At 34.6% G+C, this 72,089-nt stretch overlaps 1 protein-coding gene across 7 annotated transcripts; it reads right to left on the bottom strand.

Moving 5' to 3' along the window:
- Positions 1 to 20,604: 20,604 nt before the first annotated feature.
- Positions 20,605 to 44,358, bottom strand: SCL28 (SC35-like splicing factor 28). Of its 7 annotated transcripts, none has more exons than XR_016356560.1 (8): positions 43,960 to 44,358; positions 28,196 to 28,273; positions 27,270 to 27,434; positions 27,082 to 27,155; positions 26,813 to 26,852; positions 22,227 to 22,510; positions 21,057 to 21,233; positions 20,605 to 20,906 (listed from the first exon to the last, which is right to left on the bottom strand). XR_016356560.1 is itself a non-coding variant. In XM_089802876.1 (7 exons), the coding sequence occupies exons 1-7, from the start codon at positions 44,151 to 44,153 to the stop codon at positions 20,900 to 20,902; spliced, it is 735 nt and encodes a 244-aa protein (XP_089659002.1). In that variant the 5' UTR covers positions 44,154 to 44,358; the 3' UTR covers positions 20,605 to 20,899. The 7 variants fall into 7 exon arrangements, 2 of the variants coding, with proteins under 2 accessions (XP_089659002.1, XP_089659003.1); XR_016356562.1 differs by having other exon boundaries at positions 22,283 to 22,510; XR_016356561.1 differs by having other exon boundaries at positions 22,317 to 22,510.
- Positions 44,359 to 72,089: the final 27,731 nt, after the last annotated feature.

Below are 72,089 nucleotides of genomic sequence, written 5' to 3'. Positions count from 1 at the left end.
CAGAATATCTCCTCTGTGTCTGTATGGTTGGATTCAATGTCCCCCTGCACGGATGTACTAGACTGTTTGCTTTGCAAGTCTGAAATCCTATTTTGTCTTGCTCTGGTACCGCGGAAATTATAAGACCCCTGTCGCATGCTCAAACATAAATGCTTAGCCTGTGTTTTTTACTTACTTTTTCCCTCTATCCGGCTGTTCCAAATTCCCTATAAGACCTCCATAGGATGGCAGGACTTATAGCTCTGATACCACTGTAATGGACACCCTTGGATGTCCCAAAAAAAATAAACCAAATTGCTGAAAGGAATTATGTCAAACAGTTTGCATTCAACTTCTTAAAACCCCTTATAACTCCAGAAATCAAACGTTTTTATGGAATTGGTATCATACAACATAAACAAGAAAGAAACTACAATAATATGCAAAGTGGAAATGAATTGCTGCTAATAAAATGTTATTTTCAGAATTCATAAAACCAAATACATGGCAGATTTATCAACTCACTAATTACTTCAGCAATATTGTCATAATACTCCATCCCATGCTTACGAACTTGCTGCTACAATACTTTGTCCTCCAATCAATCCACTACCTTCATAATACCATTCCCTCCAAGCGGCATAAGCGTCGGACAAGTACTGAAGAAGATATGAGCAAAATATCAAATCTGCCTGTAGCCGGAAATGCAACTAAACTGCCTGATAATGAAGCCAATAAGAAAGAATTCCAAAGGCCAAACCCCAAGGGAATGACGTCTAGAATGTTACAAGAGAGGATAGACGTCCTCAAATGCCAAGAACAAAGCTGCAACTCACACACCAATTTCTTCTCATATTCAACCTGTCTAATGAAGCCACAAATGCTTCATTTTATTCTATTCCCACGGGTCCGCTCAACTCATATGGGCAATGTGGGATAAAAGATGTGTAATATAAAACATATATTAAAATACCCCTTATGTCTCCCTTGGGTACACATCACCATAAAATAAATATTAAAGTAACACTTTAATATTTTACAATTAAATTAGACATTACTTTAATAAAACTTCAGGCATTAAAATGTATTAGCAATCGAACTCCGAATAATGCGAGTGATAGCTTATCGAAAAGCTCTCACCGAGGAGTATCGAATCCAATCACCAAAATTGACTTGCACTGTGTCCTGCCGACTTACTAAAAATAGTAAGTATGCCTGAAACTGAGTAAATCAACTTCGTTTTGGCCCAAACTGGAAATGACTAGGCCAAAACACTCCAAGATCCCATTAAACCCTTTGTTAGCCCTCGGGACCATGTAGAACAAGGCTAACGCACACACACTTGGTCAACTGCTAAAATGGGGACATTATAATCTATTCATGTTAACTTGTGTAACTAATCATAAAATAACTCATTAAAGCATCCACACAAGTAACACAATAACAAAAATATGTTTATCGTGGAAACCTTTCATTCAAGGGAAAACCATGACAAGAATTGATACCCACAAATTTATTGTGCTCTTCTGTAATGTGTCACATTAAAGGCTTGGCCCTTTCAGGAGCTTAAAATAATTGCCAATTAGCAATAGATCCTATTAGGAGTCACCTAGTTAAGGAATTTGCCTCAGACCTGTTAATATCTTTATTATGTTAGAAGTAACCTTGTTAAAGTGTTTTCTAACTCAAATTAATGAGCCACCTGATTAAAGGATTTAACTTCAAATCCTATTGAAGATCCTCCTCGCCCTGTTTGAAGTGATCTTGTTAGAGGTTTTTAACTTTTTGATGTATCAAGATTAACCAAATAGAATTATTTGAGAAATAACACTTCAATATTACTTGAACCAATCATTTTTAAGTTCACCATCTACACCTCCTACCTTTTTTATCACTAACATTTATCTCTTCCACTGATACTTGTAAATAACATTCTTCCATATACATATACTTCTAATAATTAGGTGACCCTAACCCTAAAAATTTCACCCCTTGAGATCTATCTATAATTGACAAACCATATTACAAAACCTTAATTCATCATTAGATGGTACCACATAATCAAAATCTTCTATCGTGCATCAATCTAACATAAAACATCTGTTCTTTTCACTTTTTCAAATAAACATACATTGTTCAAAGAAATTCCATCACAATTCCCAATGTATAGTTGGTCCTTCAAAACTTATTTATTCCACATCATGAACCAACTCACTATTGTGAAATATCCACTAGACATGGCCTACATGTTACCAGTTCAAGATCAAACACAAACATTCAACTTGTTCTTCATTTTTCTTCCTAAAATCTATTTGATTGATCAAGACATGTTTTCTTATAAAGAAAAGAAAACACAACTATGACTATGATCCAACAACTTAGTAAACATCATAAATCCTACAATTCATCACTTAAAATAACACAGATTTTATAAGCCAACCAAATCATTCACTAATTGTCATAAATTGATCAACCCGACTGAACTATCTCAATTCAATCAATCATAACTCATGCAATACTAATGTAATGTATATGAAATTACATATTTATCAACTATAAACATCTTCAAGTCTCCCATACCAATCACGCATTTAACTCATCACACAAATCAACTGCACACTCAATTTTTCATATGCACACTAAGTGAGTTGGCTTCCTAATAAATAGTTCAACATGAACTATCAAGTTGACATCATTGGAAACACAACACTTGGTTCGAGCATCATCAAACATGTGCATCAATACATTTGCATCAGGTATGTCAACAATCTCTTCCTTTGATGGAAACTCCAATTAATAATCAAACAATAATAAGATCATTATAAGATAATATCAAGATCACCAACCATCATCAATACAAAAAACATTGGCTAAACAACAACTGACATGATTGGTTTCTCCCCCGCTTTGATTCATCATTTGATCATTTACTTTTCTTGATCTTCTCCCTATAGGGCTTACTTGATGATCTTCTTGGTGTTCTTCTTGGTTTTTCTTCCCCTTTGACAATAATGCCAAAGGTTCGTCACTCGAATCTGAGTTCACCTTCATACTTTAAATCTCAAAAAAAAAAAATTGATCAACAAACCAACGAACTACTTACTCATGCTCAAGAAGTAGTCCTCGTTACATGAACCTATAAATATGTAAACATTGTGTTTATTATAATGATGCAATAATAGTATCTTAGTTCTGGCCTTGTAGGGGAATGATCTCTACCTTCCCTCAAGCTACTCAAAAGAATCCTTAGGTTAATGGCTAAGTGAATATGTCTGCAACTTGTTCCTACAATTATATAAATATAAAATTATAGTTACATTCATATATAACCAATAACACAAAGTAATAAAGCACACATAAATATAACATAAGACACAAAGATTTAACGTGGTTCAACCAATCTTGGGATACATCCACCAAATAGAGAGTTCAATAATATTGTCTAGTAACTTCAACCTATCACAATTTGCAATCTCCTTTACAACTCAATATCACTGCAAGAAGTTATATATTCTCTTTAGAAAAACTCTAATCCTAAGCCAATATTACATTACTTATGTCAGCTTAAAATTTTAACCCTAAACATATTTGATGAGCCAACCTTGTGAAATGCTTAATGAATCAACTCAAAATTGCTTGACAAGTTAATCCCCGAAATAATGGGTCATTCCCCTAAACCTCGTGCCTAATGAAAACTATACATTACTTGCATGATTGGTCACCACAAAGCAACACTTGCTCCTTTGATGCACATAATCCATCCTTACTTCCTTCTCTTGTACCCTTTCCCTTTGAAAATGATATTTTATTTCTATATGCTTTGTCTTAGGATGTTGGTTTGGATTCTTTGATATATTAATACCACTTGTGTTATCACAATAGATAGTAACTACTAACCAATCCAAATACCTTCTCATTTATGCCTTCCAACACTTGCTTGATCCAAATTGATTTCAAAAAGTTACTTGAGGTGGTAACATATTCAGCTTCAATTGTTGATTGAGATATGCAATTTTATTTCTTATTGATTCAAGAAACAAGTCTTACACCTAGAAAGAAGGCTCCACCACTTGTGCTCTTCTTGTCATACCATCACTAAACACCTTTAAATCATAGTCATAACTATGAGAATACCAAATAACATAATCAATTGTTCTTTTGAGATTATGAATATCCTCTTCACTAACACCATATGTTCTTCCTTTGGATTGGACTAAAATATTGCAACTATTCCAACTACATGAGCAATATCAGTCTACTATGAACAATATAATGCAATTTTCCAATCATGGATCTATATAGTGTCTCATTAACTGCACTTGAAGCATCGTCCTTAGACAATTTACAACTTGTGACCATAGGTTTACCTATTGGTTTTGAATCTTCCATGTCAAAATTCTTCAACACTTCCTTGACATATTTAGACTAACAAATGAAAATTCCATCTTCCTTTTACATTACTTGTAACCCAATAAAGAATTGATCTCACCAATCATTGACATTTCAAACTCTTTCTTCATCTCTTAAATAAACTTCATACTGATGTTATCATCACCTCCAAAGATAATGTCATCCACAAATACTTCAATAATCAACAATCTATCACCATCCAATTTCAAATACACATTGTTGTCTTCACTTTTTCTTTTGACCAATCTTCACTAAGTATGAGTTCAATATTTCCTATGTGCTCTTAGTGATTTCTTCAAGCCATACAAATATTTCTTCAATTTGCAAACCATATCTTCATCATCTAATAAAGAAAACCATTACGTTTCTCAATGTATAACACTTCTTCCAATACACCATTCAGAAAAGAAAATTTAACATTCATCTTGAAAATTTTGAACTTCTTATAACTCGCATATGCTAGTGACATTCTCACACCTTTAAGTCTACCTACTAGTGTAAAAGTCTTACCATAATCCAAAACTTCTTACTAAGCATATCCTTTGCATACCAATCTTGCTTTGTCCCTGAAAACTTTGCTATCTTCATTTAATTTGTTCCTAAAGACCCACTTGGTACCAATCACATTATTGTTCTCTAGTTTCGGCACCAAAATCCAAGTATCATTTTTGTCAATTTGATCAAGTTCATGTTCCATTTCTTTGACCCAATCATCACTTCTGAAAGGCTTCATTCACTATTCTAGGTTTCATTTTAGAAATCAAACAGGTGTTATCGCTAAGGGTCTATTTGTTTGGTGGGATTAAATAATGTCAAAATTGTTAAATTCCAACCTTTTAAAATTTAGAAAAAAAATTAAATCAAAAAATTAGTTTTTGCAATATGGTTAGAACTCTTTGGTTCACTAGGAATTCATAGTGAGAAGATGCATTTTATGTGTTTGGTTGCATGAGTAGGGAATCTAAAAAAAGATAAAGACGACCTAATACAGTCCTAATTGTCTAGCAAAATTTGTACACATAGGCATGAAATGACAAAATGAAAATATTGCTTGAGCACTAGATGAAAAGATAATAATTCACTAGGGGAACAATATTACAATTTTGGGATTAATGATGAAATCTTGGATTTGTTGTGATTAGATACTTCAATCTATTATTAAGTGTATGAGAGTGTCCAAACTAAAATTTTAAGATGCCTATCTTTGTAACTATAATAGGCTCTGCATAATTTTCTACAAAGGCAACAACAAGAAGAGGGAGAAATTATTTGTTCAAAAACAAGGAAAATCAACCTTTCTCCAGACACAAAATGATAATGACTGAATGGGAAACAAAATCAAAACCGCCCAACATAGGTATTAGACCCAAACAAAATTTATAGCATATAAAGCTCATCATATTTTAGGAATATGATACTGGTTGGATATGGCAACCACCAAGATGAAAATAATTTTTTTTTTAAAGAATTGGTTTAAGGTATCTTTAAGAATAAAACTAGTTGTCATTAGCACAAGAAGGAAACAAGGAACAGACCATGGATGAAAGTATCATAAATAAGATTTGAATACCTCAACCCAAAAAAATAGTAGAAGGTAGAGAATGACTCCATTGAAATTTATAGTAATAGGAAAATGTGAAAAATTAACAAATTTGATTTGCCCTAGTTCCCATTTAAGTGGAATTAGAATTCACTTTCCAAAAAATATTTGATGGAAGATCAAAAAGTTGGTTTGGTGGGTAAATGAGAATTAATCTCTTGCATTTTCATGCTTACTAGAATTATCATTCACTTCATATATGTTTGGAAATTCATCTACCTTCACATTAGCACTTTCTTAATTATTTTTTCCAACACTTGTATGTTTTTCTCTTGGTAAGTAACCTAGTAATATTCCTTTTCACTCTTTGCATCAAAATTTCTTGTGAAATCATCTCTCTTTATATAACATTTTCTTCTAAAAACTTTGAAATAATTCACTATACGAATATAACCATACCATAGTTCATAGGTTGTCTTAATATTTCCCTTTTTAACTTGTACCTAGTTCAATATAGACTATAGTGCTTATGGCTTCTCTCCAAAACATCTTTGCAATATTCCTTTGCAAGAACATTGTTCTTGCAACATCAACAACTATTCTATTCCTCCTTTTTGCTATACCATTTTGTTAAGGAGCCCTCAAAGCTAACATTTGTCTCTTGATTCTATTTCTATCACAACAATCAACAGTTTTCCAAGAAGTGTACTCACCACCTCTGTCTAATCCTAAGCATTTAAGCTTCTTTCCACTTTCATTTTTAGCTAAATCTTCAAGATTTTCAACTTATGAAAAGCTTTTTATTTTTCTCTCAAGAAAGTAACCCACATCATTCTAGAATAGTCATCAACAAACAACATGAATTATTATCACCATAATGATTTCTAGTTATCATTGGTCTACAATGAACTATATTCACCAAATCTAAAATGTTATCAGATGAATATAGTGGTGCTTGTCTACTTAACCAATTGGCATTTCTTGCACAAAATTATTTGGTTGACTAAAGCAGGCAATTCTCTAATTGCATTGGTCTTACTCATCTTTGTCAAATTGTAAAAGTTCACATAGAAGCACCGTGAATGCCATTAAAAATTATCTCCAATCTTTGCAACCAAAAAAGTGTTAATGGTAGAACTCAAATAGACTAAGTTATATTTTGTTTGTCTCCTGGCAGAAATCAAAACTCTTGAACTTCCTAGAATTTTGCACACACCTCCTTTGAACTCTAAATGGTAACCCTTGGCATTTAGTTGATGTACACTGATCAAATTGTGCTTTATGCCTTCGATAAATTAGACATCATTAGCATTAATCTTGTCGTTCAAATAAATAGATTCTCTACATTTCACCATACAAGGAGTATTGTTTCCAAATCTCACAATGTCATCATCAAGCTCTTCAAGCTTGATGAACTTGCTTATGTCACCAAACATTTGATTCGACCAACCATTATCAATCACCCATTCAAGATTAGGTTCCACATGAGGAACAAGACATTTCTCATCATTAGTAATATGTTCCTTTACTACAACAAATACAACTTCTTCTCCATCATTGTCATTAGTTTCATCACCATCGATATTTTCATCATCATTGTTTATTTCCTTTATCTTTGAATCCCTTCCTTTTCCCTTTTTGATTTGCATTGGAGTGGACATCTTGTAGCAATATGACCACTTTGCTTGCATGAGAAACAAATCAATGGCAATTTTCCCTTATACTTACTGGTACCTCTAGGTAATTGTTTAGCAAGAAGACCTTCAAACTCATCTTGCTTCTTTTCTTGATCAAAGAATGACTCAAGATTGATTAGAAATTTCCTTACCTTTAATTCCTAGATTTAATAATAACAAGGCTCTAATATATTTTCATAATTGTTCATCTCAAAAATAATAAGCTTACCAATTATCCCATCAACGGAGACTTTCTCAAAAGTTTTGAGCTCATGGATTACAAAAACTCTGATTGTGTAAACAAGAAATAAGGTTCTCAAATTTTTATTTACCACAACATCATCTTCCATAGTTCCACCAATGTTTCTGATTGCAACAACTACCTCTTTCAATCTATGACGATATTGAGCAGTATTTTCACCTTCTGCCATCTTTGTGTCATCATACTTTCCTTTGAAACTTTCAACCCTAGCCTTTTGAACATGAATATCTCCACCATAGACTAACTTAAGTTGATCCCACACATCATAAAAGTTTGCATCAAATAGAGTACTTACACTTGCATTCAAGGCTTATATGCTTTTACTCTCCACCTTCAACTCTTATGTACTTAGAGTCCCATTAGGTCTTTTATACTTGTTCTCTACATCTATCTTGTATTTTTGTCATATTCCTTTGATGTAAAGCTCCATCCTATCACACCAAAATAAGAATTTATCCTTAGAGAACTTATGACCTTCATTGTTCAACATCCTAATCTTTTCCTTAATTGTTAGGCTTTCCAAACAAAGGACGAAATCTTTGATAACAATTGTTAATATGGTCAAGGTCCAAGATTACCAAGAGAGGGGTGGTGGGGGTGGGGTGAATCAATAATCCACTAACTTTAAATTAACCACAACTTCGTGAAACTTATTATCCAATACCTAGTATAACATCTATTCATCCATACATTCATTCATGATAACTTGTGAAACTAACCATAAAATCTCATAAAATCATCCATACAAGTAATAGAATAACACAAAGATTTATATCATGAAAACCATTGGTCATAGGAAAAAATTGTGGCAAGAATTAATACCCACAAGTATTTTTCACTCTTCTAAAATGTGCCTTATTGAAGGCTTGGCCCTATTAGGAGCTTAAAATAATGCCCAATTAGGAACAGACCTTATTAGGAATCACCCGATTAAGGGATTCGCATCAGACCTCTTAAGATCTTTACTCTATTAAAAGTAACCTTGTTAAAGGATTTTGTAATTCAAATTAATGAGCCACTCAATTGATGGAATTAACTTCATATCCTACTAAATATTTTTCTCACCTTATTAGAAGTGACCTTGTAGAAGCTTTTAAGTTATCAACACATTATGAATAACTAGGTATAATTATCTAATAAATAGCACTTCAATATTAATTGAACATGTCACCTTTTAATTCACCATTTATATCTTTTCGTAGACATTCAACTAGCAGCTTGATCACACAACCCTTATTGATCACTTACACTGATCTTTTTCATTGACCATATACATTAACTTCTCATCATTAGGTAACCCTAACCCTAAACATACTAACCCCGTGATATCCATATATGTTTGACCAAAATATATTACCAAACCCTAATTCATCATTAGTTGGTACCACACGATCAACCTCTCATCATGCATCGACATAACATAGAATATTTGTTCTTTTCACTTTTTCAAATGAACATACACAATTTCGAGAAATTCCATCACAATTTTCATTGTATAATTAATCTTTCAAATATTATTGATTTTACATCATTTCCACACCATCAACCAACAAACCCTTGTAAAAGATCTACCAAAAATTACCTACATGTTATCGCTTCAAGATCAAACACAAAGATTCAATAACTTCTTCATTTTTCTTCCTAAACTCTCATCAGTTGATCCAAAACATGTCTTCCTATAAACCAAATCAAAAACATTTATTTTCAGTTTCATTCCACTAATGGGATATCAATTTTATTGGAGAAATAAACTAATAGTCTTAAATGGATTCTCAATCCCTTCTTATTTTACCTAAAGAATTGAATCCATCAATACAATACAAAAAATTCCAAAAATGTAATAGGTTTCTTGTTAACTAACACTATTACAAAAATTAAGGTTCCTCAAATGATCATCACTTAACATGTTGTGTTCTTTGGAGGACATCAATTTATTTATGTGTTAAGTATGATGTGATATAAATTATTCATTTAGCTCTAAAGGGTGATGTAATTGAGTTAAGGCATTTGTCTAGTTCCATAATGTCTTGATTTCAATTTACTTTGATTCACCCAATGTTGATTGCTTGTATAAGTAGCCCTTCCATCCTCAGAGGACTGTTCCTACCTAATTTGATAACCATGCTAGATTACTACCTACCTGTACTAATTGAGATGGGTTCTAGGGACACCTCAAAGTCACCAAATAAATATTAGTTATTTATCTCCTTACCACCCTTCCAAAAATTAGATAATTGATTCAAGCAACAAAACTTGACAAAGAATCTTATGATATTCTTCATTCCACTTGCGCCAAAATTGTGGTTGTTATTGATATTTCTTACGGCTTCTAGCAAAGATTAAATTAGTGCATTCGAAGGGTTTTTACATCCAAACTTTGGATTATGAAGCGAATCCCTTCATGAGTAGGAGATGCCTTAAAACGAATTCTGAAGGGACCCTGAAACCCTTTGACATTCCCAATACGTTGAAAGATAGACAATGAATCCCATAGACAAAATGGATCCTAAAAAGACATGTTTGTCACCAAAGAAGATCCAACCCACAGACAAGATGACAAAAGAACAAGTTTTGGACAGAGGGACCTGCACCCCACAAACACAAATGTAGTACTAGAAAGTGAAACAATCAAGCACCTACCACCCCTACATAAGAAACAACATTAGCCCTAAGATTTCCCCTTGGATCCCACCTTGTGAGATCTAAGGGACATGTCAAAAGGAAGAGAAGGCTTCCTTGAATGTTTACCTTTAAATGTAAACCATTCATCTTCAACCCATACCAATACTGACAGGGTCATTCGGAACACAACCAACAACAACAATCTAACTAAGATCAGCATTCATCAAATGACCATGGGAAGGGTCAATATTACATGCCTAACTCTATAAAACAATTGCAACATCTAGGGAATCTCCCCCTTCTAGTGTAGATTTCTTGACCATCGAATAGTGCTGCAATAAAGCACCCTGCCACCATGAAGATGGTTTCTTGGATTTGGACACCTCACACTTAACTGCCACATGTCTAGTACTATAACATTTTCTACATCTGAATGGAAGGCCTTCATAATCCAATGACTAGATCCAAGAACCAAAGGGGTTTAGTAGTTTTATCTTAGTTGGAAGACCATAGAAGCATCAATATCAACAAGAGTCCTTGCATAGATTGAATGCAAAATATCAGAAGACTTAGAGTCCACCATTAAGAAGTCACCTCTAAGGCCTCACCAATTGTCTCAAGAACATAGTCATGCTAGAGATGAAGAGGTAGGTAGGGGAGACCTACCTAGATAGGTATTTTCCAAAAATATTCAAAAAGGTTGAAGGCCTTGTACCAAGGTTTAATCATTAGAGGGAAATGATTATCCCATGTGAAGAAATGATCACAAAGAATAAATTTCCTATAATCCGCATTATCAAACTTGGCAATAAAAAAGCCTTTCACCAATGGGAAGATCTGGATAGATTCAGTAAGAATTGGTTCTCAATTCTTGACAATCCAAGCATGAAGCTCCTTGGGAGATGGCCAAAAACCCCTTAAACGACATATAACCGCGTCCTTCTCAAGTGCCTCTACCCTTTGCACAATCTTTGAAATTATGTCTTCATCCAAATCAACAACAATAGATTTTCATATAGGAAAGGATTTGGACACTGGTGGCTTAGTACCAACCCCCAAACCCCCACCTTTAACAGTAGCTTGGGTGTAGAAAGGCCCAATGGTACCACCCAAAACCCCCCACAATAGCTTCCCTCCAAGCCCTACCTTCACTCAGGATTGCATCATTTGCAACAGAAGCCAATGGAGAAAGACCAGAAGAAAGGAAGCCCTTACCAATACCCTCAGCTACTGAAAGAGGAGGTACCAGGCGACAATCATCAGCCATAGCCCCCTTAGAATCGGTCTTAAGCCTACTCGAAACACCATTAGCGATCAAAGAGGCCACAATAGCTAAATCCATTGAGCCATTATCATTCACCAGGTTCCACAACGAAGCAAAAGAAGCCTGTAGCATGCAAGATTGGGCTCGAGTGCATGCGAGGGTCTTGGAAATGGTCATGTGCAAAAGCAACAATGTAAATGCCTTAAAACATGTTATGTGGGGACTCATTGTGGTCTTGAGAAGGTTTTAAAAATTACAATATACTATTGTAAAGAATCCTCCCATAGGAATTTCTCTCAAGGTGTCTCAAGATTTCCTTGTGGCTTCTTCTCAACCTAATGGTTCTATTGAGGTGGTTGTACCTCTTATTAGTGAGGTTCCCTCTCTTGGTGGTGCAATAGTTCTATCTCATACGGGTGTTCAAGTTTCACCACCAGATTTGCCTGCCTAGCTAGATGAGGTTGCTAAGGTCAAGGAGGGATGGTTTACAATTTAAAAAAAAAGAAAAAAATAGTACTTATTCTCCCTCCTTCAATATGACCCTCTAATCCCAAAAGAGCAAGACTAAACAAAAATCTTGATGTTTATTGTCTATGGGTTTTATGGCTAGACTTTTCTCTAATTTGTCTTCAACTTGTGGCTGCATGCTAGTTTTTATGCAACATTTTGTGTTCATTTTGTAAATGGTTTTGGGGTCCCTTCAAAACCTATTTTATTATTAATCAAAATCAAAACTTGACAAACATCGTTAAGAAGAAATTAAAACATAAAAAAGAATGAAAGAAGGGATGAAATTTGAATTTAAGTTTGAATGGAGAATTCAATGTCTTAGGTTGGTCCCTTGCACTATATAGAATCATTATAGAAGATGACAATTAACTTGTCTTGGTGATAACTTCTTCAAGTTTCTTGGTAACAAAAAATATTTAAACAACACCTTAACATAAAGCATTTAGTTGGCAACTCTATAATGTTACTCTAATTGTTAGTATTTATTTCTATAATTATGGTTACTTGTAGGATTATAATATAATGTTGGATGTTCTCTAGCTTTTCTCATACCATTTATTTATTTATTTACTTTATTCGATATTCTACACTCCTCAAAACATTTTTACTTTCTCATTACATTAAAAGAGGTAAGTGGCCTTAACTAGAGAAATTGTTAAGCCCAAATTAAGAAATGTAAAATTGATTCCTTTTCATCATTTGGTCCTAGGTCTATGGTGATTTTGTCTCTTTCCTCATGTTCATAGTCCTTGCTCACTAGCATAAACATCACTTCAAATTTCCCAAGAACGATCATCATATTCTCTATACTAAGTTTTCATTATTGATGCTTTACTAGATTTAAATTTGCAATAACAATGGTTTGGTTCACAATATGGTCTTTCACTTTTTTACATGTAATTTTAAATTAATTTTGTATTTTATTTTTAAAAATAATGAACAACAATCTAATTATTTATTTAAATATTGATGATGATAGCCAATCAATTAGATGGTAAATTTACATTTGTAGATAATCATCTTATCTTGTATTTTATCTTACAACCATATAATTCTTTCATCTTAAATTAAATCCAATCATAATCGCTAAAGACCGGCTTTATTTTTTATAATTTTTAAAACAAATAATCCAACATTAATTAAGACCTTTATACTTATGTCACATTTTACTTTAAAAATGTGCTTCATGTGATAAGTTTTCATCATTTGGTCCTAGGTCTATGGTAATTTTGTCTCTTTCCTCATGTTTATAGTCCTTGATCACTAGCATAAACATCACTTCAAATTTCCCAAGAATGATCATCATGTTCTCTATACTAAGTTATCATTATTGATGCTTTACTATATTTAAATTGCACTAAGAATAGTTTGGTTCACAATATATGTCTTTCACTTTTATACATGTAATTTTAAATTTATTTTTTATTTAATTTTTAAAAAATAATGAACAACAATCTAATTATTTATTTAAATATTGATGATGATAGCCAATCAATTAAATGGTAAATTTACATTTGTATATAATCATCTTATCTTGTATTTTATCTTACAATCATATAATTATTTCATCTTAAATTAAATCCAGTCATAATCTAATTAACTCTAAAGACTAGCTTTATTTTTTATAATTTTTAAAACAAATAATCCAACATAAATTAAAACCTCTATACTTATGTCACATTTTACTTTAAAAAAAAGGTGCTTCATGTGATAAGTTATAGTCATAACCTACTTTAAATTTAAAAACAATTAAATGGTTATACCTAAGTGGGATGTTAGCCAAATTGATTCTCAAAAGAAGAAAAAGTCTTCCTTTACGAGGGAGGTCTTCTAAGGGTTTATCAAGTGTGGTTGAGATTTCTCTTACAACGTTGAAAGTTGATCGACTATCTTGACAAAAGTAGATAATGATTTATGTGTCTCATTCATCACATGTACCAGCAAACTTGGTATGATGCACAAACAACTACAAAAGACAAGAAATTCATATGACTTCACTACTTATAATTTGAGCAAGCACTTAATAGAAAAGCATCTGGCAGAACGTTGTAATACTTTTGTGCCATACATTAAATATATGGCCATTTTTAATTCACTATCTCGGTCCACATTTACTAAATTACAATATCTTAAATCTAGCTGACCAGTTCTATTGATTTTAAGCATGTATGTTAGGATTCTTCAAATATTTCATATGATTTTATGGTGGAAAGGTGATCTTGCCATTAATATATGTTTTCTTGGAAGGCTATAGGGGTGGCTATCATTTCAAAAAATATTGATTCATAAGATTATTTGATGTGTACACATATAATTAATATAGGATGGATGTATAAATCAATTTATAGTAAATGGTTTATGAGTACGAATGTCATGTCACATAGATGTGTAATTTAATTTACAGTAAATAATCTAATATTAAATGTATAATTAAGTTATATAGTGTATTATTGTATTATATATGTGGAAGGGTGATATGCTATGTTATATATTATTATAAGTTAATATGTTTATGATCTTTTTAAAGAAATTTTTTTGAATATAATTAAATAGACTTGTAACATCAATATTCAAATCGAAATCTTATTTAATAATAGCAATTGAAGAACCTAGAACAAATTAACAATTCACAACAAGAATAGAAAGAGGAGAGTTCAAAAAAAATGGAAGAATTCTACGACTAAACTTATTAACTACAAATATGAAATGTAAAAATTAATACAAAGTAAAAATTAATAAAAAAATGTATACAATTAAATATTATTGAAAAGATGAAGTTGTTTGAAAGATAACATCAATATTAGATCATGGACATTAAATACTTGCCAATGAAATACTATTGTTATTATTAAAAATAATATTATAATATATGACCTTTGAATTTAGTAAATAATATTACGAGATGTCTCACATATATGTAGGTATGTTTACAATTTAAAAAAAGAGGATATAAGAAATTATCAAAATTTAAAAAATAATTCTATAAGAGAATTTTTTGTGTGAGAGGGAGAGAAATAGAGTGGGGGAGGTATATAAGATCAATACATTTGTTATGTTACAATATTAGATTTTAAAATGATTGAATGCAACATTAATATTTGATTATAAGGGGCTTGATAAAAGAACTAGAGACTAACATGAATGTGAAGAATTACATGGGGCTTTGAGTAGACTCAAACCTTGCCAATGCTAAGAATAAATTAGATTGGCATTTGCACCGAAAGGAGGTGCAATAGTTACGTCAATAGACATATATACACATTATATTATCTTGTACATTCATGAAATATTATAATAAGTATAGATAATATATGTGTAGTTAATTTTTTAAATGGTGTCAAATACACATTAAGGATCGCATTGTTTTTAGACTAAACACTATCCTATGAAAACAGCTAGCACTATCTCTCATGTTTCCCTCGCTTTACTCTCATTGTCGCACTCTTCCTCTTCTAAGACTAGTTCCTTTTGAGCAATGCAATTGACATGTCATACTTGACAACCAATCTTCATTAAGCATTCTCCACTTTGCAATTAGCAAATCATTTGTTAAGTTCATCTCATTTCTATGTGAAAGTGGGTGTATAACTACTACTCACTCGTAACAAAATATATTGAATTGATTGGAGTCCTCATCTAAAATAAGATGGCTTTATCTTTTCTCTTTCCACTTGCATTGCTTTCGATTTGCAGCATACATGTAAGATTTTTGTACATTCTAGTAGGGATATTCCCTCCATTTCATTGGGCCTTGAATTTACGTTTGTCTATAGGTACATTGTAGTTGGTTTTCATTCGATTTCTTTGATATTTCTTGTAACAATTTACATCCAACATTCACAATTATGAAAGAATGCTTCAAAGAATGAGTGATAGTGTCTAAAGCATATGACATGTTTCTTGTGTCGCATTTTTCCTATAATTTTACCATAGAACTATCATATTTTATGTGCCATGTTACTTATTTTATAATCAAATTGACTTTGGAAAATTTCTTACGAGAAAAATGTTTAATTTATTTTCATGACAAAAATTTTTAGATGCTAGCACAAGAATTTTTTGGGCTTGTCAAGCAAGTTACTGGAATGCAACCCATCTTAAGAATCCACCTTACCACTACAATATTTTTTTATTTTGGTTGCTAAATTTCAACGTTCCCCGAAGTTTCTAGGACGAGGAAGGTAGGGAACAACGAGTGAGTTTCCCAGATAACAAACTTTTTTGCCAATTTTGGGGACCGCAAAGGGTATGGCTATACAAATATAAAAAAAATATAAAAGATAGAGAAATTTGCGTATATACATTACATTCATATGAAGACATGGATAAACCATGCCATTTAAACACCCACAAAACCTTAATATACAACATTTCAATAATCAAACTCAATGCTCAATATGCTATTATGCGTTCATAATTAGGAATTATTTGTCAATCATGTAATATTAAAATATCAAAAAACCTAATTGAAAATTCATTTTCAATAGCATCAAGAACAATAACCCACCTTCTAAATTGAGACTACTATCATTTAATTCTTAAACTACACTTCCAATTCATTATAAATGGAGAGACATTAATACAAAAATTCCTCCACACAATTTTGATCATGATAAAGGTTTGTTACTGTAAGATGATATTTTGATGCAACTTCCAATTTTCACCATATCTTCCACAAAGGACCCAGATCAACATAAGACCAACCAAGCACTGATGTTTTGCCAAAAAATGACATAAAGATGCATGTTCTAGGTTTGTTTTGCACTTTTCAAACTTTCCCAACTACTATATAATTTTGAATGTGTAGCATAACTATAACAATATTACTTCCATGATTCTTAACATAATGTTGTCATATATTAATTAGAGGGCCTCAAATAACAAGAATTAACTATCGAACACTAATAAGCATGTTAGTGTGAACTTGGAAGGAGGGGCCCACTTTAAAATTAAAAAAAGTAAATGTTTCATAAAAGAAAGAAAAAATTGTGTTGATGTTATCAAATCAAGGACACCTATCTGTCCCGAGGTCTTCCAAGGTGTCTCCAACCATCCCCAGGATGTACAGACATCCCCAAACAAAATCCCAAAGTCGCCAATTTTCCAAGACATTTTCTGAAAATTTTCAGAAGAGGTAGATGGGATGGGGACGTTTCCTAGCCATCGACAAGTCCTTGAAACATTTTCAATATAACAAGGGTTTTAGGCCAATCCCCAAGTAATAAGCACGTTAGTGTGAACTTGGAAGGAGGGGGCCACTTCAAAATTTAAAAAGGTAAATGTTTTATAAAAGAAAAATATTTTGAGTGCCCATGTTATCTATCAAATCGGGGACACCCATCCGTCCCAAGGACTTCCAAGGTGTCTCAAGTCATCCCTAAGACGTACAAACATCCCCAAAAAAAATCCCATAGTCTACAATTTTCCAAGACATTTACTGAGAATTTTCAGAAGAGGTAGATGGGGTGGGGACGTCTCCTAGCCGTCCCCAAGCCCTTGAAACATTTTCGATATGACAAGGTTTTCAGGCCAAGATCACATCCCCAAATAACACGGCTCAATTTTGATCAGATTCATTTCTAAATCCTTAAAAACTCATCCATAAACAACACTACAACGTGGAAGGGAGCTTCCAAAGCTCATATTATTCCACGATGGGCACCTATTTTGGTTGTAACATTCCTAACGATGTCGTTGGGCTTCCTGATCCCGTCAACAGACGCAATTCTTGTGGCACAATGTCAATGGAACAAAACCTAAATGAGACAGAAAAAAATCGCCCTATGATGTATCACTTTTTTGTGGATATAGTATAACTAAATATAACCATTTTATTATTTATTATCCATGCATAAATATTGATCTCCTCTTCTAGATATATATCTCTTGAGGAACAGGGATGCTTCTGCATCAAAAGCATACTATCTATATAGATTTCAATAGGGTAGAACACTGGCCCCACCCCTTTAATCCTAGAACAAACCAACCTTCCTTGATCCCTCATCATGAGGACAACTTGGGTCCTCAAAAGGTGATAGCAAATCCATTTTAGTTTAAATGAATCCCCCACTCCTGTAGAGAGGATTATTGCTCCTCTTCAAAGACAATTTACTACAAAAACTGCAAGCATGACAATACAAACAAGTTTAGCGATCAATCCTAGCCACGTGATGTTTTACACCGTCCACCCTAAATAAAAGCCAAATAATGATTGGATTTCTCCTACCCTCATTCCCTGGTTGGACAGCGAAATTATTTGTGCACCCTCTATACACAAAGATACAATTAACTTAGCATTTGGAACACAGCAAAATCGTAGATGAAAATATACATAGATCGTCAAAAGATATATCCCACTTAAGAGGGTCGTAGAAAATTAACTCCGTTCTTAGAAGTGTTGATCAAAGGTTCTCCCGGATTGACGGATAAGCACGGAGTATTTTCAGAAAATATGGGTAAAAAAATTACAAAAAGCACGGAATATTTTTAAACGGCAGCACAGTAATCGTGGACATAATTTGGAAGAGATAGTCATGGGGAGCATTATTTTAAAGCCTTGGTTTGTAGTTTCAAGGCATAAAATTTGTTACAACTACCTCGTTGAAGATAGAGATGATATCAAACTATTCAAAGAAAGTAACTAAAATTTATATTCGCTGATCATTTATATTAAAGGCATTTGGCCATATAGTGATCGTGAATTTATAAAATATAGAATACTTAAATAAGTTGAAATAATGATCGAGCTGATGCTCAAATTCACTTCACCTTTGAAAAAAGCATATTTTGTCTAGTGTGAGCAGCGATAAATGGTTGTATTGAACCACCATAACCCAGGTGTAATAATCTTAGGAATGTCATCCAAGCTCATTCCCCATTGCATTGATCCCCACCAATTTACCAACGGAAGTGGCTGCCCTGCCATGTTTCAAGACATTGTCTTTTGCTGCCAGTGGCTGGCTATGCACCCCTGGCCAGTGTTAAATAGTGGAAGTCCACCAATTTACCAACGGAAGTGGCTTCCCTGCCATGTTTCAAGACAGTCTTTTGCTGCCAGTGGCTGGCTATGCACCCCTGGCCAGTGTTAAATAGTGGAAGTATTTTATACTTGCACATATGTTGCACCGTAGACAGCACCATTTTTTTTTGCCTATAATAGATCAACGAGAAATGAGCAAAATTCCCAAATCTGACGCCTCAGGAGGAATCTTATGTGTATCTCTCATTCAGGAAGCCAATGGCTATGAAAACAAACACCAAAGTGATATTTGCAGGGTATGACAGGCATAGGGAACTAATAACAACTGTGGCTACAATATTCGACTGTGGCTACAACCATTTAAAAAAATACTGATATTCATACAAACAAACAAAATGGCTAGAAATCAAACCATTATATTGTTATGTGGTGTTACTGTGAAGATGGGAATATTAAATGTGACGTCAATAACCAAAACAAAAGCGAACAATAAAATTGATTTGTCACAACAATGTAACACTATATCCAATACATCCATTTCATTGAATTAATTATAACATTAAATGCAGAAATAAAGATAGCTAACACAGAAAATTAAATCCAATTACCTAGGGATTCTACCACTTAAATCCGCTAGTACAGCCTCAGCCTGTAATCCTGTGTCTAATTTTTTATGTCAGTGTAATACCAAAAATTTGGCCTTGGGTAAAAGCTCATATCAAGGCAATATGGCGAAGTGGGTAGCTAAACTGCATCCTAGCAAAGACTATAACGTAATGTACAAGCACTTACAATATACTTGAGCAAATAGAAGAGAGCATCCTACACTTGTATTAGGAAAGTGCTGTTAAGATGTACCCTCTTCTTCCATCCATGTCCCACGCAGTGCCCCTGGACCCAGGGGTTCAGTCATTCCAAAGCAGGTGGCAGAGGCATCACTTATGCAGCTGATACGCTTGGTCCAGGGCGATGATAAATAGAGATTCTACAAATTAGGTCGGTCTGTTCAGCCTCAACCTGTGACACTGTCTTAAATTTTATTGAGTTACTACCAAAAAATAAGGCAAAATGATGAGGTGCGATAGCTCCTCATCTTCAGTGCTCTGCTGCACTATAACAAAAACTTAAAATGTAATTTAAGAGCACTTCATTGCAGGATAATTAACATAACAATTTACCTGCGCTAATAAAAAAGGACATACTGTCAAATATAATTTGTGCCACATACTTCATAAAAACTATCAATTAAAATGCACTAGATACAAGAAGATAAATAGTATACAAATAATGTTACAGCTAACACCACAATCATTAAGAGCACACATAATGAATGGTAGGAAAATAAAAACTAATGAACCCCCGTTGTAGCATATTTCCATCGTTTTATCTCCACATTTAGAATATAAAACATTATCATTGTCTAGAGAATTGAATGTAAAAACTCAGTAAGGTTCTCTTAACAAATGTTCATCCAGATAATCCCATAGTTGAACATGGCCTTAGAATACATAATATAATTGATGCACCGTCAAGTCGGTTAATACCATGCCTGTTAATCAAAACTTCTTGAACATACAGATTGTCCAAGATCAATATACAGTAACTGTACAAACCAAATGATATTCAAAGCTTCCCAAAACAGTCTGGATCAAAACCATCATGGACTGCAAAAGAGGGCAGTTTTTTATCAGTGACCAAAAGCTTAAGAGTCTCACAAAGCTAAAAGATAAAGCAAGCACAATAAATTAATTTACAGATTACAAGCACAACAAGTAATGACATAACAATATCATTCTATTTACAAAAAATCGCACCTGAGGGACTGCAACGGCATCTGTCTCCTTATCGGACTTCTGCCATTCTCTATCGGACTTGATGCCCTTCGCGGGCTCCTCATATCTGCAGCTCGAGGAGACCTAGAAACACTGCGAGGGATCGGTGACTGTGAAAAGGATCTTTCATCTGAATAGTCTTCATGCACTCTGCGAACTCTGCATATTCAATAGCTGTACTTCAGAATAAATATACAAAATTTATGATGCAAACACTTACACAACCATTTAGCCTTGACCTAAAACAAGGAACAGAATTTGTGGTTTTTACTTGAATAATCAATATTCTCACGCCTTGGTAAGCTTTCTCAGCTTACAAAACCACTGACTAAGTTTTTATGTAGTCAGCAGAAATTTAAGAAAGACAGACAGACAGCATCTGCAAGCTCTTTAATTTGTTGATTCCAGCAGTTGGCTAACCATTATAGAGATTTAAGTACCAACGGGGATCTATTTAGTGTAGATGTTATATATTGCAGCTCCAAAGGATATAACCTACAGGCCTTGCCCAGAAATTAGATTGCAGGGAAACAAGGGATCGGCAAAATGGGGAGCAGAAAGTTAAAATGTTAAGACTTCAGTACTTTGCAACTGGATAAGAAAGTCAATTTTGCGATTTAAAAGGGTAACCAAAAAGAACTGCAGATACAGTTCACATATAATCTCTATTACAAATTCAAGATTTTGAACTGATTTAATGACAATACAAGAATATTATCCCTTAAACCTAATATTAAAACAAAGCATAACAAAATAATTGATTTATTCTTAAGAAACTTGGTAGTCTTTTCTTGTATCGTTTTGAAACTTAACGCAACAGTTCTCAACAAATAGATATGCTTACTATTTTTTTCTTATTTATTCTTTTTGTAACTAGTCTAGATAATGAGCAGTTTATTATAATTATCGTCTTGGCTTTGATATCAATCATAATTTCATGAAATAGCTAGGTTATCAGTAGGAGCAATTCAAACGTGTCAGAACATGAAGAGTGTCAAATGTAGAAATTGGGCGCCTATAATTCTGCTGCAACAACCTATCATACAATTGAAGATCAGCATGGGCATGAAGAATATTTATTCGTGACAACTTTACAACTAAAATAGAAGCCTCTTTCATTTGGGAGAATAATTACTACAACAGAAGACTGACCTCAAAAAACAAAGAAACTCTACAAGTCAACACGCAAACTTTGGGAGCCATCTCACAATTCAAAAGATTACAGTTGTTGAAGATCATTACTAATGATAACTTCTCGAATAACTTTTGCCTGCCATCTTATAGAATCTCACGACTCTGGACTTTCAAACTTTGATAAGCAGGGAAGCTCATTTCTTTCTGGTGGTCTGCATGAACAAGAACAATTGCTTTCTCTCTTAGGATGTGTCACAGGTCTGGATTTTCAATAAGCAAGATGTCTCTTTCTCTTTGGTAATCTGCATGAACAAGAACAACACATGTTACTCAAAAAGAATTGGCTTGAATTTGATGAACAGATTGTCTGAAACGCTGGATTGCTTGGATGATCACATCTGGATCCACATTGTTATGCAAAAGGGTTATAAAGGGATTATAAATATGAAATAATAATAGGATTGACGATGAAAGCAAGAAGATCACTTCCGTCCGGCCTTCATTTCAGGTAAAGCTTTACAAAGTAGTTGAAAGAATGCAACAGAAAACCTAGGACACGAAATGACACATGACACTAACACGGAAACCAGTTTGGTTCACATTGAAAACATGGTTTTTCCTCAATGCAAGACGGAGTGAATTGCAGGAGATAAAATAGGCGAATCTTGCAAACAATAAATATTTAGGGCAACTTCCAAACTAAGCTAACCTTATATAGACCAACATCACTTGCAAATGGTGGTCAAGCAGAACTAAACCATAGATTGGAAAAATATGAAACTATGGCATATGATTTGCATTTCCCTTGAGCAAGAGATCTTCCCATAACAACGACAATGGTCAGAACTCTCAGACCTAGAGTTGTATTGTTTATATAATAAATACATGCCGTTTGTATAAAGACTTGTGGGGATGCATTAGCTATCCATCAACTAAAAGGTTTAGTACATAATCAACAGAAAGCATTCATTTCAAGTTATATTAAATCCTGTAAGAACATCTTTCTATGATAAGACTGTGATGTTACACCTCACTCCCCGCAATAAAAACAATTTAATCAGGTAACTGCAACAAAGTTGGGTAATAATTTAGTCAAGCTTCACATACTATGATCAACCATTCAACCAGCAAGACTTTCTCATAGTTTAAGAATTAGAATTCAAGGCACAGTATAAGAGAAGTAAATTTCTTTATATGTTTAATATATAGTATTAACAATTAGCAAATAAAAACACCTATCATTGATTATATCTATTTATGATAAGTTGATAACATTGATTAAGAAATCTTTAGAAGTCAAACTGGAGTAGTTGCACTATCACATGGGGGTATGTTACCAGTTCAATGCCTAAAATTATTCCAGAAATTCAAGCCAACAAACCAGAGATATAATATATTGTAGGTCCACATTTTTTGTAGTTTAAAAAGGTACAAGGCAACAACTAAATTCTGCTAAAATAAAACAAAAATACAATGAAATGATCTCAAATTTTATTAAAACATTGAATCGACAACCTAAAGATATAATAAGTTATCTTATTTATTGGAAAAAGGTAGGGGGTCTGATGATTTAAAATTACATATAAATAATTTAGTTGAAAAGATATAATAGTGCAATTGTAGTACCAACAAATAGTATTTCTCAATTGGAGAGCCGATCAATAAAGATAGATCTTCCCACAGCTTCGGTAACTGTACTATATATGTGCATGTGATATAATAAATTAATTAACAATAGACATATATGATTTTCTTAACATTTACCTCTGATACTGGATTCTTTCCTGGTAGGTCGCAAGACAGATGCAGGTGCTTACAAATGCTGATGCACTGTGGATGTGCACAGGAAGTGCATCCACAGCCCTGTGATGCACTTCCTGCACACACCCAGGACGCATCCAGGGCCCAGTGTACTAGGAAACATCAAAACTCAAAGTTTTTCAACTTACACCATAAAACATGTACAAATTACAATTTTTGTCCATATTTTCGCCTCCAAACCCTAAAACAGGGCTAATCAAGGCCATTCATTGTTTTTTCATCTCATTCTGTTTGCTCCTTTGCTCTCTTCTCACTTTGTCTCCTTTTTGGCATTTTGAAGAGCATGTGATCATTTTAAAAGAGGATTGTTAATAGGGTGCTAGACAGTTTCCACAAAGGAGATCTACACATCTAAGATTTTAATCCCCACTCATGAGAGTCCTTTATTGAATGGTTTCCAGAATTTATGAATTTTTCTAAGGTCGGATGAAAAATTTTAATTATTGAATTTTTTAAGATTTTGTGAACTTTTTCAAATTCAGAAGAAAATTAAGTTATTTTCATTTTTTAAATTATTAAAGAAACAAGTTTAGCTATCAATTATAACATTTTACTATCTTATTTTGCAATTGTATGCTTGGCATTCGTAATTTTCTAATTTATTCAATTACTTATAATAGCAAGACATCAGATTGTATTATGCAAGAATATCCACCAGTGGAGGTCAAAGTTCAGTAGAAAGCAAGTAGCTGATGGATTGAAAATGATCTCCATTATGGAGACATACCACAAGAATATCACAAATTTCAGACGGTGGGTCATATCTTTGGAAATGTAACATATCTGATTGTAAAGGACCATTCAATAGCTCATAGTCTTGGGTCAAAGTTTGTCTTATGGGTTCATCTAGTAAAGGCATGGGAATGGGAATGGCAATCTTTGGAACTCCATCCAAAAAGAAAGAATGTAATTACCCATTGAACCAGTTGTATCCTCCAACATCCATTCTTGCAAGTACTATATTAGAAGTGGAAGAGGAAGAAGTGCAAATTGCCGCCTGCAAAAGAGGTCTGTTAGACATGGTATTTAAAATGGAGGCAAGATAGCTTGCTGAGCAAGCCACTGCATGTTGCCTTTATGCCACTGATCTTTTCAACTTGGTAAAGTTCATCAAATTGGAAGGAGATCATAGCAGCCATCAATAAAGCACCAGTTGATTACCCAAGTCCTAGGTATTTAAGGGTGTGTAGAGAGTTCTCTTCAACCAATTAAGTGTTCTAGAAAAACTTCAGGTGTTACTATTGTTTCGGATGGATAGAAAGATACAAGAAAATATCCATTGATTAATGTGACTACAATGTCCCCCAAAGGGACAACATTATTTAGCATGTGGTCCAGGTAGTCAGATAAATTCCAAATTGGAGTTGTTGAAGCTATATTGTAATTACTAAATTTAATTTACTTTTTTTTTTTTAAATTATGTCATGTTGTCATGTTCAATTATCAATTTGTATATAAATTTGTTTAATATCTATTATTGACATATTGTTATTAACATAATTAGATTATTGAGACTCGATTTGCATCTCATACTATTAATATGAGTCCAATTGTCAAGGTGAAACAGGCATTGAGCCAAATGGTTATTTCCAACAAATAGGATTTATGGAAGGCTTTGCATTCGGAGGGGGCCCAAAAGGTCGAGACATTGGTCTAGGATATCGGTTGGTGAATTTCATCAAACCTACCATGACAATGCTCCAATTTCATACACAGATTCACCTAGTTTGGGGCTGTGTCACAGGGTTCGCCGAATTTCTAGCTTGAGGTTCAAAATTTAGCAAACATTTATATATGGGATCATATTCCCTAAAATTCATGTTCATGTTCATACGTAAAAGACAGCAGAATTTTATTCAAAATATTTTCTGGAAAACATTTTGTTTATGGTTTAGACTGGTTCATCTTCAAGAAGCAGCCGCTACGATACACATTTTTCTCTGCAAGCAACTACATGAGTTTGTCAAATCCTCAGCTTTTTCTGTAACACAAGTGACTTTGTTCAGGTGTGAGTTACGGGAATGTCTGATAATTGCACTATTCTATCTTTTCAACTAAATTTTGTGTGCTGTTAATTTAGATTATTAAAAACTAATAAATATATTATAAATAAAAACCTGATAATTTAGATTATTAAAAACTAATAAATAATCTGGCACCAAAAAAAATTGAAATAGATAACACCGTGTAAGAGTACTGACAATCAAATAGGAAAAGCACAAGAGATGTGTCAAATAAAAACAGCACCCTCTTCCCACTTTTATCAACTTCCTCCTCATCCAATGTGTAAAGACAAACCCCACAGCAGGCCACAATGCAAGAGTTTGGTCATATTAGCTCTTCAAATGCCTCTGTTAAAGTGAAGCAGTTGCAAGAGCACATGCTAAACTCATCAATGCCACCTGTTTGCAAGTTCTTTTTGAAGAGCCTTTTCCCTTTCTTAAAATCCTACATGATTCAGCCAAGAGCCACAATGGGTGGAGCAACTTACATCCTGAGTTTTAAAACGTTTTTTTTCATTACATTCAATTTATGTTTCACCTGGACGAGGGTAAAATATTTGACAAGGTGTTTTAAGACCAATAATGGACATGATGGCATGATTTCTTGAGGGGAGATAAAAATATAAATGAGTTATAACAGAAAACCAAAAAATGGTAGATTTCAGATTGGATTGCAAGACAACAATAAAACTTAAACAACCAAAGAAAATAAAGATGGCATTTTGTTAGCTGATTGAATAAACATGCCCTGACAACTAACACTATGACAAATGCTCGCACCTTGAGCCATGTCTGGGTGGAGAAGGCGAGCGAGTGTAGGCTGTCCAGCAACAAGAAAACATTAGGATTTCATTCTCAAGACATAATTATGCTTCAGAGAAACAATGACTGTGGGAAGCCAGTAAGCTTGCCTTCTCTCTAAGGAAAACTTTATTATTTAAACAAGATGTGCTAAGTAATAAGTTACATTTATCTAACAAAAGACCTGGCTTTTGATAACATGCCTAAATACTCAAATTTCACTTCAACAAATATAAAAGTATGCTTACAGTGACGACGATGCCTTGGAGAGGGTGGAGGTGAGCGCCTTCGGAAGCCACCTTCATCATATCTGCTGCTCCTGCTATAAACAAACAAGAAGCCAGCAAATATGGTTGGAATTTGTAAAATGGACCAATTGAAACCACAAATCCTGAAACATTTTTGAGCAAAAGAACATTCTAAAATAAATTATTACGCAATCCGTGCATTTGCTCTCATCTCCTGTGGATTCTTCCTGTTCTCTTCAGCGAAGACAATGGTAATTTCCCGTCCACCAATTATTTGGTGGTTCATGTGGTACTTAGCTTCTGCAGCATCATCTGGATTCCTGTATTTTACAAATCCAAAACCCCGTGGCTCACTGTAAAATACAACAGAGAGTTACAATATTCAGTTAGATGGTGTCAAAGTAATTGAGCTGAACTTTTCACAACTATCAGAACCATCAACCACTCCCGTTGCCTTCAATCTATACTGGTCTATCCATTAGTCAGATCAAACCTACGTCTTTCACTGTACAGCCTTCTAGTTGTGTAGAATTAATGGATTCTTTCAGCTTGTAATTTCCACATATTGTTTAATACAGCTATTTCTTTTGCTTTGATTGAGAGTAACAACTCTGAGAACTAATGTGCAATAATAGCAGTCAGTCAGCTACTAGAACCTTCTACTATTCTACTCATCATTGCATTTCTTTGTAAATATGGTTAAAAGGTATCTTAACGAGTGACCTTCATTATCATTAGCAATATGATAATACACACCCAAAAACATTTAATACCAGTAGTCATATAGAGTAGTCAATTATTCATTTGGAGTCAATTATTCATTTGGTCAAATTAATAAGGAAATAACGAGTGGACCATAACTCAGTTACACTGTTTCCTAATAAATAAACATATTATTTTATTTCTACATTTAAATAAGGAAACTATTGCAAATGGATCTCAATCTAATAGAAAGGCATCTGTTAACTACCATTTATCCTTTAAAGTACTTATCAGTAATACAATTTTAAATTCTTAACAAAACATAAAACCAAATTTAGACACCAAAATTATCTAATAGGTCAACAAAAGATTTACTGAAAACGAATGGTTGAAATGATAAAGATGGGTGTACCCTGTGTAATAATTTCTTGGAAGATAAACGTCTTTTACTGGTCCAAACCTTTCGAATGGTATTCGAAGATCCTCGGGCCTGCAAAATACAAAATAAATGAGATTGTTAATATTAGAAGAATATTTTATAACAATGTTATGATTTATACAATATTGAAATCAAACAGCAAAAATAAACTTTTCATTGTACATTCTCCAAACAAAGGCTCCCTCTCTAGATTATCAAGCAGCAGTCACCATTATTAACAACTAAACTTACCTTAAAATATTCACATTAAGGAATATACCAACAACAACAAAAAAGTAAACCGCAATGTTTTACTGTCATGACCAAAAAAAAATATAGCTTCACAATAGGCCACCTCATTCATTTTCAATCTGCCCATATATAATTCTGAAAGAGAAGAAGATTTTAGCTTTTGATACCAATCATTTTACTAGGCATATTGTTCTCAAGTTTCATCCTAATCTGCCAGGCCTTGTAGACCTGGTCAGACATACCCTAACTGTGCAGAACAAATAAGCAAAAATGGTTGCACCAACAAATTGCAGAAAGAACACTTCAATTGCAATGTTCCTGGCTAGAGTTGTTGTTTTTTCATTGATTTAACTATAATCTGCTCACCAATGTTCCTGGCTACAATTACTTTTGCATTTAGTTTTCCACTTTGTCTTATTGTGGAGAGAGTGCTCACCCAAATGTAGCGTTCAAGGCTAGAGTTGTCGTTTTTCCATTGAATTAACTATAACCTGCTCACCAATGTTCCTGGTTACAATTACTTAGCATTTAGTTTTCCACTACATCTTATTGTGGAGAGAGTACTCACCCAAATGTAACCACTTAATCCATGTTGTTTGCTGTCCTATAACATAGTTTTCAAATAACCCTCAATCCACTTGCTTATTATTTCAATTTGTCCATCTGTTTGTGGGGGACAACTGGTGCCAGATGTCATCTTTGTCCATGTCAAATGGAATAGCTCTTGTCAGAACAATCCAAGGAACTTGCTGTCCCTATCACTTGCAATTGTCTTAGGTAACCCAAGAAGTCTGAAAATCTATTTTGAAAAACAGATCTGCCACTTGTGGTGATTCAAAATCTGATGATATCGAATAAAAGTGTGCATATTTTGTAATTCTATCTACATCTACATATAAAGACTATGTGCATCTACATATAAACAATCCTTACCTTGAACCCTTGGCAGCCCCCACTGATGAGGTCCATAGCTATGCTCCCCCATTAAACATTTGGAATGGCTAAAGACTGCAATAGTCCTGCTGGGAACAAATGCTCCTTCTTGATCTGTGGACATACTTTGCATTTTCTTACATGTTGCATTACATCCTTTCTAATCCCTTTTAAGAAAAGTATTCTCACTTGTTTTGTTATTGCCAAAACTTATATGTCCCACAAGAGGGATACTTTGGTAACCATTTAAAATGTTGCCTTCATTTTAAAATAGGTCGTAAGATATACTTGTCCTTAGTATAGAATCCACTCATCTGCCATTTTGAACCTGTCATCTTGCACCTTGCCTTCCCCAATATGAGACAGAGAATGTAAACGAAGTTTTCTAGACAAGGTATCAGCCACCACATTATTATTCAAATCCCTCTGTTTACAGTCATTCAAATCCCTTTGTTTAAGAAAGTATTTCAAACTATTGTGACAAGTCTGGACCAAGAATTTGTTGCAAACCAAATATTGCCTAAACTTGGTCAAAGCATGCATTATGGCCAGCATCTCCTTATCACAAATTGAGAGTTTATGCTCAACCACTTTGAGCTTCCTACTCTCAAATGCTATGGGATGTTTACTTTGCATCAAAACGGCCCTATTGCTTCAATGGAAGAATCACATTTGAAAACAAAAGGAAGTGAAGCATTGGTCATCCCCAAGAAGGGCCATGAACTCAGTACCTCTTTGAGCTTTTGAAAGGCTTGTTGAGATGGAGTCTATGTAAATGCTCCATTCTTGGTTAGGTTGGTTAACAGGGCATCTAGCTATGAGATGCCCCCTTAGAAACGTTCTATAGTAACTGTAAAATCCAAAAAAATCCTTTCAGCTTCTATTATATTGCTTGGCCTATGCCAATCTTGGATGTCCTCATCTTTTCTTCATCCACACTCACTAACGTATATGTTTTTCTTTTGAATCCTGTAGCTTTTTTGAGTGGAGCTGTGTCTTTTGTGTGAAACATTGGTCATCACAAAGAAGGGCCATGAACTCATTACCTCTTTGAGTTTTTGAAAGGTTTGTTGAGATGGAGTCTATGTAAATGCTCCATTCTTGGTTAGGTTGGTTAACAGGGCATCTAGCGATGAGATGCACCCTTAGAAATCTTCTATAGTAGCTGCAAAATCCAAAAAAAAATCCTTTCAGCTTCTTTTAGATTGCTTGGCCTAGGCCAATCTTGGTTGTCATTGATCTTCTCTTCATCTACATTCACTCAGGTATATGATTTACTCTTGAATCTTGTAGCTTTTTCGAGTGGAGTTGTGTCTTTTGTAATCAGATATCATCTATATGGCTTGCAGTGTTACTTGTGTGTGTCATATTGAAGGAATGGAATTGATCATTGGAGATGGAACTCCTTTGATGGGTAGAGCTAGTGGGCTATAATAACAGTACACTTCTTTCATATCTGTGTGCTTAAGTGTGCTTGATCGTTGTTTGAACTGGAACATATGACTCTGTCACATGGAGCTGTAGTTTGTTGAAAGAATTAAATATAATAGATGTGTCTATAAAAAACCTGAGAAGTATTGGTTTCAAGTAGCAGAAAATTAGTTTCTTTTTGCTTTGAGCAAAAGATGTTTCTAAAAGAGAGGAATGGTATTACAGATTTGCAGTTGCTATGTGTAGTAAGAGTGAGAGAATACAAAGTTTATTTTATTGTGGAAAAAAGATTAGCAGTTGCATGTATTGCCAGGCAAAACTATGATATAGTATGAATTTACTCTAAAATATGCTTCATAAGTGTTGTTTTTGATTTATGAGAGTTGTTATTGTATCTTTCAACTGCTGAAGATATTTTCTGAGAGTTCTTGGTGGATTGCTTCTGAAAATCTGTTATATCAGAGAATGTTAAATATATTTCTTTTTGGTGACAGAAGAGTTGTGTGTATTGATGACAGCTTTATTGTATCTTGTTTTAAGTTTCTACACAATCTAGAGTTGGTATATCAGAAGAAATAAGAGTTGGTGCTCTCTATGTTTTGGTGCTCACTTTTGTATTTTGGGTTAGTACCCATTCTTGTTAATGAAAGCTTTGTATGTTGTGGTTTTGGCTTTCCACGAGAAGTCTTGTGTTGCTGTCTTGATGTTAGCTTTCTTTGGTTTTTAACGCGGTCGCTTGCATTCAAATGATTTAAAATTTGAAACAACCTTCCATCAGACACGTCAAGCACCATTACAGCAAATCTTTCCAACTTGGCTAAATTGTCTTCCCAAAAAAAGGGGATTACAATTTATAAGCTATTAAATATTTTGGTTTGGATGTTATAATAGAATACTATTAACCTTGATTTAATAGGTAAATGTCAGTTTATCAAACTCAAATGTCATTGCTAAATGCATTTCCAGCACTCCTGCCTTTCAGCTCAGGTGACCAAATGGAGGTAACCACCACTTGCAACACAATGTATTCATTCCTCCATTGCTTACTAATTATGTACATCAAGCATTCTACTGGTTGTTCTAACAATTGCACTGTAGTAGATTTTGAGTAATAACAATACACAAGTGGCCTGTACACAAAGCAGGCCAAAAAAGGTTAGTTGAGGAAATTGTCGGGTAGAAATTTTGGAATTGACAGTTTTGAGGACCACTGGTTCCATCCACAGCATCTAAGACAGTCTCTCCTAATTAAGGGAAGGCTCCCCCAATGTAATGTTATTGAAAATAACTTATTCTGAACACCTAAGACTATGTACACTAAGCTGATTGTTAGAGTGTTACATTCACAATACTTTATTCTTGCAAAGTAAGTATTCTTCTTGCAATGTTTTCTCTTATTTCAGAATACACTTTTCTAGCTTTACAACAATATCTCAAGTACAATTTAGTGAAGTTAAAAATAAAAAGCTCATGAAACTTCAAAGTCTTTCCATGACACATCATGTGAATTCAGGAACAAGGATGAATCATACATGTAGCACAAAGTCCCTAACATATATTTTATCTTGCAGGCACAAAATCAGAAAATAAAAGCAGCACAAAGTCAGCAATTTAATTCCTTGCGTGAGCATTCTACGCCAGCTGCAAACCTGATAAGCAACTCAAAGTCTACAATTTACCATATCTGAAACCAAATTATAATTCTCAAGGCAAAAAGCAGCTCAAAGTCTGCAAGATTACATTCGAATTCCTCTTGAACAAAAACACAAAACTCACATGACACTTTCAGTTCACCAAGTCTACAGCAATTTGCCTCTTTGATCAAAAGGATTTTGATTTCCATACGAGCTCAAAGTCTTAAGAGTGCAAATACAAACTGACAAAATTTTGTTGCATTGCCAAAATACTAAAATTACAATAAGCCCCCCATCTTATTTATAGGTGAGGTACTGAGAGCAAGATATGGGAGATGTCCAACTAATTTAAGACTTATTCCACAACTAGCATTGTCTTATTCTAAATTGGAGTCCTAAAGTAACTTGACTTGCAAGTTGTTTACATGTATTTACAAGTTACTAATTTGCACATGATGTGATTAACTGCAGTTACATTTTCCAACATTACATGTAACTTATCCAAAAGAAACTACAAGTTCACAACTAAAAGCAAACTTCTAAAAAGACACTGATACTTGAAGAATTCAGATTCAATGAAGGCGCTTTGTTTAGGAACACCAACTTGAATCTTTGATGAAGTCCCACCTCATCTTCTTGTATGGGGCAGTATTGGTTCTTCAAGGGAAATTCTCTCTGTGAAGTTGAGGTCAGAGGCCTGAAGAGTTAGAACATCATCATGCATTTTTGAAGAATCCACAGCACTTTCTTCAGATCAGGTAATGCAAAATAAGATCCATGCCTTGAAGATCCATGCCTTAATGGAACATGCGGGAAAACAAGATCGAAGAGGATAGAGCAAAAAGATGCAACTTCTGGGGTCATGATTAAATTTCAGATCTTGGAAATCAGATTACAGGTGTGGAAGGATATGAGCATTTACTTTTATTGGGGAAAACAAAATTGCAATTTTGTATCTACAAGGAAAATATGCAAACATGCACTTGTGTTTGGATCTTTGAAGACAGATTACAAGTTGCAATTTTGGGTCTTAGAAGATAAATTACTAATAACAATTTCAGGTTAAGGAAGATAGATTACAAGTTGCAATTCAAGATCCTGGAAGATGAATTACAAGTTGGGATTTCACATCCAAGAAGATGGATTACAAGTTGCAATTTCGGAACTTGGAAGATGGACTACAAGTTGCAATTTTGGGTTATGGACACTTCGTTCAAGTTGTAATTTCAGGTCTTCGAACCTACATTGCAAGTTGTCACTTAAGTTACTTGTAATGTCGGGATTTACTAAGTTCAAATCATTTACTGGCAATGACCATAAACAACCTCATTTCGCTTATAAGGACTAACTTAACATAAAAACAAAACAAAAACATTATATACTTAGCTAAAAATCAGGTCTTAAGAAGGCATCAGTGCAACTTATATAAGCTTGCAATTTTACTTGTAATCTGACATTAAATTAAAACTTGCAATGCAATCTTTCAAACCCGAAATTGAAAGAAGAGCAACTTTTAGACAACGAAAGTCAACAGAAACCGAGCAAAGAATTTAATTTTGCTAATAAATGCTAGTGAGATGGAAATATGTCTTGAAAGCATGTCTAGAGCCTTAAAAGACCAAAATGTTGGTAGGTTTACCCCTTTTTTAGGGTCAAATATTAGGGACAACAGATATCATAGGTGCAACTCCCTGCCCTCCTAATACAGTCACCAGATCCATAGCAATGGCAGACACACAGAGCCTTCCACAAAGAACATTGCAGAAGCACATCGATTTCATGCTCTTCCAAAATAACCAGATCAATTTAGTGCAAAAGGCAAAACATAAAGGAAGAAGTTTCACAAATATCTCCTTCAGACAACCAAGTACAGACCTGGGCGAATCTTGGTCTATTTGACAGTTACTTGGATGGCCTTGCAGGTGATCCAGACCAGGACCACTTCTGGGTACTTTAAAGGACAAACCACAACCACAACTGCAACCAGAGGATTTTCAAGATGAAAACACACATTAAAGAGGGCACCACACATGAATTTAGTTATCAGAAAACTCCATTATAGGAGGTGGATCATGCCCTCATCATCATCTGTGTAAGCACAATTTCTGGCAACTACATTTACATAACATGATCATTTTTTATCTCATTTACTCATGTATCCTAATTTAATCGGTGTCCCCATTCCCATACCAACACCCATGCCCCCCATATTTTGGAAACCATGATATAAAAGATGTGATTTTCCTTTGACATATCAATGGGTCATTGTGCCTAAAAATCACAATTGACACATCAACTAGGGCAGGAAGAGTATTCAGAATACACTTTACAATTCAGACTTGAGATCCTACAGAATTCGCTGTAAAGTTTCTTTATTTATAATTTTATAAAGTATACTTTATGTTACCAGATTTGCTCCTGGAAAGTGGAATTCAAAAGTCCATTCAACGTAAAATCGAATTTGGTTTAAAATTCTGCCACGGTCAGGTAAATTGGCTCAAAATTCTCTCAGAAAAACCCTATAAGAATTTTGGACGAATTTAGAAGACTTTTAATTTGGACACAGGAACCAAAAACGGATTTGGGAAGAATTTGTCTGGAATCGTCATTTTTATTGACTTTTTCATAAAGATGTTTTGCCAACTAAGGTCCATCGAAGCCTCCAACCCTAAATATGACCACTAAAAAGACCAAAATGGTTCTTTTATATGTCATTTATGAATTTGTGAATGCAAAGAAAAACTTATTGTCTTCATTTGTATATTAACTCATTGTTGTAGCATATATATAGACACACATACATACATACATATAATATATATATATATATATATATATATATATATATATATATATAATGTATATTTGAAAAAAACCTTGTACAAACAAAGCCAAACCCAGCCCAAAAAAATTTGGACAAATCTCAAACCCATGTCCGTGCCAGAATCCAAACCAGCAACTTAGACTTTATTTGTACCAGTGATTACTGGATATCCTATTAAGTTTACGTAAATTCATTATTTGGGGAAAAGACAACCTGAACTTACCCACATTTTCTACAAAACTTTACACAGCAAAAACAGCAATAAATGGCTGTGCCACAATGAAACTCAGTTCAAACTACCAACAGATTGCATTGATAAAAGAAATTTCCTTGAAAATTGAGATAAATCCATTTCTAAAATACAACATAGCTTGAGATTCTTGGAAGGAGGCATCCAAAACCTATCAGATTGGAGAAAACAATCAAAATTTAGAAATCTGAAATTCTACTGCATGTCCTTTCATTAGCAAAAACAAGTCAAAACACAGGGATTGTGAAATGGCTGTAACCACAAAAAAAGGTGTATATACCAGTGTAACGAGACCTTGCAAGTCTGAACAGGACTCTGCAAGTCCGAGCCAGAGTCACCCTTTCCGAGGCAATTTGCCTTTGAACTCGAACTCGATCAAGTCCTAGCAGAGTCCACTTGGACTCGCGAACTCGCTGAGTCCCAAGCCCAAGACTCTTGCCGATGGCCAAAACATGAAAGTGCAAAAAAATAAAAAATCATTAATTTAAGTTGCCTTTTTTCGGTTGTTATAACATCTATTTGACCTGAAAAGGTCATTCCACCATTTGCTTATGCTTGTGATAGAGAGGAAAGAGTTAGAGAAGAATATTGGGGTTTTGAGAGAGAAATCAGCAAACCAGTTGGCTCTCCCGTATCAATTCATTATGGTTTGTGCAACTTTGTAGCTTGCACTTACGCATTGAGAGGAGCTTAAGGAAGCATTTGGAGGAGACTTCTACAAGTACAAACTTATTTGCATTTCCCCTGATTGACTTTGTGCAAATTTGAAGAGGTAAGCAACAAGTTGCATTTCTTTGTGTTGTTTTGTAATATGTTTTACATTCATATTTTTTACTTCCCATTTTGTTTACATTTGTTTAGTATCTACTTCTACCATCTACTATTTAAAATCTAGATTTATTCTAACTTATCTTGGACAAAGTAAGAAAGCCCTAAAATTAGAAATTTTGGTTTGTAATACACAGTATATATATAAATCAAACAAAGACTCTTATATTAATGTTCTGAGGTTTTATCATCAGTATATATATAAATCAGACAAAGACTCTTATATTAATGTTCTGAGGTTTTATCATCAGATTTGTGATATATGATCCCGTGAACGTTAGCAAGCAAGTAGGGTTTAAGATTAATTAGATTTTTCTGTAAACTTCTATATATAAGGAAAAGGGAATAGGAAATATGTGTTTAATTTTCCATTATGGTTATTAACTCTATCCAGTCAGCTTCAACGAAAATCTTGTGCGTCGGTATGGATGATCTTTATATTATCGCATTTTACTTTTGCCCTTCCTGTTGACAGGTGAAATTTCTTCAAATTTGGGACATAAAGGATATAGTTTTTGTGATAGATAACTAATTAGTTTGAATATTAGAGGTCTCTGTGGGAAGATGTTCTGATCCTGATATCGATGTGTACTCTTAGACTGAGTAATCCCGTCTAAATGCTTTGAGGGCAGAGCAGTGCTGTCCTCAATTTAACCTTTGGTTGAGATTTACTGAGAACCCTTATGCTACTCATTTGAGCACTATATCTCTAATGGCATCTAAGGGCTAACAGAGTATATTTTGGAGGTGGTTTCGCAGTTTTTGACTAGAATTACTCATTGTGGTAAGAATTTCTCACAAAGAGATCAGGGCATTAGTAATTTTGCCTATTCATTCCTACTTGATTTCTTCCTTATTTGATGGAGGGGGTCAGGATAGATGTTTGTAGATTGAAATCTTCAATTGTCTGAGGCAGAAGATTTGTAGATGTATGTGAAGTTTATCTTAGGAATTTTTTGAGCTTCAGATTAGAGATAGACCGGGTTGGTTTTGGTAATATAGATAGGAATTTACTTCAGATGTGCTCTATGATGATCCAGAGTTTGCATGCTCATCTTGGTGGTGACTTAGGTGCTAAAATGCTTAAGGCTCCTTCCTATTTTCTTCAAAGGTGTTCTTAAGTGGTTAGTTTAATCATGTTTTGGTTGATTGTCGAGTGTTTGATTTTGCATGTTTGGATCATTATATCGCTTTGGAAATATTACCCTAAAAGCATTATGCTAGATTATCTAAATGGAATACGTGGAAAGAATTTTGTTTAGAAGTTTTAGTAGGCCCTATGGTTCTCTGCATATTCTTTGTATTTGGTTAGATAAAATATCTTAAAACTGTATATGGTATTTACATTTTCCTAATTTATTGTCCTCTGTTTATGGTCAAGATATTAATAGGAAGATTTAGCTGATTATTTAGTTCAGGTCTAAGGAAAAATTGTAGTCATTGGGATTTATCGATTTAAAAGATCTCTAATTTACCTTGATACATTGTATTAACTGATTTATCAGGGGTTCTTTTTCTTAATGTATGGGTTAATGTGTCTTTCTATATGGGAATAGCTTTGTGTGGTGTAAATGATTTGCAGAAAATATATTTTTTAACATCGACATTAAAAAGGAGAGACATGCGTAAATACCAAGGGTATGCCTCTGTGCAAATTGTGATATTAATTACGACAAATGTAGTTATTATTTCACTGGGGAATGCCCCTTTAATATTTTGTAATAATATAGGACTTTGTCCCTGGCTAAACTGGAGGTTTTCTTCTCCGTTCTTTCCTACCAGTGCCCGTTTGAACGGAGACAACTATTGTAATCTTTCTCTATTTAATAGAATTCTCAAGGCCTTGGCCGTTTACCGATTTTAAAAAAAAAAGGCCCTAAAGTTTAAAAATCTGATTTGATGCTAACTTTTTTCTATTTCTAATAGATTCATATTGCAGCAGCAAACACATTGACATAATGCCTCAAGGTGAGCCTTCTGGAAGTGGAACTAGGCCTGCATTTAACCCTGATGCAGACCCAAGTGCAATAGCAAGGGATAGGGCTTGGAAACATGCCATCACGAGGCACAAAAAAGGAGTTGTTACATGTTGGCATTGCGGTGTAGTATATAATGGGGGAGGAATAAGTAGATTGAAGTATCACCTAGCACATATACCTAGGCGTAATGCTACCCCAAGATGTTATGCGAGACATGCAAACTCTTCTAAAGAAAAAAAATGGAGAAAAAGAATTGAAAAAAAATCAACAAGAAGAAATGACACAACTAGCCCAACAAGGATCTTCTAGTTTTCACTCTCCATTATCCCCTACTCCACCTACAGATGCCACTACTTCTACGAGTGTGACCATTGGGCCTCGCATTTGTAAGCAAAGATCAACACTTGATTCCATGTTTGTTCCACACACGGTTCCAAGTGCACAACCATCGCTTGAGAGCATGGGTTGGAACAAGGAGAAGCATGATTATGCAAAATTAGCGCTTGGAGACTTCTTCATCTACAACAACATTTCATTCAATGCAGCAAGGTACTTATTTATTTAAATTTTAATTTATGTCTTACTTCTCTTGCTTTCAACTTTCAACTTTCAAGGGATAATAATATGCTTATTTTGTTTATTTTAATTTGTATTTTGCTTTAAAATTTATTTATAATATACTAATTTGTTTCACTTTAAATTTTATTTAATTTGTTTTAGGTCTCCTTATTGGCAAATTGCAATCGATGTTGTTGTTGTTTGTGGTACGGGGTTCAAAGCCCCTAGTGCTGACAAGCTAGGAGGCCCTATTTTGACCCAAAAGGTGGCTGATGTAGAAGGTTCAATCAAGGAACAGCGTGACGTGTGGAAGATGAAGGGTTGCACCATCATGACTAATGGTTGGACTAATAGGAGTAGAACACTTCTCAACTTTCTTGTCTCCTCATCAAGTAATTGTTGTCTTAGACATTAAAACTTTAGTAGTACAATTTGTACTTAAGTGATTAAGTTTATATTTTATGAATTTATAAACTATGATTCATCTGTTATCATTATAGTAATTTGTTTCTTTTTCTTCAAGTGCCACGGTTTTTTTGAAATCAATTGATGCCTCAAGAAAAACAAATAATGTTGAATATCTTTGTGAGGTAATGGATGAAGTGATAAAGGACGTGGGTGAGAAGAACGTGGTGCAGATAGTTACAGATAATGCAACAAATTATGTTGCTGCAGGAAAGCTTCTTATGGAGAGACACCCTCACATATTTTGGACCCGTGTGCTGCTCACTGCATTGATTTCATGTTAGAGGATTTTGTTAAACTCCCTTGGATAAAAACAATTATAGAGCAAGGAAGGAGTGTATGCAAATTCATATATAATCATACATGTGTCCTCAGCCTCATGAGGAAACACACTGATCAAAAGGAGTTGTCTCGTCCCGAGATCACTAAATTTGCAACCAATTTTCTTATATTGAAATCTTTGTTTGATTCAAAGCGAGGTCTGAGACGCATGTTTGTTAGTGAGGAGTGGATTGCATCATCATATGCAAAGACCACTGCAAGGATTGATGCAATTAATCACGTTTTTTATGAGGCTTCCTTTTGGATACTTGATTGCTAATATTGTGATGGTAATTTTCCTTTTTGTCCTAATTTCAACTTTAATTTGTTTATGAAATTATGTTATAAATTATTGGTCATTTTTTAAAGAAAGAACTTAAAGCTAATTATAATCTATTTCGCTTCCAACTTTCATAATGATTGCAATTTGTAAAGCCACTTGTTGTTCTCCTACGAACTGGTGATGGAGAGAAGCCCTTAATAGGCTACATTTATGAGAGCATGGATAGGGCAAAGGAGGCCATTCGCTCTTTTTTTGTAGGGAGTCGAAATAGGTATGGGCCTATATGGAATGTCATTGATAGACGTTGCACAATCTACTTCACAGGCCTATACATGCAACGGCCTACTTCCTTAATCCAACATACCAATTCAGCCCACATTTCAAAGCTGATGATGAGGTGTGGAGCGACCTATACAATGGTGCCAAATTTACAGAGGATTACAATTCGCATCTTGAGCCAGCCAGAGGATTACGATTCGCATCTTGAGCCAGCCATCTAGTGCATCAAGATGCAAATGTAATTGTAATCTATTTGAGCACATACACTCGAAGAAGTGCAATTGGTTGGCAGTGAAAAATTGAATGATCTTGTCTTTGTTCACTACACCTTTCGCCTTCGCCATAGACAGATCTTGGGCACCCATACATCACCGATTGTATTAGAGAATGTTGATCCACATGCAGAGTGGAACACAAAGATTGTTGATCTTGTCTTCAGCGATGAAGATGTGGAGTGCGTAGATCAGATGGATCAAGAGGCTGAGGCAGTAGCGATGGCAGTTGAGGAGGCTAGAGCGCGAGGAGACAGAGTGCAGGACCCTGAGGCTAGGAGTGATGGATCCGAGTCTGATGATGAGGATTATGTGGGTGACGATGAGGATGAGGATACTGATGATAATGAAGATGAGGTTCATCCTCAAACACAAAGAGAGAGGATGGCTCTACAGTCTTCCATGACTTATCTTAGGCGCACTCATAGGACATTGACTACTATGAGCCTTAGGCTTCTAGTTGTTATTTTGATATATGTTTTGAACTTTTGATACCATGGATTTCGTAATCCATGAATATTGTAGACATTTGAGTCTTTGACACTATGTTTATTACTTTATAGTTTATAACTTTATATTGTGTTATTCAATTTTTTTTCCTTCAGAAATTTGCTTTTATACTTATGTGATCTATGCAAAATTGTTTATGTGTATTAAGTAGCTTCTATTTATCTCAATTATTGTGTATTTGATGTTAATTGACTGAAAGATTCATGAAACAATCTTAAAATCCTTAAAAATTTTGAATTTCATGGGTTTTTCAATTTTCCAAGTCCTTGCCAAGTCCGGTCGCCGAGTCCAAGTTCGAGTCAAATTTTCACTTTCCAAGTTAGAGGCAAGTCCGAGTCCCATAACTATGGTAAATACATCCCTTCAGTTACAGGGTCAACACAATGATCTGCCAAGTTGTACATGAGCTAGTAGTGAGAGAATGATTTCCATGATTGCAGCCACTTTCAATCCACACCATAGACTATTATGATGGCCAAATACCAATTAGAAATGGGTGCACCATGCAAATATTAGCAAAGAACCAGGTCCCCATGCTGCTGCTTAGTTTATTTTTTCTAGCAGCAGCTGCTCATCCTTTTGTGGCACAATTTGTGAAGCTGGTGGCCCTCATGGGCTTAATGTTTGTGCTCAATGCTAAGCCGTTTTAAAAATATTACTTTTAAAACAAATTTTTGATCATTTTTTAGCAAATTATTCTAAAAACTAAATTGTAGGCATATAAATAGGGGCTGAGAAAAAATGGTGAAGACATGTGTCCCATTTTTCAGTAAGCAGTTGCCACTTATTTACACCCCCCCCCCCCTTTCCCACAGCTTATTTTCATTTACTACAAAATAGCTGCTCCACAAAAGTAGGAAAAGATTCTAAATTTTCCTTTACCCAAAAGAATCATTTTGCATGGGAACACTGTATTGCTTAAATTTAAGCAGAAAACTGATTTAAGCGGCCACATGGGGGCATAATATAAGCCACCCAAACATTTCTTAAAAGTCAGGTAAGCTTTTTAGCTCATTCCATTTTGATTTGGGTAATTGGTACAATTTACATATAAAGGCACGAAGAAAAGCTATAATTTATTAGTAAGATGGAAAGACAAATATTCGTAACCAGACTGGTCATTATCTTAGATTTTCATATTTTGATCAGAACATTTATTATTATTAAAAGATGGGAGGCAAGAAACTCAAATGGACACTTGAAAACAGATAAAACAAATATGTGACCAATAGTGCAACTATATTACAGTATGATGTCATCACCGGGAATGTGAGTACCCATCTGCCCACCCATGAGCACAAATATTGTAGTAACTGTGCTATGATGCAAACTTGAAATAAAATAAAAATACTCCAACCATTTGATCAAAATCCTAGAAAGAACTCAATGCCAAAAAGGGAAACACAATACTCCAAGAAAGCCACAAGGATTCAAAACAATAACTCAAATTTGAGCAATTGCGAAATTAAACATTAATTTACCATAAACCCCAGCAAATTTTCAACCTCATTTTATCAAATCCCTTTAATTCAAGAAAAGGCACAACATGGGTTCAAATTACAAATTCCACACCTTAACCCAGTAAACCAAACAACCTAAATAATTTGAACCAAAATTTGTAAAGTAGTGATACCAAAAAGCAGGGCAAGATTGCACGGAACAAGAAAAAATAAAATACCCCTAATGGAGTACCAATTTTTGTAAACAATGACTTCATCAAATGTCTTGTAATCACCAAAAGCATGAGGGCCAAAATAAACGATATGGTCTACACACCAGAGAAGCAAGAACCACATTGCAATAAAACAATTAAGCAGGAAGCCTAAACAGGACATATGGAAATAGCACAAGACCCATATTCAGCTAAAACCCTAATTTCATCAGGGCCAAGCCAACTCAACTCCCAGAACCGTACGGATCTAATTCTGCATTGCAAATACAAAATGTAAATGTTTGTTGCAACCAAAAAAATGAGGGTGATGACTACAAACATTCAAAACAATACATGAAACCAAAACCAAAAGCCATATAAATAATTTTATCTAACATTTGGTAATTGCCAGATTCTCACAGATATAAAGCAATGCATTTGAAAAAATATTCCGCAATGAAAAACTACAAAAGTAAAAATTGCATAAAAACAAAAACATGAAGCGAATATTCCGCAATTGTCAAAAAGGGCTTCTCGATAGGAATTCCACATCGACCAAAACAAAGTTAACCAAATAGCCTCGAAAACAGGGGAAAATAACATGACAGGAATCCATTATTTTACAGAAACCTAATTACATCAATCCAGGTTTAGAAACTAAGCTCCGATACATGTCAAACATTGGTTTAAAAAGAAAAGGAAAAAGGAAAAAAATATATATATTACAGACCAGATATACTAACTTGAACTGCGAAAGAAAACGGTTATTAAAATCAACGTCCAACGTAATCACTTGGTGGAAGCCCTAGTTTCATCAAACTCATTAAAAAAGAAATTTCTCCAAATGTAAGACATGGGTTTTAAGCAAAAAACCAGCAAAGCGAAACCACAACGTCAAAATAATAGAAAAAAATTAAAACAAAGTATTCGATAAAAACAAGATCGCAGAAAACACTGCCAGAAAATTACACGGCCCGAAAATCTTCTTTATCGCAAACCCTAATTTTATCAAACCCTTTTCAGGAGTTTTAACTCTTACAAATTCCCCAATGGGATGTGAAGCAAATGTTCCGCATTAGTGACTACAAATATAAATTTCGATCACTAATTAAACAAACAAATTAAAATATTAAGCAACCACAAAACCCTTCTCCAGCAGAAACAATTATTTCGTAAAACTTCCTTCAACAAAACAAATTCTGACAATGTAACCTCAATAAGTCGTTAAAAAAAAGACATAAACTTAATAACAAGTAAAGAATCCATGGACGAGAAAAAATATGCAGACCTTGCGTCGAGAGAAATATTCCGAACAAGAAGTCCAGTAGGTGCCAAGGATCTCCTGTCTCTGAATCCTCTGAAGCGCTCCCTTTCTCTGAAGTCATCGTATCGCGGCTTACGGCGAGGAGGGCTTCTGCTGCGGCTTCTTCTGGGGCTGTAGCTTCTGCTGCGGCTCATGCTGCGACTTCGATTTCTCCCCATTGGATTGTTTTTTTTTGCTTGCTTTCTTCTGGAGTATTGAGGCAGTTCAAATGCCTGTGTATGTTTTATAAGGTAAAACTTTGAAGGGATTGTAGATAATCCAGATGGGTGATTAACCAGGACTAATCAACCTAATCTAAAATTGAAGAACCTCTTGTTCAACCCGTCAGTGGGTTTTGTTATTTCCAAAATTACGGACCGCGTCGACTGAGGTTGGGTGCGGTTTTCCATTTTATATACTTTTGTTGGGGCGGAAGGCGAGAAGCGCCCAAATTATAATTAAAATTTTATAAGTGTGTTTATAATGAATATTTGCAACGTATAGGTGTGTTTATAATGTATAACTTTCTAATTAAATTGTGTATCATTTTTTTTAGGTTAGACATTGAAACTAGTATGTCATGAAATAATTGTCAAATAAAATCAAATAGATGACATTAATTAACTTTGTATATTAATAATGAATAGCAATATAGTGTGCATTAAAATATGAATAATATAACATAAGATATAAGATGTAAGATGTAATGCATTATTGTGAGTGTAATATATATTAGATTTATCACTTAAAATCTATAATGTGATATTAATTAACTCTTTGCATATTGATAATGAAAAGTAGTACTATGTGTAATAAAATAAGAATAAAATAGCATTAAATGTATCTATAAACAATGTCTTCATATAAGAGTAAGTAGAGGAAGATATACTATATTGTTATGATTATAATATAAAAATTATTTTATAGGGATAAAAATCCAATGTGAATAAGAGGTAATGTATATTTGATTTGACAGGGACTAAAAACTCAATTAGAATAAGATTGTAATGTTATTTGGTTTTATAGGAACCAAAAAACCAATATAAATAGAGTAATATAAGTTGTGTTTTAAATAGTAGGAAGCAACAATCATAAGCTTGTAATTTTAAATTATTTTTGAGTAATTTGCAATGTTTCTTCATTTACCTGCACAAGAAAGTAATTTTATTACATTAGAGATGAATATGAATATGACATTTAGTTAAATTCTTTTTTTTAAGTAATAAATACTATTTAATTTGTTTATCTGGGATGGAGAAGCCAAGAGTAGTGTATCATCTTCATCAAGATCAACTATCACATTGTTGTGATCTAATGTGTAATTACCTTGAACATAGAGCCCACGAACAATGAAGACCATATTTGCTTTTTATTTGATGTAATCAACATAACTAATATTTTGAAGCTCTGGAAGTAAACCCTTAAACATATCATTTTGGAGAGTTCATTCAACATTTTTTTTCTTGTCAACTGTAAAATACATTTGAGTGACTTGATATTTGTGTACTCAGTATGTTCATTGCATTTGTGACAGTAAACAACATTATCTTGGATTGCACCAAAAGTAAATGTTGTACAATTACATTTTGCACATGTTGGCTAAAAAAGGTATTGAGAATGGGTTTGTTGCTCTTAAAGCTTCATACACCTACAAATAAAATGTGAAACAATCCAATTAATGTAAGTTAAAAATTGAAGATTGATAGCATAAAAGTTGTGTAAGATTGACAATATAGTTTGTTTGAAAGAGTGGAACAGATTTTAAGAAAAATACTTGATTCATACATACCTGTTTAGTTGAATGTAGCAATAAATGCAAGTGATCTATTGTTTCTTTATTTGTAAGGGGTCCAATAAAAGTTGACTTTGAAGTGTGAAACACCAAGTCCTTTCCATCATTTATTTCTAAAATATTTTTTAACAGTATCATGGGGAAATCTTTTATTCAGATGCATTCCTCAATGGCAATATAATTATGGAAAAGATCAGGATAAATATATATATGTTGTAATTGAAAAGTATTGTTTGTGAGAAATGTGTGTTATATTAAAAAAAAAATTAAGTAATAGGATATATTGTTTTGAATGGGGTACTTGTTATTTATCTATACAGAATCATGTTATGTTTCTCCATCTTTTATGCCCGAGATATAGTGAAGGGTAGTCCTCTTTGCTACCACTACAATTGCACGAATTATGCCCATTGTATATTTTTCTGTAGATAGTAAGAGAAGTTTTATTGTTGTGTTGCGTATAAAGAAAATTTGTGGGCAAATTCTAGATATGGATGCAATAGTGCTTGCTCCAGTAAGTACCAAAGTGCATTCACAGTCACCATGGTCATATCCCATTTTTGAAGCATTTTGAAAGTTTGTTATTTTAACATTTGACCCAGGACAAATGATATGTTCATACTTTTGAACAAATATTCCTGTCACATTGAGGGTTACAGTCATCTCTCCTTTTTTATATGTTAAATCTGGGTGGAGGACTTCAATTATGTTTCTTGTTTTATCAAGGTTTATTTTGTATGCCACTGTAATGTCACCCTCAAAAACATTACCAGCTTTGTGTGCATTCAATTCTTCAATTAATACTACATTATGAATGTCCATTTTGGTATTGAAATGTATGCAAGTTTGTATTTGTTAATTTCCTAAGAAAATATAAATTGTTAATCATACATAATTTTATAAGAGGTTAAAAATAAGCTTACACATTTTGTTGCCCTAGTCGAATGATATTGTTGTTTGCTTCTGATCTTTTGTTACCCTTTATTTCTGTGAAACTTAGAACAAGAATGAAATGTTAGAAGGGCATTTTTTCAAGAAAAGAAAGACAATGGTTAGGAGTATGGCATTGTTGTTTCTTACTATTTTTTTTGTTTTTATAGTTGTCACTATTAAAGTAGTAGAGAGATAGCATCGTGATCACTCCAATATGCTTCAATCATTGAGATTTTGTAATTGGTTTTGTTAATAATTGACCAAGCATGTGGTCAATAAGTGAGTTTTAGAATTGATTAGTTTCGTTAAGCAAGAAATATATATTTTTCTTGTTTAAAAATATTTGTAGTGTAATTGTGTTTGTATTATTATTTTTCATATTGATACTGAAATCACCAAGAATTAGTATATTATTGTTGAATATCAATGATTGAGATTATTGACAATGTTTGTTCAATTATGTCAATGATTGAACTTATTGTTGTGTGTGGTGGCGAATACAAATTAATTATTGTTAATTCAAAAGTATTGATAATCAAATTTGTTTCCAATATTTCAACATTGTTTGCGTTAATTTTTTCTAGAATTCTTAATGATGATATTGTTCTTAACTAATGTGACAAATCCATGACTATGATGCATACAAATAGATTGAACCAATGTTAGTTTTTAATGATATGGTATCTGAAATGTATGTGTTTCTTATAACCATATTATGTCTGAATGTAATAAATCATAGTCATTTGATGGAAGGCTTCTTGTATTTAGTGATATGATTTTCATTGTTTTATTTATATCATTCTCAAAAATTGTATTTATTAATCTCCATTTTGCATCTATTGTTAATCAAAACATCTCAACTATTATTTTATCCTTGACTTTGAATTGTTTTTTGTTAGTGGATTTAGTGAGAATAATGAATTTATATCTCAAACACAAGATAGTGTTGTGTATACTAATCCGTGATTGTTAACTCCCAATAGATCAAATGCAATCCCATCAAGTGTAAGTCCTTGTGATCTATGAATTGTTTTGGCACATGCTAATTGTATGGGAATTTGTTTGTAGACCTTGACATGTGACAAGTTTTTTTTTAAAGATATCAGCTTTGTTATTCGTAGAATAGGTACCCATTGTTTAGCGATATTTGGTGTATATAAATGTTGGAACTTTTTTTATTGGATTTGTCCGATAGTTTTTTCATTAAACTCAATCCATGTTACGTCCCCCCTCATCTGATGTTGTGTATGTTTTGAAAATTGCATCTGCACCATTTACAAGTCCATCTTTAATGTTATAGTTTCCTATATATAATTCAACCAACATGTTGGTTTTTTAAATAATTTGTTGTGGTAGTGTTTTTTTAGGATATTCTATTACATTGCCATAGTTTCATCTATTTCATCAATTGCATTAATGATAAATGGTTCACTATGGATAATGGATAGCATTCTTTCATTATGTAAATTCACTAACTTGTTAGTATGAAAAAGATATGGGAAAGTAGGGTCAGTAGGAGGTTGTCTAAAACATTTTTTGTTGACATATTCTATTTCATAATTTGTTTGTGAATTTGTTCGCATTTTGTTTAGTATAGAGATGAATAAAACATTTTTTTGTCACGGTGTAGTTTGAAATTGACAACAGGTTACCATATCTTTCCAAATAGTGTATGGTACCTTTTCATTGTTAATAATAGGATTTTCAAAAACAAGACTATCTTGTATTGGTTGTGCTTGATAGAAGTCTCCACAAAAAATAATGTAATGTTTGATTTCTCTAAGTCTTTTGTTAGTTAGACATAGAAATCAATTTCCTATTAGAGAGGCCTCGTTTATGAAAAGTAGTTGTAATTGTGTATAATGTTTTTGTAGAGAATCCATTGTGTCATTATTAAGTGGAGTGGAGGTGGATTTGTTGATGGGAAGGAATAATGTAGAATGTATCGTTGTACCTTCTGCATTGAAAGTTGCTTTCCCTATGTAGGTTGTTGGTGTAAATAAGTATTTACTTATCACACTTACTTAAGTTTACTTAGGTTAATGCATTATTTAATTATTTTGAATTATTTTATTATTATTTTAGGTGAGACACTTAGGAGTTTGTGTACTCTCATTGAGTTACGCAACTCTAATTATGCACATGGTGTCTACAACACAAGAGTATGCATTATTCACTGAGTTGTCATATTGACAACACAATTATCTGCACTCCTCATTTAGCACATGTTGTCTACACCACTGATTTGCATGCTACACCATTGTAGGTTTATCCTCACATCATCACACTTAATCCCATGCTCAATGGAGGATAATCCATATTTGGTGGACATGTGCCTGGTTGTATGACTTATCATGTTGCTGACTTCTATGCATTCTAGAAGCTCTCCTGGGGCCTTTATATACAGGCACTCCTAGTGTACTCTCAAGTTGGCTAAGCTGTCATATTGAATGAATATTGTCATTCTGATCATACTCTATCTATTTTGGTCTACTATGTGCTTATGTTGAGTTCTTTAGTTCTTGGGTGAATTCTGGCCTAAGCCAAATTCTTACATGGTATTAGAGCTCTAAGGGAGATTCTCTACACAGTCGTTCGAGACCGTTTATGCTTCAGCACCTCGACACGAATCTGGAAGATATGTAGAAATTGGGAGCATCTAGAGCTAGATATGACCTCGCTATTGTGTTCGAAGCATTGATTCGGTGAAGATCGACTATATATTTGCCTATATTAGGTGAAAGTTGATCGTGAGGCAAAAAAAATTTGCAAATCAAAACTCGAAGGCCCCGATTTGCAATTCGAGTTTTTAAATTTAATTATCGGCTTCAATAATTTCGCGGTCATACACCTGTAAATTTTGGCATCAAATTAGCGCTCAATAGAAGCGGCCCACCCACCCTGGCCAACCCTTTATTTTCCAGGGTGCAAGACAAGCCCACGGCCTAGCCCTTCATTACTAGCGAGGCTTTGTTTATTAAAGTACTGCGGCAATTTCCTTTTTAAAAGCCCTTTATCCACAATTCCCACGAATGTGAGATTAAAAAGGAAAAAAGTCTGACGGCATTTGGTATTCTTGCACCGTCAGTTAAAATCTGGCATGTTCAACCACCACGCGGATGTACAGTCAAACAAGTGACTCAACAACACACTGTCAACCTAGACATCCAGTCATCCCTGCGTAGACAACTAGCAGTTGAGTAAGCACCAAATCAATCTCGCTCGTTTGCTCACAGTCAGCTTTGACTAACACGTCTACAACGCAAGTCAGCGATCCTACTCAACGAAACATGGAAAACACGTCATTCAGCCTTGTAATCTGTTTGTACATATCCGTACAATACGGTAGGCCACGTCAGGTGACACATCATCAGAGTCCAAAATTTGCGTTGACTTCATCTAATTCACTAGCTTAAATTTGACACTTGTTTGGACATCATTTCAGGGCAAATTACGACTACAGCAATGGCCGTATGACCGTCAAATTTAACTCTGTCATTCGCTGATGCAACCCCTCTCCAGATTGATCTTGGTTTTTGCAGTTCAACTTCGAGAGGCCATAACTTGGACATCCGGACTCCAAATCAGGTGCATTTTTTTTTTGAAATTGGGTAGAATTTCCTAAGCTTTTCAGTTGTGCAGCTATTTTATGGGTTTTGTGCAAGGATTGTTCAAAAATTGTGTTTTTGGTGATTGTACCTGCATAATCTTACATTTTGCAACTTCAAACGCTCTATACGGGCACATCTGGAGTCGAAATCAAGTTCTTTTTTTTTGAAAGTGCATATTTTTCATCTACTTTCCAGATCTGACGTCAGATTGTATTGTTGTGTGGACAAAATTGTTACTTTTAGCAATAGGGCCTTTCTTTGCTTTGTAATGCTTTAGAATTGTAGCACATTGTAAAGTTTTAGATTTGTACTCTATTAAGAAGTTGTAATAAGAAAAATTAGAAGTCCACAAAGGCCAAAATTGGCAAGTGGTCCATTGTAATCGCACTATTGATAAAGTGCCCAAAGCATCTATTTTGGAGGGGTTTCTTGATTTAGTGAAAAGGGGGGGTGTTCTTGGTGTTGTGTTCTCTCTTTTCTGCACATTTCTTTCATTTTCTGCATTATGGGAAACTTTAAGTTTCCTAAATTAACTCCTCATAACTATGCTTCGTGGTCAATCAAAATGTGGTATCACTTAATGCATAATGGAGTTTCACAATATGTAGATGGTACTCTTCCTAAACCAGTAGGTGATAAAGCATTAGATAGTGAAATTTCAGCTTGGGTAGCAATGGATAGGAAAGCCCTAGGTGATATCTGTTTGGGGGTAGATGATAAAATTATGTATCAAATCAAGAAATGCACTACATCCAAGGAAGCTTGGGATACCCTCAAAAACCTATATGGTAAAGTGTCTAAAGAGGATGTGTTCAAAATGGAAGATGAGCTTGTATCCTTAGATCCTAAGTCATATGACTCCATACAGGATTTCATCATCAAAGTGAATGAATTAAGGACAAAGCTTACTGATTGTGGGAGTTCTATCAAAGATGATAGATTGATCTATCTGATACATAACAAGTTGCCATTGGAATACTCCACATTTGTATCTTCTTTTAACACATCAAAGACTACCTTAGGGTCTGCCTAAAAGAAAGTCACTTTTGATGAATATGCTAAACTGTTGGATGATGAAGAAAAGAAGTTAAAGTCAATGGGGATTCTCAAAACACCTCAATCCAAAGCATTGGTGGCCAACAATGAGGGTTCTCAACGTTCAGCTGCACACTCTTCAAATAAAGGAAAGGGTAAGAAGAAGTGGAAGAAAGACAAATCTGAGGATGTAGAAAAGATAACACCTTAATCTAATCAACAAGGCAAGTCCTCAAATTCCAACAAGAAGGGGGACAACAATAATAAGGAGAAGAAGAAGTGCGCTTATTGCAAGAAATCGGGTTATGAAGAGCATGAGTGTTATCTCAAAAAGATTGATAAATTAACCAACATCATGAAGAAATATAATGTTTCATTGCCTAATTCTTATAAGGATAAAGGATCGTCTTCAGATTCAAAGGCCAAAGGGCAAGCACTCATGGCTAATTCAAACTCTTCAAAGGAATGCATATTTGACTCTGGTGCCTCATATCACATGGGTTCTTCAAAGGAGGATTTTTCTTCATTGAATCACTCAAAGGTACCACACATCTTCATGGGGAATGATAGCAAAATGGAAGTTGAAGGAAAAGGAAACGTGGAGATGGAAAATGGAGAGTTTCAAACCTAAGTTCAAATCTCCTTTCAATCTACCAAATCACTCACCTTGGAGATGGACATAGAGTTGAGTTCCTTCCAGACTTGGCTCAGGTGCATAGTCTTAAAGACAATTCCTTGGTTGTAGTGGGGAAAGTAAATCATAACAAAAGGTTGTACTCTTTCTCTCATTTTGTACCTAAGTCTCCTTCAAAGGCCTTGTTATCACAATCCAATTCAAAAATGCAATTATGGCATGAGCGGTATGGTCATCTTGACTATCGTTATCTTCAGCAACTTTGCACATACCAAATGGTGAAAGGTCTACCTCAAATCAACTTTTCCAAGGGTGAATGTTCAACAGATTCAGTGGATATGCATCCAGAGGGGAAGTTACAAAGAGGGAAGTCTTCAAGAGCAACAGGTGTTCTACAGATGGTTCACATGGTATTAGCAGGTCCTTTTGCATTCAGCCAAGGTCACTACATACTCACTTTTGTTGATGACTTTTCAAGGTTCACTTGGGTCTACTTTCTGCATGGTAAGAATGAAGTGTTGGACAAATTTCTAGACTTCAAGACTCATGTAGAACAGACATCCAGAAAATCCATCAAAGTACTCCGAATGGATAATGGAAGCATGTATGTGAACAGAAGACTTATGGACTTTTGCAGACATGAGGGAATTGATCTTCAGACTCTGCCAGCATTCAGTCCGCATAAGACAGATGTTGCAACTGTGAGGATCCAAACTCTCAAGTCTATGGAAAGTTGCATGATTCATGCCAAGTCTCTAGATCCATCATTAGAAGTCGGAGCAATATTTAGTGCCACTCACATTCTTAATCGTTCTCCTCATCCAGCCTTACATGGAAAAGCTCCTTTTGAGGCATGGTGCAGCAGAAAACCTATTGTGACACACTTCAGAGTCTTCGGTTGTTCTGCATGGGCAAATAAATTTTCCAGGGGATGCAAGGCGCAGTTATCTCGACCTTGTACTTTCATTGGTTATGAAGACAGTGTGAAGGCATACGGACTTCTAGATCCAGAGACATATCAGATATTTGTGGAGAAGGATGTACATTTTGAGGAAAGTTCTCCAAGCTTGTCCTCTACTCCTCTTCGCACATCATACAGTGTGGAAACTGATAGTGACACAAGTGATAGTGCTTCAACAGATTCAAACACATGGGGTTCTGTCGACAGTTGTAGTTAGAGGTCACTTTATCAGTTCAATCCACATGCATACATTGCCACAGTGATAGATCCAGAATAGCAGGGTCCATCCAGTCTTCCAGATACAGGTTCAGTGATAGATTTGGGGGACAATATTGATGATCTGCCTCTTCTTCTTGATGCAGAAGTACCTTCTTCAATTATCACGAGGGTTCCATCCGACTCTCTTGTTCATTCTCTACATGATCGATCCTCACAGGTTGAAGTGATTGTGGATACTTATGATCAACAGTTCCAACAGGGTTCTTCATTAGTTGCAGAGACAGACAGTTCTTTGAGACAGGTTCTTCAGTCAGTTGAGCAGGTTTCAAAGACATCACTTATTCATGGGATTATTTCCATGCACAGCAGAAGCATCTCATTTGTACCCTTGGCATTGTTTCTTCCTAAGGGGAGGAACACCATTCTACAGTCTTGGTTCAGCTTCTTCATCAGAGCAGTCACTGTTCGACATTCTTCTTTGGGGGGGGGGGGGGGGGGGGGAGCCTATCCTGTCTCTCTACCTATTCTCATCATTCTCTTATGTATATACTAGATGTATGTCGTAATGGGAGGGTCTTGATTACTCCATCCATCCATGCATTCCTATTTATCTCTCTTTTTGGGGGAGGATTTTTCCCACGAGGTTTTCCCTCTTTCCCCACTTTATGAGAGATTGCATATCATTATGTACATGGGTACCTAACATGGCCTAGTAGTCGGGACCCATTTTGCATTTCATCCTAGATTTCGTAAGCTTAAGGGCATTCCCCTAAGTTGCACTTAAGGGGGAGTGTTGGTGTAAATAAGTATTTACTTATTACACTTACTTAAGTTTACTTAGGTTAATGCATTATTTAATTATTTTACATTATTTTATTATTATTTTACTTGAGACACTTAGGAGTTTGTGTACTCTCATTGAGTTACGCAACTCTAATTATGCACATGGTGTCTACAACACAAGAGTATGCACTATTCACTGAGTTGTCATATTGACAACACAATTATCCACACTCCTCATTTAGCACCTATTGTCTACACCACTGATTTGCGTGTTACACTATTGTAGGCTTATCCTCACATCATCACACTTAATCCCATGCTCAATGGAGGATAATCCGTATTTGGTGGACATGTGCTTGGTTGTATGGCATATCATGTTGCTGACTTCTATGCATTCTAGAAGCTCTCCTGAGGCCTTTATATATAGGCACTCCTAGTGTACTCTCAAGTTGGCTAAGCTATCATATTGAATGAATATCATCATTATGATCATACTCTATCTATTTTGGTCTACTGTGTGCTTGTGTTGAGTTCTTTAGTTCTTGGGTGAATTCTGGCCTAAGCCAAATTCTTACATAGGTCATTACTAGTCCTTTTGGTTTCAGAGGATCTGCCTTAGGATCTAAATTATATATGAATAATATCATTTGGAATATTGGTTTTGCTGTGAAATTTTTTTTTGTTCCTGCACCTCTTGTTAGAAATAGGTGTATAGATTTTTTTCATTTTTTTTTGCATTGCAATATCTTTTATAATTCATTGTTGTTCTTCATTTAGTTGTTGTCTTAGTTTATAATATTGTACATTTTCAAGGAATGTAGGATTGTCTAATATTTGGAATCCAATATCATATTCATTTTTTTTTACATTTTAGATATTGTAAATCTAGACTGAGATCATAATTTTTAGTAATATTCTTTATAATGTTATCTTTGATATTTTTTCGATCATCCAAAGTTTTTTTTGTTCAAATGCATCATCTAAATCTCCCCACGCTGAATCGAAAATGTATGTGTATTTAGATTCATTTTGTTCAATTATGTTTTCATAATTTTTGTATACTTGTTGTATTGTTTCAAAATCATCTTTGATTATGTTTTCATTATTTTGAAATGGAAAATACAACAATAGTTTTTCTCTATAGTAGCTTTCATAGTCAATGTGTTTGTTATATTCAACAAATCTAATGACACTCAACTTATGTTGTTTTACTAGTTTTCCTTTAACAATTTTATAGTTTGATGGGAAATCTGCTAAGCAAATTGTTATTAAATTTTGTGGATGATTAGCATAGTGATCAATTATTAATTGACACATTATTTGTTTTGAATCATCATATTCCTTTTGTAATAGTGAGTTGGGCTTCATGATAAATGTGTATTCTTCTTAAGAAGATGTATTTATGAAAATACATTTTATTGAGCTTGAATGTAAAGGTAGTGATATTATTATATGTACTGGTAGTTGACTAGACATTTGTTGGAGGTTTAACATTGTATTTTTCAAGGTACAAATCATTTGTATAACATCATTTTTTGTGGTTTCATGGTCTCTTCTTATCTTTCTAAAAGTGTTTGTCATTGGTTTGTCAAATTTTGTCATGTACGATGAACAATATGTCACAACAACATATGCATTTAGTACAAATTGTGCATCTGTATTTGCCTCCCATAGTTGTAGCATTTTTTTGGCAAAACTATTATTCCAAATATGTGATGGATCTCTTTTTAGGAAAAGTGTTGATTTTGTTATTCTTGATTGTAATGCTTTCAATAGTCATCTTCATTCATATTAATTTCCTTTAAGAATGTTTCAAAAGTCATAGATACATCATAGTTTTCACATTGCAGAATCTTTGATATTTTAATAGCATTATTAAATATGGTTTCATTGCTAGGTATAATTTGCTCAAGTATGGTTATTTTTCTCATTGGTGGTAATGAAAAATCATATCTACATTGTGATTTCCTTGTTTTTCTACAACTTCTTGTGTGGTAGTGTCGATGCATTTTGCAAAGTGTGTCATTTAGTGGTTGTGTGTTGCATGTAATGACATTGTTAAAAAACTTTTCTATCTCTCTATTGTTAGATTTTCCATATATTGGTGCATTTTGAATCCATACTAAAGCATGGTCATGTTTATTTCCTCTATTATGAAATTTTGTAATTAAGAAGAAATCATTGATATGTCCTAGAATTGTGTCATCATGAAGCATTAAATTTTTTTAGGCAACTCATTTTATGTTTATAATATCGTGTACAAGTGACCAGGTTGTTTCGAATGATATAGTCAATATCAAGCTCATGTTGTTCAATCTTTTTTTTTTTTCTTGTTGTCTTTCTTTTTTGGTGTAGCACTAGTAAAGCCGATAGTAGCGGTTGCCATATATGTTCTACACTTAAAAAGGTCAAGAAAAATGTTGGACGAACTAGTTGTCTTATCATTGCAAACACATTCTTCTTTGTTTGTAATAGATAATCTGGAGAAATGTGGATATGTTTGGAATCCATATATCCAATATTTTATTTCTATATCTTTTCTAGATTTGGTTTGTATTTGACATCTTTTGTGAGTAAGATTCATCATTTTAATTGGCCTTTTCTAATTCTTAATGATATACTATAAAAAAAATTATCTATGATGATACACACTGCTTTAAAGAACAAGCTAGTTGTATGAGTTGCAAAATCACCACTATTGTGTAGTATTTCCCATTGCACTATTTTTGGTACTTGTAATTGTGGGTTATGTCAAGATCTCGTAGCTCCCTAAAAAATAGTGTTGGAAAGTTCAACTCTTATGCAAATTTATCTTTAAAAATTCCAGTTGTTGATTTCCTTCAATAGGTGTTATTTCAAGTATTTTATCATGTAAGTCATATATAGGTCGAGATTCCAAGAAACCATGTACAAGTGTATATGTACAAGTTTCTACATCATCATAGTTTCCTTCTTCTTGAGAACTTGAATCACTATTATTATATTCATTTTTTGTGTCTGTGTTGGCATTATTTTTTTTTCAAAAATTGTTTTCCAAGTTTTGTCCATTGTGATGCTTTCTTGTTTGTAAAATTTTCTTTTGCATAATTTTTGTAATGATTTTACTATTAGTTGTGAATGAACCGTTCCAGTATGATATGGATTTTTATATTGTAGTTTCCTTTTTAAAGCAACTGCAATTGTCACTGTCTCATTTATGGAACGTGGAAGCAATATTTGAATAATGTTCATATGTGTAGGCATGTTAATTATAGAACCAGTAGGTCCTATTTGAGACCTTTTGTGCCCCCATTGTCTAATTTGTGCAAAAGCAAATCATGGTGATATAAGTCATTCCTCTAGTTCTAATTTACATGACAATATTGGAATCAATTTATTTCATCTAATGCATTGTAGTGTAGCAAAGATTGAGAGTTTCCTATTATTTATCATTCTCTTACGATGTATGCAAGCATTTGTTATGTATTGTTCCACTATTACAGTACTAAGCTTGTTGTACATTTCTTGATTTGTTTTGCCAAGTGAATTTATATTTTGAGAAAATTGCAATCGCTTACAAATATAACATTCATATTGAGGTGTATCTTCAATTACTTTCAAATAATTTGTGTTAGATTTTTTTTAATATGTTTATGTTTTTTATAACAATGGTTTTGTTGTTTTATGTTATTATTACATGATATATATATATATATATATATATATATATATATATATATATATATAGATATATATATATATATATATTTTTTAAAATTTTATAGAGAGATTTAAATTTTACTCCAATAGTTATGTCATTAGCTATTGTTTCTTTTGTGTACAATTTGTTTATAGTTCTGTATTTGAGTGATTTTTTTTAGTTTTTTAGAATATAAAGTTGTGAAACTATTGTTTGAATGATATTTTTCAATAATATTTGAATAAGTATCATGCTTTATTTTCTTTGAAGATCGGTCATGTTGATATGTATTAGTATTACGTATTTATTTTTTTAATTTTTGAAGTGACATTGTTCTCCTATCTATTTTTTTTCAACATGTATTGTATTATAGTTTGGTGCATTCCTATAGTTTTTTCAAGTAGTATTGAGTTATGGGACATATACAGTGGCTCATAATGTATATGTGTAGTATTTGCTTCAACTAATATCATGTTATATACTTTGTTTGATATCCCTGTATTTTTAAATATATGTATAATGTGTTAAGTTGTTGAGGACCATACATAAATAGTCGCTTTAGATATTATTGCCAACCATTATAAACAAAAAGGGCCTCCTTCAATTTGACCTTTTGAATAAAGAATTGTTGTGTTGATAATAGTCTTCTCAATTTGCAACACAAGGTATTGTTTGCAATATAGCTTTTTTTTTTGCACTGTAAAATGATTGTGCAATATACAGTCTTAAAGAGTGTATACCAAATTCCCCATCCATTAAAGATGAAATCAAATGGAAGAGGCTATTAGCACAAAAAAATTGTTGGAATTGTACTCATCGTGACACCTTGAATTCACATTTCAGATGTAATTTGTTGCCAATTGCTTTGTAGCATAGAACAAAAGTTTGAGAGGTAAATTGATGATGTATTATTGTTAGGTATGTATATATTTTAGGATATGAGTGGCTCAGAGTGACCACCAATAGGGTTTTAGTCATGAAATAAAATACCATATGTATGTTTTGTAATGTTATTTTTGAAATGTAAATATTTTTGTTTAGCTGTTGTTGACCATATTACAATTGCTATATTTAGCCATTTCAAGACCCATCAAATACAAAATGTATCACCCCAAAGTCCATGTTTTCCATTTTGAGTAGTTGATGCAGACAACCTCATTCTTTCTAAGTATGTAGGCACATATTTAATAGAGTGCATTTCATTCAAAATATTCGGATGTAACTCGCATGTAAATGCTTGGATTACATCTAAGTCATTCTCTAACACAGAGTCCAAAAAATGATCTACTAACTCGTTTCGTATTTCAATTGAAGTATAACAAAAATGTAGCAAAGCTTCTAAAGAGTCAAATAAACAGTCTCCTACAATGTAATGAAAAGACTTTAGTCTGAATAAGTTTTCAATCTCCAACATAATATCAATTGTAGGTGGAATTGGCTTGCAATCTTTTGTATAACTATCAACATCAACAAAAGTATTCATTTATTATCATCTATTAAATTGAACTTGAATTGAACTTGTAATTTTTATAATAGTACATGAAATAGAAAACATACAAAAAAGTTAAGATTCATGTTACATACCTGATTTTGCATGACAAAGTATCTATAATACTACTTTAATATGACAAATAGAAAACTAATTTTAGTTTGATGTTATGAATCATTCACTATCCTTCATGTTTAGAATTTACAATATGATACAATCTTTATAATTCTATACTTTCTGATAAAATTTTGCCAGTTGACACAATCATATTAACCTTCTGAAAAATATATTTTTAAAATTGAAATAAAACTATATCATTTTTTTGCTAAACTATATACTATGATTAAAAGGCAAGTACATTTTTATAACTATCAACATCAACAAAAGTATTCATTTTTTATTGTGTAATAACTTTAACTTGAATTGAACTTGTAATTTTTATAAGAGTACATGAAATAGAAAATGTATATAAAAAAATAAGTTTTTTTTTTTTTTTTTTTTAATCGATAAATGGTCAAAGCCTTGATTATAATAAATTAAAGATAAATGACAAAATAAAGTATCTCCGTTCAAACGGGCACTAGTAGGAAAGAATGGAGAAGAAAACCTCCAGTCTTGCCTAGGACCGAAGTCCTATTTATTACATTATTAAAAGGGGCATACCCCAGTTGCCAATATTCAAAATTTATTAAGTACACAAATAAAAATTATAATCCCTTTTTTCACTTTTGAAATATCTAGTAATCTCTATATCGATCTTTTCTAGATCTTGTTCGAGGATCGCATTCTAGATTCGGCCAGATCTTTGTGTGCTTCAAAGGTGCTTCTTATTTAGACTGCATAAAGTATTGATACCTTGAAACTTATTTATCAATATTATCACTTAAAAAGAGCATTAGCAATGTTAGTTAAAATCCTTTGAATAAGAGAACATTCGGTTCCTAGCCTGGACATCCTAAATTTCTCTACTAAGTCAAAACTAAAGTTAGGTCAGATTTTAGGATGATATTCTTTATTCTACTCAACTGATAACTAACAATATATACCTGATCCTACCCTTGGAACACTATCGGAAGCTTCATTAAGAATTTACCTCGGAATCCTAATTTATCTAAGATTAACTGAAATTATGTCATTTAGTAATTTAATACAATTAGATGTTTGGCTTAACTTGTTAATTTTAATGTCTTCTTTAAATATCCAGTTCTAATTTAATTCTTATTAGAGATTCCTTTGAAAGATGCTATTTGCAAAGTTTAATTAAACTTAACCAGAGCGAGTTAGGTACTTCACATCTACTCAATTTGCTTTCACTTCCTTCGTTATTGCTGAAAAAGAAAGAAATAGAGTACGACTTGAAATGGAAACAAGAATATTATTTTAGTCCTAACAAGCATCAATGTTCGAAAAAGATAAAGTGCATCAAAAAATCAAAGCAAATTGATAAAGATGAAACATTCATATATATTAAGTTGGTAAGATTTACATATTGATAACTTAGGAGGTTAATAAACAACCATATTTACATACCACCTTCTAGAGGAGGGACCAGGATGCTATATACATTTCCTATATCTACTGTCCTTTTATAAACTTTTGAGGATTATAGAGTTCAAAATTAGGATTGACTATATGTGATCTTGGACTGAGATAGATGACTAAAAACATATTTGATATTTACACATGACCTATATGGCCTGAAAGACACCAAAAAGGCCTACAAAGTTAAAAGGAGGGACAATGGCTAGAAGGGCAAAACCAGCACGAGAAGCCAAAAACTAGGGATGGTGGAAAAAATCAAGGAAATCCCCCAACTAATCATCTGGGGAACCTATACGGAAGCAACCCAACCACACAGTGAAAGAAAGGCCTCCAAAGCAAACGCCTAATTCCAGTATACCATAATAATCTTTGGAATGTCATTAGGCTTCTCTAGCTGGAAATTTGGCGGGAATTCAAATGCACTCTTCCCCCTGCTGAATTTCTCCATGTTAGGGGTGCAGAAATTCAATGACTCCCGATTGTCTAGCTCCACACCTTGATGGACATATGACTTAATTATGCTTATATAGTTTTAAATCCAATCCTTACTATTGTCTTCAACAATCCCTCTCCACCTAAGGAGGAACTAGATGTTGGCCTCCATTTTTGACCATTCCTTATAAAAAGCCACGTTCTCATGAATGACTAGGGAAGGGCACCTAATCACAACATCCAAGTCGAAAGTACTAGGCCGGTGCACCACATAAATTTCAAGAAGAGGAATCCTGAGCTTCTTGTCAATGCTTTTTATGGCTTCTTCTAGACCCACATGCCAAATTGGGTCAAAGATGTTACAACAAAGTCTAATCATTACCCATTGCTCCACCTCAAATTTGGCCAAACAACCTATAAATTTCCCTATAATGTCACCACTGGTCCGCCAAGATTAATTGTAGTTGAAAGTGCCCTCTCCAATGACTCAATTCACCGTAATCCTAGTCATATCATCTACTGGTTTCAAAACTTAGCTCCATCTTTTAGGTCTCGCATTTCCCTGGAATGCCATAGTCTGCACCTCCATGGCATGAAAAAGATTTTTGTTTGAATCCATCTTCGAGTTTAAACTTGCTCAGACTAACAGCGATGGAAAAAATAACTAGGTATACACGGGGAAATTAATACCAATGAAGGATCTAGAGAGACCTAGAGAAAGTGACATCAACCACTGATGACGTCAGCTTGGGATGCAGCTAAATGAAACCTAGTGTCATCTCGTGATGGGAAAAATAGAGAGGAAAAAAGGATGAGCTGTAAAATGATGGCAAAATGACACTACCAAGAAATGATTGGTCATACTAAAAACTTGGCTAGTATATGTCGAAGAGATAAAGATAATACGTGAGCCCTATCATTTAAGAGAAGGTGATAAGATATTATATTACAATAAGGGAATCCTACTAAATTTGAGTATTAAACCATGTTTTTTAAAATTATTTGTTTTGAGAGTCTAGACTTCGTCTCCCCCAATGATTACTAAGAAGACTAAAATAACATATATATGCATACAGATAAAATCGTTAGCCTAGACTAGGGAATAAAACTAGAATAAGAGATGTCATAAAATTTGATTCCTAATACCCAAAATTGTTCTTACCGAGCAATATAAGAAGACCTTTCTAGTTATATTTTGAACTATATTTGGTTATAGATTGGGTTGTTTTAGATTAAGTACAAGGACTATACTTGTCTACCCTAGGTTCCTAATTTTTTTAATAAATTATTGATAATTAAAAAATCTTCGCCATCAGCACCCTTATTAGCTAGTTGATCTACCTTCTTGTTATGTTCCTAGTAAATGTGGAGTATTTGAGTATCCGTGAAACAATCCAGGATACTAAGGACTTCTTCTAGTTTTGAATTTAGGACCCAATTTGGTGTAGGGCATTTCCTAATTGCATTAAGGATGATCTAAGAATTGCCTTCAATAATAATCTTCGATACACCTAAATCTAGACATATTTGGAGTCCTACTTGTAGGGCTTCTAGTTTCGTGAGGTTGTTAGTTATAGGGTTTATGGATTTAGCTATTTACTACTGATACTCAGTAAACGCTGTAAGAATGTTGTAACTTGGTAGATTAACTGGTTACTGATCATCTAGCATTCATAATTATTAATATGCATGCAAAAGTTAAATAAAATGAACACAAGAGACACCAGATTTAACGTGGAAACCCAATATGGGAAAAACCACCAAGTAACTAGCTACCAATTTTCACTCTTCTAAAGTGAGCCCTGTTAGGAGCCAACCCTGTTAAAGGTTACAATACATAATGTTAGGTGTGACCCTGTTAGAGGATTTAATCACCCTATTAGGAGTGGCCTTGCTAGACGTCTTTAGAACAATTCAACTGAACTGTCACCTTGTTAGAGGATTTACAAAATGGTTGTTAAACCAACTCTGTTAAGAGATTTGAAATCATTGCTACAATGGTTAGAAAGTAACAATGAATTGACCTGAATAAGATGCAACTAAATTTGTTGATCACAAATCTCTATTCTGCACTATTAGATCCTTCTCGATCAAATATAGCTTTGTTGCTCCTCAATGATATCTGATCATCCTTCAAAATTTGCTTTCACAATAATCAGTCCTCCTTCTCATTCACATTACATCAAAACCCATTACACACTTAGAATTCACAACTTGACCTCTTGTATATACCATTCAGATTATCAAGTCGACTCATTCACAAGAGTCATTTACCAATAAACCATATATCAGTCGGTTACAAATATTACATTAAACAAATAAACTTTATTTCACAAAATAATGGAATCCTTCACTGGCCGACCCTGCTCGGTAAATACTGCTTCCAAAAATAATTTCCTGAGTTAACCATCTTAACTCGGTTAACACTGCAAAAGCTGTAAAATCCTTTGGCTGCCTAAATTTCCTTCACTATCCATGAAAGCTTGGTTAGAACTATTTCCTACGCTATTTTCTCTTGATGATCGAGTGAACTCAATAACAATTGCCTGTGCAAGGTAAAGCCTAAGAATGCTCGGTAGACACTGTAAACCTTCTTTGCTAACCTTCAAAACTTGGTGAACTTTGTCTTTTGCCTTGCTGACCATCTGAGCTTGGTAGACTCTGACTGATAACTAATATGACATTTGTGTAACATCAAAGACAACACACAATTGAACAATTGTATCCAACAATCTCTTTCTTTGGCATTGATGGCAACACAACATGTCATAGCAGAATGGAATTTGAAAATAGGTCTAAACAGATCTTTACTTTACAAAAATCTCCCTCTTTCATAATAATCTCTCCCTCTTACACAAGCTCTCATTTTTTGCAAATTTCAGAAAGATATGACAGTATACTCTCCCTCTTTGACAACACATGCCAAAGACAACGCAAATCAAATCAATAGCATTGTACTTGATGTACTGATTCATATGCAATGTCTTTATTACTTTGTTGCATCAATTGATAGATCTTCAATTCTGTTCCTGTTGATGCATCACTAAAACTGTATTTTAGTGAGCTTTAGATAGGGGAATGACCCCTAACTTGCCTCTTAGATACAAGAATGCATCCTTAGGTAAAGGCTTTGTGAATATGTCAGCAATTTGTTCCTTTTTATGGACATATTCCAATCTGATTTCCTTTTTTTGTACCAATTCTCTAACAAAGTGATACTTTATAGGAATATGTTTGGTAGACACTATAAAACCTTCTTTGTTAACCTTCAAAACTCAGTAAACTTTGTGTTTTGCCTTGCTGACCATCTGAGCTCGATAGACTCTGACTGATAACTAATATGACATTTGTGTAACATCAAAGATAACACACAATTGAACAATTGTATCCAACATCAGGATTACCTCTTGAGGCACCGTCAAAATTTAACTTGGTCACCCTGATGGTGGGGGGGTCCATTTGCAATTTTCCGTTGCTTCTTTATTCTTCTTATTATAAGTAAGCGGGGGGTTGATTAGGTTTTTCCAGTTCTTCTTCATTAACCCATCCTAGCTCAAAAATGATCCCTCCTCTTTCTGGGATTTTCTAAGATGATAATTTAAGGTCTCAACTATGCATGCTTCAATTTTCTTAAGGATTACATCTGATGGCATATCCTGATTTTAGAAAATTCTTCTGTTCCTTTCCTTCCATATTTCCCACATAAGGATAGAAGGACCAATATTCCAAATTTTAGTGTATACACCCTTACAACTTCCTATTGGCCATCCCTTAAGGAATTCAATAATGGATATTGACATGGGTGTTGTCCAACCTAACATCTATCTAAGCCATTCCCAACAAAGTTATGTATATGAGCATTTGTAAAGGATGTGGTTGGTGTCTTCACAATCTTGCCTATAGAGAATGCATCTTGAGAGGCCTTCAATACCTATCTTACTTAATCTATCAGCTATAAGGATCCTATTCTAAAATGCTAGCCATAAAAAGAAACCTACCTTAGGCAACCAGGATGCATCCCAACAAAGATTAAGAGGAATGTCTACCTCTTCCCGATCATGGGAACGAGTGATAGCTTTGTATCCATTTTTGACACTATAGCTCCCATCTTTTGATGTAGCCCAGACGAGTTTATCATTTCTATCTAAATGCTTGATTTTCCTACTCTGAATTAGATTTTTGAATACCTTTTTTGCAGTTGGATCTATATTCATATTTTCCACTGATTTCCATTCCCATCTTGTGATTCCATCAATACAAGTTTTAGTTTTATAATCGCCGACCTTACACCCCTAGGCTATTACTAATTACTGTATATGCTATATTAGTATCTTAGAACCGCTAAATTAAGAAATCAAAAGCATTTACAAACTAAAATACCATAACATAAATGAGAGACTAAAGAGGAAACCCCAATTGGAAATGTGAGCCAAATGAATGGACTCTCCCAATAGGATTTAGCTCTTTGCTTGGTAAATGAGTCTAAGGATTGGGATGTATGCTCAAGCTTCAAACTAGCTTCAATGGAGATTTTTGGGATTTTTGGTGTGGATGTATGAGATTGGTATAAAACTTGGTCTTAAAATGGCATTATAACTTTAGCTCAAAAGTTGTGATGAAATGGCTTGGGAGGGGATTCAAGTTATAGGCTAAGGGCTTCAGGGATGGAGGGTTAAGATGCAAGGAGAGATGAAAGCTTAAGGAGGGCTAGGATGCACTCAAAGGGGAGCACATGGATTGTGCTTGTTTAGCACCAATCAGGGAGTGACACATGTCACAGGGTGAGTGGATGGAGGCAAGAGGATGGATGAGTCAACAAAGGAGGCTCAAGGGATAATATCTTCATAAAGACCCTTCATTATGGCTTGTAAGAGCAATGAATGGGCTTGTAAGAGTCTTTATGGCCTTTGTAAGAGCATTAAAGGCTTAGTGGTTGGGATATTTTGGAGGGAGTTGAGATTGTTGACTTTCCTTGGCTTAGGAATGTCTTAAGCTTACTTAGGGAATGTGACAAGTTTAGGGGGTGGATTAGGCTTGGGTTTAGGATTAGATTAGGCTTGTTAGAGATTTGCAAGTGGATGGCATTCATGAGGGTGGGTGAGTTAGTGACTAAGCTTGGTTAGTATGGGTGGATGGGGTGGATTAGGCTAAATAGAGGGTTTAGGATAGTTTAGGGGTTATTAGATTTGAGGGCTTCATTTGTCAAATAGATTTATTTAATAAACGAGGATTTTGGAATTAGATAGAAGAATAGTATTTAATTGATAAATGATAGGTTATTTGATTTATTAATTAGGACTATAGATGATTAATTAAATTAATCAGCTAGGGGATGTCAAAGGATTAATTAAATAGGAATTTAATTAATGATGCCTTTAGAGATAACTAAATAGGATTACCAAAGCGGTGTAATCAAATTTAGGTGTCTACATTTTGCCCCTCTTTGACATAGTGTTGAGTCAACACTATTTCAAAGAAGTTCGAATGAAGAAGACACGAGGAAGATGTTTTAGCAACAAGGTTGCCCCAGTCTCAGATAAGAAGAGGAGAGACTAGACGTAGAGATGCCCCCTCAAGAAGGCGGCGGGGGGAGAAAGCGAGGCTTGACGGCTTCTTGAAAAATCCAAGAATCTGAGATGAGTAGGGAGACTCAGATTGGCAAAGAGAAGGGGTTGAATTAGCTCAAACTCTCACTAAGGGAGAATGATAAAGGGAGAATCAGAGGCACAAGAGGAAGCAAGCTTAAGACTTTCAAGATTGGGGGGAGGATGAAGGAGCAAAGCGCTATAAAAAGAAATCTAGGATAGGAAGATGGATGATGGGATGATAAAGCTGATACAACAGGATTTCAAAGAGTCGAATTGGCGGAAGATGGTTTTCGGAGATCCCTAGGACTAGGATGGTGGATCTCGAAAGATGAGGCTTGGTGGATTGATTGGATTGGTGGATCCCTAAGACTAGGATTGTGGATCCCTAAAGCTAAGAGTGATGATTGATTCAAAGAGATACAATTGCACAAGCTGGGGTAGGAGAGACAGATGCTGGAGATGGATGGGGGATAATGGAGATGAAGGGATTCCATTGAAGCTATTTGAGCGGGGGGATACTTCAAAGAGAAGTACCACCATGTAGTTGAGCAATAGATTTGCTATAGGACTGTTGGTTAATTGCCAAGGTTACCAAGAACATCAAGGCATTTTCACCAACCATCTAGAGGACTGAAGAATTAACTCAAAACAAACACGCAAGGATTGCTCCAGCATCACACATGAATCTCGAAAGAATCAGAGTAGAACCAACACTGGGTAACCCACAAGCAGAAAAGAAAAACAAACAAAAGACTTGATCAAGACCTTACGCCTAGATTGCCCCATTCGCAGTATACCATGATATGGAAGATCGTGGCAACTTTAAGGAGGGAACAAAAAGATTGTTTGGAAAAGATCCTTCAAGACCCAAAAGGGAAGATTCCAAATCAAAAGAAAGTGAAAATCCAAAAGAGAACCGTTTGCCAATCAGATAGGTAGGACGAGGTACTAACGGACCAAGATCAGACATGAGGAAAGCTATATCCTGCAAGGATCTATCGGAGAGCACCTAAGCTGATGGATCTGGATGAGTGATGCATCTGGCAAGCTGAACTAAGAAGGATAACACTTTGGTGACAGGGGATCTAGCTAAAGGATGCATTAGAATAGCTAACCAAGGGTTGTGTGATGTGTGCAAGATGTTGATCAAGGAGGAACTGACACAAAAGTTGGATAGATACAATGGTACTAAGCTAAAGAGGATGTACAAGCTGAAAAACCAAGATATGTTACAAATGTACAAGGTTGTTCATGTTTGGGTTTTGTGAGATGGAAATGTTTGTGAAGGCTAGGATGTCTGTAATAGTTGATAGGCGGATAGGTAGATGGTTTGTGAAAAGCTTAAGTGAAAATGGGATTCTTTGTGTGCATGTGATAGGATACAAGCTAGGATACAAGATTTGGCACATAATACAAGCTGGAATATGGTACAAGCTTTGGACAAGATTTGGAAATACAAGTTATGATACAAGGGATGATACAAGATTTACAAGTTGGGGTACAAGATTTACAAGTTGAGGTACAAGATTTACAAGTTGTACAAGAGGTATTTACAAGCTCCATTAGATTTTGGATATTTGGTTGGAACACCAAGGGAACAAGCAGGTGTTTTAATGGGATGGGGGGTGAATGGATGAAGGATAGGATAGTGATAGATAATGGATTAGTCTTAGTACACAAGGCACCTAAATTACCAGGTTTTCACCAAGGTACCTATCCAAGGCGCTTGAATTGCCAAGTTTTCACCATTGGACGCTTATTTCTCTTTACTATTTTTTTGTATTTTTCAAAAGCTGGGTATAGCAAGGATCTTCAAGCATAGAAATTCTTGAGATGAATGATTTTAGTAGGATCATTCAAGAGTTCTCCTTCTGGTGTAGATAGCTGATAGGCTCCAGAGCTAAAGGATGCAGTGACAACATAAGGACCAAGCCATGTAGGCTCAAACTTGCCTTTCTTTTCTCGATCTGCTTGGACTTTCATGTTTTCTTTGAGGACTATGTCACCTGGCTGAAAGTGTCATGGAAGCACCTTCTTGTTGAAATTCCTTTTAAGACGAGTTTGATAGACTGTGAGATGATCATAGGCTTGTTGTCGCTTCTCGTCTAAGAGATCTAGCTGGGTGAGCCGAGCTACTCTGTATTCTTCATCTGATATTTGCCCTTGCAAAGATATGTGCAAGGAGGGAAGTTCAACTTCTATAGGTAGTATCGCTTTGACACCATAGACTAGGGAGTATGGAGTTGTTCCTGTGGATGTACGAAAGGAAGTTCGATAGGCCCATAGGGCTAGATTTATTTGTAGGTGCCAATCACAGCCGGAATCATTGACAACTTTCTTTAGGATTTTGAGGAGGGTTTTGTTAGTTGCCTCTGCCTGGCCATTACCTTGTGGGAAATATGGGCTAGAAAAGCGGTGATGGATGCGGAGGGAAGTGCATAATTCTTCCATGTTGAGATTTTCAAAGTTACCTGCGTGGTCGGTGAAGATGGTGGATGGGATGCCGAAGCGGCAAACAATGTGGTACAAGATGAACTTGGAGACCTGAACTCCTGTAGCTGAGACTAGGGGGACTGCTTCCACCCACTTAGCGAAATAGTCTGTAGCTATTATTATCCATTTATGTCCATTAGATGAGAGGGGTGTGATAGTTCCAACTAGATCAAGGCCCCAACAAGCGAAAGGCCAAGGTGGTGCAATAGGCTGTAGATCCTGTGTTGGAGCATGCACAAGATTTGTGTGCTGCTGACATGGGAGACATTTTCTGAAAAAGTCACAAGAGTCTTCTTCAATGGTAGGCCAATAGTAGCTTGCTCTAAGGATTTTTTGCGCTAGGACAATACCACTCGTGTGGGCACCACAAAGTCTGGAGTGTACTTCTTTTAACACCATCGCGGCCTCGTTTTGGTCTGAACATCGAGAGAGAGTATCATGATAACCCCGACGATATAGGGTATTGGCTATGATAACATAGTGGGATGATTTTGGGATGAGGTTCTAGCATTGGGTATGTGTGAGGTGAGGGGATATGATACCATCGTTAAGGTAAGTGTGAATCTCATGGTACCAAGGGGATTGGGGACCAACCAAGATACAAACAAGGTTTGAATCCTCATTCACATAGGTAGGTGTGAGGAGCTGCTCGACTAAGAACTCATACTGTGTAGCTGCTTGGGGAATTTCCAAGAGCAAGCCTATAGTAGCCATAGCATCTGTTGCTTTGTTTTGTATTCGAGGCACTTGTGTAAACTGAAGCTTTGTAAAATGCTGGGTTAGCTGATCAACTAGCTCTTTGTAGGGTAATAGCTTTTCATCTTTGGTTTGATATTCATTTAGGGCTTTCTTGATGATGAGCTGAGAATCACCAAAGATTTGTAACTCAGTGATGTTCCATTCTATAGCTATCTTTAATCCTGCTATGAGGGCCTCATATTCAGCTATATTGTTGGTGCTAGGGAATTGTAGCTTGAAGGCTTTTGGAATGTAATATCCTTGAGGTGTGACCAACAATATTCTTGCCCCTGATCCATGAGATGTGTATGAGCCATCAAAATAAAGTTTCCATGGGGGTTGTTCTTCAATTAGATAGATATGCTTATCTGGAAATTTTGTGATCAAAGGATATGCATCTATTAGAGGTGCATTAGCTAGATGATCTGCTATAGCTTGCCCTTTGATTGCCTTTCTGTCCACATAATGGATGTCAAATTCGCTAAGGAGCATAACCCATTTGGCCAAACGACCTGTAAGTGTTGTTCTGGAGAGCATATACTTGAGAGGGTCAATCTTGGAGACTAGTTGGATGGTATGACTTAGCATGTAGTGGCGAATCTTTTGAGTTGAGAAAACAATTGCCAAACAAGCTTTTTCTATAGGAGTATAATTGAGTTCATAACCAACTAGGGTTCTACTGATGTAGTAGATGGCTCTTTCTCTGTCGTAGTCATCAAGCTGTGCTAGAAGTGCCCCTAGAGCAGTAGGCGTTGCTGATATGTACAAAATTAGGGGATGACTAGGAACTGGTGGAACCAAGATAGGGGGATTGATGAGATACTGCTTGAGCTAATCAAAGCTGCGCTAACATAAAGGGTCCCACTTGAAGTTCTCATCCTTTTTCAGTAAATGTGAAAATGGTGTACACTTATCTGTGAGCTGGGAGATGAAGCGTCGGACAGATTGAAGCTTTCCTTGAAGAGAGTGAAGATGTCGCAGTGTCTGGGGAGGAGGCATGTCTGAGATAGCCTTGACCTTCTTGGGGTCGATCTCTATACCTTGTTTAGAAACTATAAAGCCTAGAAGCTTGCCAGATGTGACCCCAAAGACACACTTCTTGGGATTCAGCATGAGATGATATTTGGCTAACCTATCAAAGACTTTCTCCAGGTCAGCAAGATGATCCATGAAGGTGTGAGATTTAACCAAGATATCATCCACATAATCCTCCAAAATGCTATGGATAAGATCATGGAAAATGGCTGTCATAGCTCTTTGATAGGTAGCCCCTGCATTCTTTAGGCCAAAAGGCATCATGTTGTAACAAAAGGTTCCCCAAGGGGTAGTGAATGTTGTCTTATGCTGATCCTCTTCTGCAATCTTGATTTGATTATACCCAGAAAATCCATCCATGAGGGACAGAATTTCATGTCCAGCTGTAAGATCTACAATCATATTTATGTTGGGCAAGGAAAAATCATCTTTTGGACAAGCTTTGTTAAGATCTTTGAAATCAATGCAGATTCTGATGTCACCAGAAGGTTTAGTGATGGAGACCATGTTGGAGATCCACTTTGAGTAGTCGATAGGTCAGATAACCTTAGCAGCTAACATTCTCTCTAATTCAGCTTTGACCAGTAATGCCACCTTGGGGTGCATTTTTCTAAGCTTTTGTCTGATGGGTTTGATCTTTGGATTGACTGCAAGATGATGAACTACAAGCTTTGGATCAAGTCCTGGCATGTCCTGATATGACCATGCAAATCAGCCAATGTTCTCTCTTAAAACCTCAAAGAGGAGGTCAGCTTGGTCTTGTGATAGGGATGCAGCAATGTGAACAAGTATGGGGATCTCTGAAGAATCGATGTTGACTTCTCTAGTATCCTCAATTAGAATAGAAGACACCTCTGGTCGATTATCTTGAGGAGGCAATGCTAAATCCTCATGTTCTGCTTGTGGCTCTAGATTTTCTTGTTGAGGAGTTCTCTTCACTGCCTTAGCTAGTCTCAGATTTACCTTAGTTCTAGTTTTGGGTGTATTGGAACTAGGTTGGGGATTTTCTCCAAAATACCCCTTGGGATCTAGCTTGTAGATATAGGTAGAATATGGCTTTGTTTGCTTATGAGGAGTTTCGGCTCCCATGAATCTCAGAAGCGCTTCCTCTGATGTGAACTCATCAATGTGTATGATGCTTGGTTGGTCCC

The sequence above is a fragment of the Cupressus sempervirens genome, chromosome 9 (genome assembly GCF_028749045.1).
Source record: "Cupressus sempervirens isolate cs-2001-9-10 chromosome 9, ASM2874904v1, whole genome shotgun sequence".
In the NCBI taxonomy this organism is placed as follows: Eukaryota; Viridiplantae; Streptophyta; class Pinopsida; order Cupressales; family Cupressaceae; genus Cupressus; species Cupressus sempervirens.
This window is presented reverse-complemented; position numbering and strand designations above follow the sequence as displayed.

Bases quoted from the DNA above. Each gene is read 5' to 3' on its own strand.
- SCL28 (XM_089802876.1), bottom strand. From the start codon at position 44,153: ATGGGGAGAAATCGAAGTCGCAGCATGAGCCGCAGCAGAAGCTACAGC. The intron at 27,156-27,269 runs GTAATAATTTAT...GTTTGTTTATAG, and splicing joins AGAGCAAATGCACGGATTGC to CAGGAGCAGCAGATATGATG. The intron at 26,853-27,081 runs GTAAGCATACTT...GTTGCTGGACAG, and splicing joins TCCAAGGCATCGTCGTCACT to CCTACACTCGCTCGCCTTCT.